At 30.8% G+C, this 72,089-nt stretch overlaps 6 protein-coding genes across 8 annotated transcripts; 1 reads left to right on the forward strand and 5 right to left on the reverse strand.

Moving 5' to 3' along the window:
* Positions 1 to 11,177: 11,177 nt before the first annotated feature.
* Positions 11,178 to 14,133, reverse strand: LOC107634284 (S-type anion channel SLAH1-like). Its single transcript, XM_016337826.3, has 2 exons — positions 13,228 to 14,133; positions 11,178 to 11,573 (listed from the first exon to the last, which is right to left on the reverse strand). The coding sequence occupies exons 1-2, from the start codon at positions 14,005 to 14,007 to the stop codon at positions 11,274 to 11,276; spliced, it is 1,080 nt and encodes a 359-aa protein (XP_016193312.1). The 5' UTR covers positions 14,008 to 14,133; the 3' UTR covers positions 11,178 to 11,273.
* Positions 14,134 to 24,216: 10,083 nt separating this feature from the next.
* Positions 24,217 to 25,987, reverse strand: LOC148569933 (uncharacterized). The gene is made up of 3 exons (XM_088507781.1): positions 25,228 to 25,987; positions 24,746 to 25,155; positions 24,217 to 24,678 (listed from the first exon to the last, which is right to left on the reverse strand). Exons 1-3 carry the CDS (start codon positions 25,985 to 25,987, stop codon positions 24,217 to 24,219), a joined length of 1,632 nt encoding a protein of 543 aa, XP_088363907.1.
* A 9,104-nt stretch (positions 25,988 to 35,091) lies between these two features.
* On the forward strand, positions 35,092 to 37,457 carry LOC148569934 (uncharacterized). The gene is made up of 4 exons (XM_088506739.1): positions 35,092 to 35,863; positions 35,983 to 36,063; positions 36,308 to 36,779; positions 37,193 to 37,457. The coding sequence occupies exons 1-4, from the start codon at positions 35,092 to 35,094 to the stop codon at positions 37,455 to 37,457; spliced, it is 1,590 nt and encodes a 529-aa protein (XP_088362865.1).
* Positions 37,458 to 41,244: 3,787 nt separating this feature from the next.
* LOC107634283 (dirigent protein 23-like) lies at positions 41,245 to 42,015 on the reverse strand. Its single transcript, XM_016337825.3, has one exon. The coding sequence runs from the start codon at positions 41,901 to 41,903 to the stop codon at positions 41,370 to 41,372; it is 534 nt and encodes a 177-aa protein (XP_016193311.1). The 5' UTR covers positions 41,904 to 42,015; the 3' UTR covers positions 41,245 to 41,369.
* A 9,127-nt stretch (positions 42,016 to 51,142) lies between these two features.
* Positions 51,143 to 53,507, reverse strand: LOC107629977 (B-cell receptor-associated 31-like protein). Its single transcript, XM_016332960.3, has 2 exons — positions 53,065 to 53,507; positions 51,143 to 51,785 (listed from the first exon to the last, which is right to left on the reverse strand). Exons 1-2 carry the CDS (start codon positions 53,345 to 53,347, stop codon positions 51,400 to 51,402), a joined length of 669 nt encoding a protein of 222 aa, XP_016188446.1. The 5' UTR covers positions 53,348 to 53,507; the 3' UTR covers positions 51,143 to 51,399.
* A 4,841-nt stretch (positions 53,508 to 58,348) lies between these two features.
* On the reverse strand, positions 58,349 to 66,254 carry LOC107629976 (Helicase protein with RING/U-box domain-containing protein). Of its 3 annotated transcripts, none has more exons than XM_088508623.1 (17): positions 65,933 to 66,138; positions 65,596 to 65,657; positions 65,344 to 65,445; positions 63,871 to 65,006; positions 63,373 to 63,495; positions 63,143 to 63,216; positions 62,871 to 62,934; positions 62,585 to 62,731; positions 62,412 to 62,497; positions 61,540 to 61,609; positions 60,895 to 61,020; positions 60,512 to 60,742; positions 60,108 to 60,212; positions 59,878 to 60,030; positions 59,010 to 59,098; positions 58,813 to 58,893; positions 58,349 to 58,712 (listed from the first exon to the last, which is right to left on the reverse strand). In XM_088508623.1, the coding sequence occupies exons 3-17, from the start codon at positions 65,387 to 65,389 to the stop codon at positions 58,640 to 58,642; spliced, it is 2,604 nt and encodes an 867-aa protein (XP_088364749.1). In that variant the 5' UTR covers positions 65,390 to 65,445; positions 65,596 to 65,657; positions 65,933 to 66,138; the 3' UTR covers positions 58,349 to 58,639. The 3 variants fall into 3 exon arrangements, with proteins under 3 accessions (XP_088364749.1, XP_088364750.1, XP_016188442.1); XM_088508624.1 differs by having other exon boundaries at positions 65,596 to 65,650; positions 65,933 to 66,051; XM_016332956.3 differs by lacking the exon at positions 65,596 to 65,657 and having other exon boundaries at positions 65,933 to 66,254.
* Between the last annotated feature and the right edge of the window lie 5,835 nt (positions 66,255 to 72,089).

Genomic DNA, 72,089 nt, shown 5'->3' on the forward strand with positions numbered 1-72,089 from the left:
TCTTCTATAGATTAATAATGGTGATGTTGACATGTGTGTTGTCTTTTAAATTATGCAAATTCAGTATTGTTACTAGTTGAGGCTAGATTATTCTTTACAATCATTTTTAAATTAATGGTGAATTAACAAGGTGTTGAAAAACAGGAATTTATTTAACACATTCAAATGGTATCACTTGAAAAAAGGCTAGTTCCTCATGGCTTATTTGTAGAACTTTAAAGGAAGAAGTGAATATTACAGGTTAAATCACTGCAGGGCTCCATCTAGTTTCTCTCAATTTTCAATTGGGTTATTCTGATTTAAAAATTAATAATCGAGTCTTTACACTATTATGTGTTTAATAATATATTTGAGGTGTTGTATTTTAGGACCACTTGGATTTCAAAATGAGGAATATAATGGGAGCTTGCCTACTTTGGTCTATAGGCCATACTCATGAACAAAGGTGTGGATTATCTGCATTTATTTGCTGAATATATAGATTGTTTATTTTATCAAATCCTTTTAGATTTTTCTTTCAGTAATTTTGTATATCTTCGTTAATGCCTTTAGATAGCGAGTAAAAGAGGTATGCATCATAGCCAATTTGGAAACTTTAACAAGTTTCTGCATAGTTCTATTCATCTGTATTTTCCATTATCTTTGTGATTTAGGAAAAATCAGCTTTGGGTTGGTCATGAGATTGGTTTCCCTTAGATTCTTATTGAGTTGCATCTTTTTTCCAAGTGAGCAGAGAAAGAGGGTGTATGTTTATTTCATAGAAGAATCTACAGTTAGCATAAAGTCATCTGAATAGTCTTAATTGGTATTTCTTGCTACCTGTTGCAATGTTCAGTTATGACATTCTATATGTTTTTACTTTCCCAATAAGTATATAATCTGGCATTCAATTGAAGCCAATTAACTATTACCTAGTAATGTGGATTTGCATTTGTTAACAAATCGTCTATGAAATAATTTTAATTGTACTAATTTACTCTACAGTTAACAAATCCTATACCTCCTTAAATTTGGATATGCTTTTTGTAACTTCTGCTTTCTTTTCTGTCAAGTTGTTGATTTAAGATTCTTCTAGGTGAAATCTGCTATTCGGCAAGGAAGGAGAAGTATGCCGGTTAATGGATATGAGGCAAGGGTTGTCATGGATCTTTTGCAATGTGCTGAGACGTTGCAGGGTGATCTAAAAGTGGCCATAAAGGAAGACAAGGACTGGTATAGTCGTTTCATGCCTCTTACGGAAGTGGTAAATGGTGAAAGAAGTTATTGGATCTATAAATTATGAATATTATTATGTCTCTGATAGCTTATTCTTACCTAAACGTGCTTGCAGATCATGGAATTTGTCGTTAATCGATCTTTAGTTAAAATGATAGAACAAATTGAGGTAAATAAGAACTCACTTTATGTAAATTATATTTGTGTGAACTCACTTTTTTGAGACTATGTTTTCTTATCCATTAGCGGCAATGAAACACTACAATAAGATGCTAAAAGAGGTAAATTAACTTCTTAGTCCTAGTCTATTGATTTCTTTTGATTATAGTACCTTTATTAAACAATAAAAAGAAAAATTCTTCTCTGTGATGTTTTTCAGGAAGAGCAATACAATGGAATTGACGTTTATTCTCTCTTTAGTGATAGTAAGATACATTGATTTATATATTTATAAGAGTTTATATTGACTTGTTTTTATTTTAAAATTGAAGTGCTAAAGGTGAAGGAGGAAAGGAGGAGTATTGGGAGTAAGAGTCATTGTTTCCTTTTTTATAATATCTTTATCTCCTGCATACGGATTATGATTCCTAATTGAAAATTGTTTGGCTTACGCCGTTACTTCTATTTTTTTTTTCTATGTCTTCTGCAGTGGTTATCACTCCAGTCCTCCAGAAATTGTTTGGGCAGGCAGAGACCCAAAGGTCGTAGAAGAAGTAGCCGCCAGGAGAAAGAAAAAATGTTGAATGGATCTTAGAAGAATTGAACAACTAATGTCCAGTTTGTGATCATTATAACTAATCAAGTTATAATAAACCTCAGCCATCGAAAGATTTCATTCAAACTCAGGTTGACACAATCATAACTTAGGCCCTGGCTTATCATGCTTCTTCCATATCTCCATTTTTATTCTTTCTTTATTTTCTTCCTTAACTTGCTTGATAAATTATTTGGATTTTATATTACTTTTGAGTATAGATGATGACTAACGGAACTTCCTAATTTTAAGCCTAACCTGTGATTTTAAACTTCTCTGACTAATTCTCCTGTTTTGTTAACCAATGATTATTTCTTATAATTCTCTTTGCTTTGTTGCAGGGAACAGCATTGGTGGTACTCGCCGGACTTATCGTTGGTTGCCACCACTAGTTCCTCAAAGCTTGGAAGAGAGAGTTTCATAGATCTTAACCTCCCTGCCCTAGCCGAAGAAGATGATGCGAGCCAATTCGAGGATTCCGCGGTTTCGGATGCAGAGTTTGTGAATCCGGTGAAGGTTTTTCCTAGATGAAAGTTTTTTTTTCACGATGACTATAATGATTATCTTAGTTGTTATTGATCCAAAAAGGTACTAAAAATTAAAGTTTTGGTTCAGTATTTTTCTTTCTTTTTTCTATGTTCTCTTCTCAAGAACAATTTTTAGATTTGTTCAGTTACAGCTAATTGGAATAATATGGTTTACTCTATAGTTGTTATTTACTTAATAATTTCAATATCAATTATCATTCTTCTCTGATTCTAACTCTAATTCAGTTCTTCTAACCTCTTTTCATACTTGTTCTATTAGTCATATTTAACTAAAATTTTCTTCTTGTCTTTTGAATATAATTTAATAGTAGAATGAAATTCTGGGATATTCATGCTGAACAAAGACTTATTTTAGAGATTTTTATTTAATTAATGATTAAATAAATATATAAAATGAGTACAGATGACATATATTAAATTTTTTTTTGTTTTAATTTATAATTTTAAATTTTGATATTAAAAAATAAATTTTAATTTTAGAATATGTAAATGAAATGAGATTAATAAATTATTTGAAATTAAAAATAAATAAATAATTATAGGATTTGTGGAGGTTTGAAAATTTCATAAAATAGTTAATTTATGCTAAATTAAAAAATTAATTTGTGGGGGTTTAAAACTGCCACAAAAGTGATTTAAAATTACCACAAAAGTCCAATATAAAACCTCCACTAAACACACACAAAACTCTCCACTGAATAGATTATGGAGGTCTAAAAACTCCCACAAAAGACATCGTGACACCTCAAATTTTGGGATTTTAGAAACTCCCACAAATTATTTGGTGGGGTTACAAACCTCCACAAATAAAAAAAAACTGCCACAAATAAACAAAAACCTTGTAGTGGAGAAACAAAATAAACAAAAAAAAGACATAAATAACACGCAACAATATTAAATTTTCATAATATTTTCAATAAATACACTACAAAGGCCATTGTAAATTTTAAAGTTTTGGCATGACACTTGGTATTAGGAAAACTTTTTTTTTTTAATAATAATAATGATAATAGAATGGTATAAGTCGTTACTTTTAAAGGTGCAGATAATTTTATTTTTAAATTAAAAGATTGTCTTTGCAAATTGCAACTTAAAAGTATAATAATATATAGACCGTGGTTTTTGTATTTTATGTCTTTCTCTACTAACCAAATGCAGTTAAAGAGATCGAAAGAAGTTGAATTTTCATTACATTTGATTTATGTAAGAACATTATTACTCCCTCCATTTAACATTTTTCTTTCCATTGAAAAAATTAATAAATTTTAGTAATTATATTTAAATATATTGAATTATGAATATATCAAATTTTTAAATAAATTAAGAATTTGACATAAATGGAGTATATTATATAGTAATCCCAAAATTCCCTCCACCACAAGCTCATTTGTGTCATCGTCAAACCATGTCCACAAATATATACTTATGTATTATTTGTATAGTTTTTATTAGGGATAAGTATTGTTTTGGTTCCTAACGTAACGTTGAGGGTCAGAATCGAAATCGTCCTTTTTAATAATTTTTTTTTTCTAAATGACAAAAATACCATTTTTCACCATTTCATTCTTCTTGTTCTTCTTCTTCTTCTGGTTCTTCTTGAACAAATGTTCTTCTTCTTCCATTAACAAATTAAAAATACAGATTCAACAAAAAAAAAGAACACACAACTCAAAATCAGAAATTCAAGAAATCCAAAAACAAATTCTTCTTCTTTCAGAAGAACAAATTCTTCTTCCATTAACAAATTAAAAATACAGATTCAACAAAAAAAAACACACAACTCAAAATCAGAAATTCAAGAAATCCAAAAACAAATTAACAATGACTCCAAAAACAAAAAAAAAAGTAACAACAATCCAAAAATCAAAACAAGAACAAAATCAATAATAAAAATTAGAGATTATGATGAACAAATCCGTTATTCCAATCCAGATTCAACAAATCAATATACAACAATGCTAAAATCAGTAAATAATAAATTAAAATTAAATTAAAAGTAGAAGCAGAAGAATTCAAGCAGAAGCAGAAGCAGAAAGTAGAAGACGAAGCAAAAGATGCAGAAGCAGACGATGCAGAAGCAGAAGCACGCAGAAGCAGAAAGTAGAAGATGAAGCAGAAGCGGCGAGGAGCAGCGGCGAGGCGGCGAGGAGCAGCAGCTGGATAGATCGGCGGTGGCAGGAGCATGCATGAACGGTGGCGACTCACTCCACGGCTGGGTAGATTGGCAACTCGAGCTCCCCTTCCTGGTGACGCACTCCACGGTGGCGGCAGATGCAGAGGCCGAAGTAGGACCACCGGTGGGCTCGGTAGATCGGCGGTGGCCTCCTCCCCTCCCTCCTTCCCATTTCCTTCCCCCCCAACAAACAAAAACGCGTTTCCTCTCCCCCTCCCCCAAATTGCGTTCTTTTTTATTTTTTTAATTTTATATTTTTTATTAAAAGAAGGGTAGTTTAGTAATAAAATAAATAATTTTATTAAAAAGAACGATTTTAATACGAAAAAAACGTTAAGGATGATTTTAAATTCAAAATTACGATGGGGACGGTTTCGATTCTGAGCCTCAACGTTAGGGACCAAAACAATACTTATCCCTTTTTATTACTAAATGAGATAGAAATAAGTTCAATACATTATTTAATAGGATTAAATACGATTTTGGTCTTTAATGTAGAGGCCGAAAATTTATTTTGTTTCTGGCCTTTTTTTTGCTATAAAATGATCTTGAAGATTCCAATTTGTTTTAAAATCGTCCTTTTTATCAAATTTTTAATTTTTATTCCAAAAATACTTCTAACTAAAAAAAAAAGAAAACATTGAATAAGGGGGAAAGGGGGAAGGGATTTGCGGGGGAGGGGGAGGGGAAGGGTTGGTTTAGAAAAGAAGAGAGGGGAAGGGGGATCCGAAGGGCCACCGCCGTTGCTGCTTGTCGTGGTTCAGCGCTGGATCTCGCCACTGCTCCTCTGAGCTTAGCAAAGGTGCTCGTCTGCTCGATGGCAGTGGATTCTGGTTCGAGGCAAGAACAGGAGAAGGCTTCGGTGGCGAGTCGAGGGAAGAGAAGAGGTCGCACTGTGACAGTGGCGTTAAGGTAGCGCGTGTTAGGATTTGGTTGAATTAGTCCCACATTGCTTAGGATAGCAAATGGAGTGAGTGGCCTAGGCTATAAATATGAGGCTAAGTTCTCCATTTATTTTTGCACCAGTCAGAAATACTTTTAGCTTGTATCTGATTTTTCTTTTCCTCTGTACTCTTTGATTAGAGAGTGTTGTGAGGTGTAGTTAGATATTTGCTTTGAGAGAGTGTGGGTGTACTGGGGTGCCGGTGTTAGAGAGAAAGAAGTCTATGTGTTGTAACAATTTTTACATAGTGATATTCTCTGGTTGTCATTTGACAAGGCCGTGGTTTTTTCTCCGGTAATTGGAGTTTCCACGTTAAATTCTTGTGTTGTGATTGTGTCTATTTTATTTCTCTGTCAAAGGTGTTTTCTCAAGGGGGAATGGTGTCTTATTCCCAACAAGTGGTATCAGAGCTTTGGTTCGGTGGGATTTATTCTTAGTATGCTCTGTGGTTGCAGCCTAGTCTGACCTTCCACATCAGAAAAGAATTTTGTCCTGTGGCTTGAGGTTGATCTTTGGTTGTTGTTGTTGCTGGAAGGCAGTGTGACACTGTGAGAGTGCTGTTTGGAAAGGTTCTGGCTAAGGAAAGACTTGGTATTTAAGTGTGTCCATTGTGACCTACCTCTCTTTCCTGGGGACCCTTCCTAGTGCACGGTTGAGTTATACTATTTCAGTATACGGTTGCAACAATGTCAGGATATTCAAGTGCTGTGAAGCTTGAAATAGAGAAATTTGATGGAAGAACCAATTTTGGCTTGTGGCAAATACAAGTCAAGGATGTGTTGATACAATCAGGTTTGCACAAGGCGTTGAAGGAGAAGATCTCTGGTTGTTCTCTCTATGAGAGAAGATGATGTTCTCTAGAAGATAAGAAGTATCCTCATGGTATTACCGCACTGCCATGGATAAGGATGAGTTGTGGCAATCGGGTCCACAATTGCACACGGGCATTGGTTGGCGTTGAGATGCAAGGTGTGTGACAGAGTTAGGTCGATGGCTGAAGAACTTCCAAGAAAAGCCAATTTGGAAGTTGCACCATGAACTTTCAGCAAGGTTTCGATCTGTACCAAGGCGAAATGCTTGGAGTGGTCTAATTCCAAGTGAGTATACTTTCATGGTGGAGTATGATAGTTCTCTGAACTATGATTGTCGGTATAGACAATGGCAGCAAAGAATTGTCGGTGTTGACAATGGAAGCTGAAGATGTGTGACTATTTCAATCAAGGTGGAGATTGTTAGGATTTGGTTGAATTAGTCCCACATTGCTTAGGATAGCAAATGGAGTGGGTGGCCTAGGCTATAAATATGAGGCTAAGTTCTCCATTTGTTTTTGCACCAGTCAGAAACACTTTTAGCTTGTATCTGATTTTTCTTTTCCTCTGTACTCTTTGATTAGAGAGTGTTGTGAGGTGTAGTTAGATATTTGCTTTGAGAGAGTGTGGGTGTACTGGGGTGCCGGTGTTAGAGAGAAAGAAGTCTATGTGTTGTAACAATTTTCACATAGTGATATTCTCTGGTTGTCATTTGACAACGGCCGTGGTTTTTTCTCCGGTAATTGGAGTTTCCACGTTAAATTCTTGTGTTGTGATTTGTCTATTTTATTTCTCTGTCAAAGGTGTTTTCTCAAGGGGGAATGGTGTCTTATTCCCAACAGCGCGAAGAGAGAAGAAAAGGGTTGCGATGCTGTGATGGCAGATCGGCACTGTGATGGTTGTGATGGCGGTTTCGAGTGGCTCGCTGGCTTCTGTTTTTTCTTCCATTCTTCTTCTGCTTCTGCTTTTATTTTGTTGTTGATTTTAGATTATTGTTGCTTCTGGTTGCTTCTTCTTCTGATTGATTACATTATTTCATTGTTGTTGTTGTTGTTGTTGTTCTGCTCCTACTTCTGTTTCTGCTCATGCTCTTGCTCCTATTTCTGCTTGTTTACATTCTTGATTTATTGTTGTTGTTGTTGTTGTTCTGCTCCTGCTTCTGTTTCTGCTCCTGCTCATGCTCCTACTTTTGTTTGATTACATTGTTGATTTATTGTTGTTGTTGCTTCTGCTTGTGCTTGTCTTTGTGCTTCTGCTTTTGCCTGTACTTCTGCTCGTGCTTGATTTTGCGGAAGAAGAAGAAGAAGGGATATTTTGATTCGAATGACGGTTTTAAAATTAGATTAAACTTTTGGAACTATTTTGTAGCAAAAAAAAAGGCTAAAAATAAAATAAATTTTCAGCTTCTACGTTAAGAACCATAATCATACTTAACCCTTATTTAATAAAAAAAAGAGCATGTGTTGCTTAAGCGTATGAGACAAAATGATTCCAAGTAATATTTCTATTGGAAGTTATCATAAAGCTAAACGGCTAAAAAAAATAGGTAAACTATATTTTTTTCCTAAAATTTGACAAAAAAATTTAGAAATATCTTTTAAGTTTTATTATATTTTATTTTTGTTAAAAAAAATCATTTACATTAAATATATTTTTAGTAGCTAAATTTTTAAAAAAAATTTAAATTAATCTAATAATAATACATGACAATTATATCTAATTACTTAGGTTAAATGTTATTTTTGTAAAATGGTTGTTGAATTAGTCGTAAAATTTTTGAAAAATTAATTTATACACATTGAAAATTTTTGGAACAAAACTAAAATAAAATAAAATTTAAAAATATTTTTTAAATTTTTAATAAATTTTAAAAAATATATATATTTTACCCTAAAAAAATAAAAAAGTTATGTGCAATTCTATATATTTTAGTAAGAATCTCTACCTATTTTATTTTTTATCAAAGATTTGTTTTTGAAGTATTAAAAAAAATTGATAGATGGATTGAATAGTTTCAAATTTTATACATCATAAATTCGTTCAAATTTCACATTCAGACACACATTTAAGAATTTTATTTACTACTTGACTATTGTCAAAGTTCAAATTTGGATACAGCATATTAAAAAAATACCATATTTTACTATTCGACTAAAGTCTCAATTGCATCAAAGAAAATTTCAAATAAACTCGCGCACACCATTCACTCACACGAGCATTTAAGGATTCTATCCATTATTTAGTCATTGCCAAAATTTGAATTCGAATAGCATATATTATTAACAATCAACGTATATTGTCACTCAACCAAAGCCTCCGCTATTAGGGGTGGCAATGGAGCATGAAAGGGCCGGTTTTTGTCCTACCCGATCCTGTCCCTCTCTATAATAACTCGCATCGAATCCGCTCTACAATAACTCGCATCGAATCAGTTTCGCTTCTACTCGCGGACCCGTCCTGCCCCTATCTGCCCCACCCCTACCTGTCCCTATAATTATTGAAATCCAACAAATAAAATTAAAAGTTAAAATTTATATAACCATCATTACATACATAATATAAATTAAAGTAAAAATTTAAATATGATACAATATTATTAATCATTTTACTAATAATTATATATATATGTATATATACCGGGGCGGATTTAGATTAAACCCGATCCCGTTCCACCGTGCTCAAGAACTCATCCCGTTAAAAATCTGCCCTATAGGAGAAGGTGTAGGGATGGGATGGATACCCACGAATTTGAGTAGTGTTGCCACTATTGTCTCTATTTTTTTTTTTTTTAGGTGAACCATCAGAGCCAAGGCCCAAAGAAAGAAACAAAAGCTAACTGTCTGGAGTAATTATCCTTTTGCTATCGTCTCTATTTATTTTTTCCTGTTGGGTAGAGGACGTCAGGTCCAACTTTCCAATAATAAGGATGGAATAGTTTTTTTTTTTTAAAGCAAACAATTAAACATTTTGGTACACCATATAATATGGGCTTACGATGAATTAGAGCTTTCGAATTTAATATCAAGTCTCATTGAGTCTACTTGATAACATTCGGCCCAAATTACCTAATAAAATAAATGAGTTCCTCCAGTTGAAAGAAACAAATAATCTGAACTTTAACTTTTAGTGGATGACCCTTCTTTAATTACCAAATGCATATATCCTTAGGTGTAATACATTAATTTTGTTTTATTATATTATAGAATTTAATTTTGATGTATTATCAGTATAAAATAGTTTTATACGTATATTCAATTACGTAATATCACATTAGTAAAAGTAACTACTTTTTATAGTGACTGCGTGAATGATCATCCAAAAAAATAGATGTGTGAATGATCATCCAAAAAAACAGATGTAATTGCATATCAAAATTAAATCCTGTATTATATGGGAGAGGCCGTTGCCTTTTATTATATTTTACACGTTTTCCTTTATAATATATCCCTCCTTTTAGTTTTTTTTTTTTTTTTTTTTGGTCTATCCCTCCTTTTTAGTTATGGCTTGCAAAATAAGATCATGGGCCAAGTGGGCTTTTAAGCAAGCCATTCTTGGGACTAAAGAATAGAAAAGCCTATCATGGGTACTTAATAGGCCCAGGGTCATCAAAAGTGATAATTATTGACCAAATTTATAGCGGTCTTATTGAGATTGTGTATTTGTGTTTATTGATACAATAAAACATAAATATGTTGTTTACCAAAAATAACAACATAAATATGTTAGATCATATTGATACAAAAATAAAGAGAAGCGTGTAGACCAAAAATAAAATAATAATAATAATAATAACAAAGAGAAGCGTGATAAAAAAAAAACTCATTCCAACCAAAATATGCCTGAGCTTAATCTACCAATGTTTAGCCATCAACCAAGATATACTGAAAATGATGGTTAGCGGCGTTGAAATCAAATATATGTTAATTGACTACTCCACAAGAGTTTAGTTCAAGTACATGTATTTAGCTCTTAGCAAACAATATTTATTCAAAATAGTCTGCATATCATTTTCTAATTTTTCCATCTAAAATCAACGTGTTATTTGCCTCACTTGCCTAGTGAGTTGGTCACAGCTTGTTATTAGCAACCCTCCTCACAAAATGCATACAACAAATTAAAAATCTCCTTGTTCTATTTGGTTCCCACTTTGGCTATACTTTTTCTACAGCTCAGCAAAACCACAGTGCTAGCATAAGTTAAAAAAAAAATTATTTAATACATTTTTTACGAAGATGATATTACAAATTATTAGATAGTTTGACATGTTTAATTGATTATGTTTGACCGAACTATCTAACAGTTTATAATATCATTTTTATGTAAATATATATTTATTGAAATAGTTATTAAAAAAATATTATAAAGTACAAGTTTTTTCTTGAAAAAAGAAAAGATTCTGAATTATGATTTAGGATTTAGAATAATTTTGTCTATTAAAAATTAATAATCATTAAAATTTATATAATTATTTCAAAATATCAAATTGTTTATTTTATATTTTTATCAAACCATTTTCATCATTCTACAATAAACACCAAGCAGTTTTATTATACTACACAAAGCAGCGTTTCCTATTTTTTTTTTCACTTATGTAAAAAAAAAAAAGGACTACAATAACAACTATAAACTCTTAGTATTCCGTCTTGGTGTTGGATACTCCAATTTAGTGATTTACTAATTAAGAAAAAAAAAGATAAAATTATGCAGCATTTTGTACAAATCAATAACAATCACATATAAAACAGCATCTTCTTTATTTACTAACATACATATGAAATATTTGGCGGTATATATACATTTATTTACTAACAAAAATCTCCTCTTGGTAAGACTAAACATGATTATTGACGGTTACAACATTATTAGAACTTTCTGATGAATGATCATGTTGAGTTGTTGAGGGTGAGGACTTTGCAGCAGTGTTGAAGAAGATAGAAACAAGTACTAAGAATAGTAACACCAAAGCTGAGAGTGTTGATAAGACTAACATAATAGCATGAGGCATAACCCCTTTAACTTGTTGTGCATACTCTGCTGAAGCCAGTGCCAGTGCTGTGAGGGGAAATGAATAAGCCCACCATGCCACACTGAATTTTTTCATTGATTTTTTGAATAGCAGAGGCCTTGAAACCTGTTTGTACAAAATTACAAAAGAAATTTAGTCAATCATATATCAAATGAAATGTTTCTTTGAATTTAAAACATGAAAACTTATTAGAATTTAATTTTGATGCATGTTCAGAATAAAGTAGTTTTACATGTAATACTATGTTAGCAAAAATAACTATTTTTTATATTGATCGCATGAATGATCATAAAAACAACAAATATTATTAAACGATGAAGTAAAAAGTTTTGTACTGTTAGTATATCAAAATTAAACTCAACTTATTGTTCCTAAAATTTGGTTAAGTGCATAAAAGTCTTTGTTAGTAAAGCTAAAAATAATAAAGTTTCACAAAGGAAATAATTAAAAGTAGCTAAAAGTTTTGGATAGGACAAAATGCAAATTCCTAATATCATGTATTTTTCAGAGTGAGAACTAGATTACAAGGATAGTCCCAGTTATCCAAAATTTGGCAACAATATACAGGTTATAATCAACTTATATAATTACGCAGGGACCAGTTTTCAAGTGGATCTTCAACTTGGATACATCCAAAAAGATCAGCAAACCAAATCACAGAATGAGAAGTTCATAGAACGTGTACAATTTGAAACTTTGCACCGTCATTTTCTATTTTGATTTTTTTTTCTTTTTTCTTTTTGAAAGTACATGTTTAATTGTTCATGGTCGCTTTCCTTAGGACTTCAATAAAAAGCCTTCAAATTTTTATTTTCAATTCTCTTGCTCCAAGTTGACATCGGAGAAGAAACAGTCTTTCTATCTCTAAGGAAGAGACTGCTGGTTCAGAAACAAATAAGACTAGTAAAAAAATGTTTAAAAAAAAATCATCTCTGAGAAACTAATATATAATTTAAGAGAACAACTAGGAACCAAAAGTATATCAGTCAAAAATCAGTCAAAATGTGTTTGGGTTCCATAAAAAATCGGGTTTTGGTTTGTGCTCCGTGATCTCATGAGCGATTTTTAAACATATTATTCAAAAAGTGATTTTAATTAAACAGTTTTGTTTACTTTTTTGACTGATCACATTTTAGTTCCATATACTTTTCCATAATTTAAAAATAATATCACAAATAAAATAGGTGTGTTTCTTCAATATCACATTCAACAACATCTAGTCACCAAAAAAAACATTCAACAACATCTAATAATGAATAAATAAAATAAAAAATGTTTAATAACAAAAAAATATTAATAAAAAATTTCTAAAACCTACTACTTTTTGTTTTATTTAATGTATTTTATAATAAATAAATATTAAATAAAATAAGTTCAAACAATTTGAACGGATTATCTTTTGTCTTTCTGACATTAGCAAAATATAAAATATTCTTTAATTATTAAAAATAACAGTCTATTAATAATAAATAAAATATTATTTTAATTTTAAAAACACTTTTAAAACATCATCACCACTGTAATATACGTCTTATTAATAACTATAACAAAATCTAACCGCAGTAAAAAATGTTGACACAGAATATAATTAATTTAATATTTTTTTTAATTTTTTATATTTTAAATAAAATAAAAACTCAGATGCAGTTAATTTTACGTAAAATTGATACTTGATAGTCGTTAGATGATTTGACTAATTTGACTTCACATAAAGTCAACCTTTAAATAAATAACAAGTTTGAATAGAAAAATGATTTACCAAAGACAAGAAGAGAAAGAGGGAGAGGAAGAACAACATCTTGCAGGCGCTACCAAAGCCGCCACAAATAGAGTTCCATGCCACGCTAGCCATGCTCGGCGCGGCGAAGAACAAGAAGAAAACTGGCCGCAACATCGCCGGGAGGCTATTGTTCCCGGACAATCTCTGGTAAAGAGTAACAAATAGCACCAAATAATGTGCAATGCCAAGAGAGAACATGCAAATTGCGCTCTCTTTCCATCCCATGTTGGCCGCGGCTTGCGAACCAACCAAGTTCCCTATCACCGACAGTTGGCTCGCAGGGTTCGCCACGGTCGACAGGAATCTCTTCCCCTTAGTAAACCACTGTCCATAAATCTTGACATCCAGGGCGAAAATTGGAACGGAGAAAATCCACCAGAGTGCATGGTAGTAGTTAGTTTTGGAAGAAATGAAGGGTGATGATTGGAGCAAAAGGAGCCATGAGATCCATGGAGCAAAGAGGTAGTTAACTCCGACATGGTCTAGGAACTCGTCCTTAACCATGTGGAAGTGGAAAAGACATCGGAGGACGTAGAGAAGAGAGAGCGTGAGGAGTGTGAGAAAGGCGAGTGACCAGAGAAGAGTGAAGGCGGTGAAGGGTATATAGGTAAATATGCGTCTAAGAGCGTGTGCGTCTTGGATTGGGTTGATGAGGGTCTTCCATAACAAGGCTTGGCTGCAAAGGGAGAGGCCAATCCTGAAGTACCCTGCATGGAATTCTTTCAGAATTTTGGATATGGAAGATTTCATTTCTTCCATTTTATTATTGCTTCGTATTATTATCACAAGATCTTGGAACACATATTCATAGCACTACATGTGATTCTTGTTTCTCACTACTCTCACCCATATATATATACTTTCTATCATTGTATAGTAATGTATATATACTTTGTGCAACGAACTATTTATATGGGTTGCTACAGACGGTTATATATTTATAGATCAACTATCTACTAAACTTAATTATTAGTGTAAAATATCTCTTAAAATATAAAATATATATTAAAAAAAATTAAATAATATATATTTATACACAAATATATAATGATTAATTTAATATTTAATTTTAACATATATATAATATTTTTATATTTATAGAGCAGATTTATCATATCTATAGTACAAAAATACAATATATACATAAAAATTAACTACTAAATCAGTCATTATATTTAAATAAGATAATATATAATTTAATTTATTTTTAATATATATTTTATATTAATAACTGATTTTAATATATATTTAATATAATTATATATAATAATATTTTTTATTTTAATTTTTATTTTTAAAAACTACAATAATTTTTAACTAATTTTTTTCACTAATAATAAATTTACAATGTGTTTTTATCAGCACACATATTAATTAAAGTCTAATAATGACACCTCTATTAGGAGTGAAAGCGAAAGTTAATATGGCGGCTGATATATTTAGCTGTCCTTTTTGAATTACAAGTGGTGAACAAGGAATAATGTAGGCATTAAGTATTATGTTTATGATAATAACACGGAGATAATATCTAAAATTATCTTATATAACATAATATATTTATAATTTTATATATATAATATTTGTAATTATATATTTATTATATTTAAATTTTAGTAATAATTAATAAATATTAAATAAAATAATTTTAAATTATTTAAGTATATTTTTATTATTTTTTAAATATTATTGATATGCTTATTTTACTCTTTTTTTTGTTTGTGATATTCGTATTTTAACGAGTGATAAAATGTATATTTTTTATTTTTTTTTTATAAAAGTAGGTATTTTGTTAATAAATTATAATTCAACTAATATAATTTTTCTATATTTACCTAGAAGTTAAGTCGCGGATTCGAATTTTTCCACCTTTGAAAAAAAAAAGTATTTCATCCAGGACCGAGTTTTGATGTTCTTCTCAAGCAATTTTTAGAAAGATGACCTGGAATAATGGAAGAAGGGAATAGTAATAATCCCCGAGTAATAAATAAAGTGAAAACAACTAAACAATTTATTAGTCGGAATGAAACAGGAAATGACAGTTCTTTAATTTAGACTGACTCGGATATCAGCAGCCCTTTTTGATTTTGTGGCTCTTGGAGCCTTTATTCATGCACATAGCAACCACTTTGTTATGTTTAGAGTTTGTTAGTTGTTTACAGCTATACTTCTCGTTCTTTAACGGCCATTTTGATTTTAGCAATATACCCATTAATTAATTAATTACTCTTTTATCTTTTAATATTTTAAAAACTTAATTAATCTGATTGTTCTATAATTTTATTAAATTTATAACTAAATTTTTATACTTTACAAATTTATAATTAAATTGTGATATTTTATAAAATTTTGAAATTAATTAATTCATTATTTTTACAAAAACATTAAAAAAAATGAATATTCCTAAATATATTTTTGCAGGAACTTAATTAAAAAATTATACATAATAAGAAATTAATTACATCTATGTTTAAAATAAGAGAGTAATCTAAAAAAAGTGTTGTAACTTATTTTTGTGAGTGTCACAATAATACAATATACAAAACTATATATAGATGCTAAGAGAATTAAAATAATAAAAATATAATATCTTATAATGAATATACAGATGTGCTAAATAATTATAAGTGACGCTAATTGATCTAATTGATTTTAATTATACTCTAACATTCTCCTTCAAACTCAAGTGGGGGCTAAAGATACCATATTGAATTTGGATATTAGAGTCTAAAAACGAGTAGGATGATGAGCTTTCGTGAAAATATCAGCAGTCTAATCTAGAGTCCCAACAGCTACGAGACGAAAAGCATCAATAAGGAGACGTTTCCAGACAAAATGACATTGAATCTCAATCTGTTTGTTGCGTTCATGAAAAATATCATTATGAGCAATCTGAATAGCACTGCGGTTGTCACAATAAACATCAATTGGGGACGACTGAGGAGAACCCCAAGTCTTCAAGAAGCCAATGAATCGAGACAACTTCGATAGTGGTATTAGCGAGAGCACGGTATTCAGCTTCAGTGCTTGATCGAGCAGTGAACGTTTACTTCTTGGCTCGCCAAAAAATGAGAGAGTCACCAAGAAACAAACAATAACTAGTAGTAGAATGACGATCAATGGGATCACCAGCCCAATCAGCATCTGAGTACGCATGAAGGGTTAAGCATGAATGGACAAAAAAAAGAAGACCATGAAACAGAGTGCCTTTGATGTAGCAAAGAATGTGAAGAACTGCAGCATAGTGAGTAGTACGAGGAGCTGACAAGAATTGGCTAAGAACATGAACTGGATAGGTGATGTCTGGTCGTGTGACAGTCAAGTAGACGAGATCTTTGACTAACTGTTGATAAAGACTAGGATTATTCAAAATAGTGCCATCCATAGATGTAAACCGAACATTAGGCTTAAGAGAAGTAAACTCAATGCGACTATATTTAATTCCGGTTCGAACAAGAAGATCAGAAGCATACTTAGCTTGAGAGAGATAAATGCCATCATTTGAGGATATGACTTCAAGGCCAAAAAAATAATTGAGAGAACCAAGACCTTTCATCTAAAAAATGTGGTGAAGGAATGCTTTAAGATCAGAGATACCATCAACATCATCTCCAGTAATGATCATATCACCAATATACAAAAGTAGAAGGACAACCCTACACTCACTTTTACAAATAAAGAGAGTATTTTCATGAGGGTTGCAAGTGAAACCAAGATTGCATATAGTGGTGCTGAATTTTTCAAACCATTCACGAGGAGCTTGCTTAAGACCATAAAATGCCTTATGAAGGAAATAGACTTTGCTAGGAGGACAAGGATATTCTGGGGTAGTTTCATATAGACCTTCTTTTTTAAATTCCCATTAAGAAATACATTCTTGACATTTATCTGACTGAGAGACCATTTTTTGACTGCAGCAATGACAACGAGAGCGCGAACAAATGTAAGACAAGCAACAGGAGCAAAACTCTCTTCATAATCAATACTATACTCTTGCGTACATCCTTGAGCAACCAATCATGCCTTATAATGGTCAATAGAACCATCAGAGCGAGTCTTGATCTTGTATATCCATCTACTGTCAACAACTTCTTGATCAGAAGGAGAATTAACTAAGTTCCAAGTGTGTGTTTTTTCAAGTGCTTGGATTTCTTCTTGCATTGCTTTCTGCCAATTTTGATTTATGGAGGCTTCACGGAATGATTTAGGTTCATAGTGATGAAGAATAGTAGAAAAACAATGATAATAAAAAGATGAGGAGGTGAATTTCTTACCCTAGAAGAATGGGTGAAGGGAGGAGGCCTGACAGCAAGAGCAAGAGCATCGTCCGGGCTGGAATCATTGGGAGATGGAGAAGACAGAAGAGTAGGAGGCTCGAGAGGTGGACTTGAGATAGAACCTATAGTGTCATCACTAGAAAAAATATCAACATTAAAGTTAGTGAAAAACGGTGACTAAGTAGAAGGAATGGACTCAAAAGAGGAGAAACTAGAGAACATGTGTGATGCTCCCAGAATACAGCATGACGAGATATACGAATACGTCTAGAGATAGGATTCCAACAACGATAACCCTTGTGTTCAATGCCATAACCAAGAAAACAACACATGCGAGTCTGAGGTTCAAATTTATTATGCTTATGAAGCTGAAGAATGACAAAACAAACACAACTAAAAACACGAAGGGAGCTATAATCTGGAGAGGTATGATAAAAACACTCAAAAGGAGTAGTGTTACCAAGGACAGAAGAAGGAACTCTATTGGTAGTATGGACAGCAGTGAGAATAGCTTCACCCCAAGTACGCTCAAGACATGAAGAAGAAAGAAGTATAGCACGAACAGAATCAAGAATATGACGGTGTTTGTGTTTAACTCTTCTATTTTGTTGAGAGATACCAGGACAAGAAAACTCAGACAAAGTACCCTGTTCAGCGAAAAAATTTAAAAGTTTGGAGTCATGATATTCCGTAGCATTATTGTGTCGGAAGACTTTAATGACCTTAGAAAACTGAGTTTTAATCATAGTGGAAAAGTTAATATAAAGTTGAGGCAGTTCATGATGATTAGTCATCAAATAAACCTAAGTAAAATGTGAATAATCATCAATAAATTCTACAAAGTATCGAATCCCTCCCATAGAAGTAATGGGAGCAGAGCCCTAAACATCAGAGTGAATAAGATCAAAAGGAGAGCAAGTAAGAGATGGACTAGGATGAAAAGATAATGTTAGTTGTTTTGCAGTTTGATAAGAAATGCAATCAATAGACATGATTAACTTGACCTAAAATACCTTTAGAGATAAAAGGATGCAATTTTTCTAAGGAATTGTGGGCAAGACGACAATGCCACAAGTGAAATGTAGATGGAGAAGAAATAGCACAGAGATTAGACCTAGAAGAAATATGAAGATTCTCGAGTTCAAACAAACTTTCGACCTTATGGCCAGTCCCGATGACTTATCTCGTTCGACGATCCTGCTGAACATGGGTTGAAGGAAGCCGCGGGTCCGTGACATGTGGACGGTTCTGAAGCGTTGATCTTGGACGCAGATCAATGGTTCTGGAGCATTCTGGAAGGAAGAAAAGATGACGGCGGCAGAGAGCTTGCGGCAGCACGTGGCGGCGCGTCAGAGCATTTCCGACAATGTGGTTTGACTCGTTGGACTCAGAATGACGAGACAAAGATGATGGTATAGTCACTGACAGAGAAAAATGTCGAAAATGTGATAAAAAACAGTGACAAAGAGACTGTCGAAAAAAGAAAACATGAAAGGCTTTGAACTATTTTTCATCAGAAAAAACAAAAACCTAAACTCTGATATCATGTTAGAAACAGGAGAGTAATATAAAGAAAGTGTTGTATCTTATTTTTGTGAGTGCCACAATAATACAATATACAACTATATATAAATGCTAAGAGAAATGAAATAATAAAGATGTAATATCCTATAACAAATATATAGATATGCTAATAAATAATTATAATTGATGCTAATTGATCTAACCGATCTCAATTATACTCTAACAACCTAAAAACAAAATTATGATTGTACCATAAATTAAAAATATTTTATATTCATCTATCTTTTTTGTATTATTGAATGAAACCATACTAAATAAAAGATAATATTTTAATCTTGTAAAAATTTTTAAATTGAATACATTGTTTTTATCCATCATACTAGAGAGATAATAATTCAAAAACAATATTTAAATTAACATCCATAACTTTATATATAAAATATCTATAATTACACACTTGTTACATGTAATATTATTTAATTATTTCAATAATAATAAAAGAATAACACAAAATAAAGTAAGCAATAATTAAAAAATACAAAATAAGATAACTCTAGACTATTTTATATTGATTTTTTATTATCTTTTAAATATTTTTATTTTTATTTACTTCATTGATATATTTGAAAAAATAAATGAAAATCCTAGATAATTCTAAATAAAAAAGTTTTAATTTTTTATACTTTTTATATTTTCAAAAATAATAAGAATAATTAAGAGAATGAATTAGAATTTAGAACTCTTAATCATTATTTTATATTTAAATTCATATAAAATAATTATAAAATATTGGTTTCTAAAAATTTTATTTATTGAATTCTACTATACATTTTGTGATATGGTCACCATTAATACAAATTATAACCAACCATCGTCATAACTCGTCTTTACCGTTATTATTCGACCCTTATGAATTATAACTCGGCAAAATTAATGACATTATAACTGACGTCTCAAACGGTATGAATAAAGTCGGTTACAAAACCAATTATCAAAAACGGTCAAATAATCATCCAGAATATAACGGACGATTAAATATCTATAAAAGCAAGGTAAAGTATCTTTTCTCCACCACTCTGAATTAACACGATAACTGACTTAAGCATTGGAGTGTCTTTGCAGGTACACTCCACCCCTTTTGTATTACTCACACCCTCACATCTACAAGGAAAAAGGAGAATTCGGACTCTGAGGAGTGGACGTCCGATCTTGCAGCGTATAGCTCGGCTGAGCAACCCTGGGTGAGCAACCCTTTTCAAAAACTAATGATATTCAATATTTAGTAGTGGATTGTTTCAGCCCATATAACCTTATTCTTGGCCAACCTTTTTTGAATAAATTCGGCGCCATTGTATCTACAGTTCATCTCTGTGTGAAGTTTCCAGTGCAGGGCGATCAGGTCGCAACAATCCATGGAGACCATAAGGAGGCGCGACAGTGTTACAACATCAGTCTAAAATTCCAAAACCGTGCAACACAACAAGTCAACAATGTCGACCTCAACCAGAAGGAAGGCGTACTGGCCGACCTCGACCCAAGAGCCGATTTCCTCGAGCGCCCGAAACCATTCGACGACTTACAAAAAGTATATTTCAACAATGACCTTAACAAATTTACATATGTAGGTACATCAATCAACACGGCTGAGTTACAGGCCATAACATCCTTCCTACAAGAAAACGCCGAGCTTTTTGCTTGGAAACCTGCTGACATGCCCGGCATTGACCCACAAGTCATCAGTCATAAACTAGCAATAAACTCCTCAGCCCGACCAATCCAACAGAGGAAACGAAAACTCGGCGAAGAAAAAAGGAAAGCATCACTGGAGGAAACACAAAAGCTCATCAACGCCGAATTTATCAAAGAAATCAGATTCACTACCTGGCTAGCCAATGTGGTAATGGTAAGGAAACAAAACGGTAAGTGGCGCATGTGCGTCGATTTCACTGATTTAAACAAAGCATGTCCAAAGGATTCTTACCCTCTACCGTCCATAGACTCTTTAGTAGACAACGCATCGGGCTACGCTACTTTAAGTTTTATGGACGCGTATTCAGGGTATAATCAAATACTCATGCACCCCTCCGACCAAGATAAAACGGCTTTCATCACTGATTTCGGCAATTATTGTTATAAAGTTATGCCATTTGGATTAAAGAACGCAGGTGCAACTTACCAACGTCTTATGGATAAAGTGTTCGCCAAACAAATCGGCAGGAATATCGAAGTTTATGTCGACGACATGGTCGCCAAGACGAAAACCGGAGATAACCACATCACCGACCTAACAGAAATATTCGGCCAAATCCGCAGATACAACATGCGCCTCAACCCCGAGAAATGTGCCTTCGCCGTCCAAGGGGGTAAGTTCTTAGGCTTCATGCTGACGTGCAGGGGAATAGAGGCAAACCCAGACAAATGCCGAGCAGTGCTAGACATGGCCAACCCCAGAACAGTAAAAGAAGTTCAGCGCCTCACAGGACGCCTTGCCGCACTTTCCAGATTTGTTCCCTGTTTAGCTTCAACTTCTGTTCCCTTTTTCCAAACAATAAAAAAGAAAAGTAAATTTGAGTGGAACGACGATTGTGAGAGGGCCTTTTCAAAATTAAAAACAACACTCTCACAACCGCCGATCCTACAAAAACCCCTACAAGGGGAGGATTTATTTCTATATTTATCGGTAACTGATTGGGCGATAAGCTCAGCCCTTGTTACAGAAAGAAGCAAAGTTCAGCATCCAGTGTACTTTGTTAGCAAAACTCTACAGCATGCCGAACTTAATTATCCAAGGATTGAAAAGCTCGCGTTGGCACTCATATTCTTGGCGCGACGTTTACGACCTTATTTCCAGAGCCACGTTATCCATGTCAGAACAGATCACCCACTAAGACAAGTGCTGTACAAACCAGAAGTTGCAGGACGACTAATTAAATGGGCAGTCGAACTGTCTGAATTCGACATCAGATACCAATCCAGAGGACCAATCAAGTCACAATTCCTGGCAGATTTTATTGCCGAACTTACCATACCATCTGAAGAAGATCATGCAAAACAATGGATTTTATTTGTCGACGGCTCCTCAAATCAAGAAGGCTGTGGTGCAGGAATTCGTCTTGAAGCCGACGACGGATTCATATTGGAACACTCAATACACTTAGCCTTCAAAGCAAGCAACAACCAATCCGAGTATGAAGCACTACTCGCCGGACTCAGACTTTGCTCAGATCTTCAAATATCGACGATCAAGGTATATTGTGACTCTTTGTTAGTCGTACAGCAGGTAAATGACCTCTTCCAGGTAAAAGACCCTCTACTTTCTAAATACCTGCTACTAGTAAAGAAACTTTCAAAGAAATTTATCAAATTTGAAATAGAACATATTCCTCGAGAACAAAACCAGAGAGCAGATCTCTTATCTAAGCTCGGCAGTACTCAGTCTACGCTTACCACACTACACCAGTTCACAATAACATCACCCACTGTTACTCTGATAAACGTATTAAGTGTTTCACAGGAAACAGATTGGAGGACGGACTTTATACACTATTTAGAAACAGGTGTTGTGCCAGAAGGGGTCGAAAACAGTAAAAAATTTCGGCGGCAAGCATCCTTCTTCACAATCCTAAATGGAGAACTGTATCGACGAGGTTATACCCGGCCACTACTCAAATGTCTCAACAAGTCCGAAGCAGAAACAGCTTTAGCCGAGGCACACGAGGGAATCTGCGGGACACACACAGGAGCTCGGAGCCTAGCATCAAAGGTCCTCCGGGCTGGGTTTTTCTGGCCGACTTTAACACACGACAGCAAACAGAAAATCAGGACATGCAACAATTGCCAAAGACATGCACCCCTGATACACATACCTGCCGAACAGTTACATCACGCAGACATCAGTTGGCCATTCAACCAATGGGGTCTAGATATACTCGGGCCGTTCCCTACGGCACCGGGCCAGGTAAAATATCTTATTGTCGGAATTGATTATTTCTCCAAATGGGTGGAGGCCCAACCTTTAGCAAGAATAACATCACAACAAACAATCACATTTGTTTGGAAGCACATTATTTGCCGTTTCGGCATACCCCAGCATATTACAACTGACAATGGTCGCCAGTTTGCCGATCAAAAATTTCAAGCTTTTTTGCAGAATCTAAAAATAAAACAACACTTCGCCTCTGTGGAACATCCCCAAACGAACGGCCAAGCTGAAGCCGCAAACAAAGTCATCTTACATGCACTAAAGAAGAAACTAGACGAGGCCAAAGGACTCTGGGCCGAATTAATACCTGAAGTACTTTGGGGATACAACACCACCCCACAAACATCAACAAAGGAGACACCATTCAGATTGGTATATGGCTCAGAGGCCATGATACCCCTGGAGATCTCCCAGAACTCTATCCGAACTTACATAAAAAATCAGGACGAGACTCGGAAATCCGAGCTCGACGTGATCGAAGAAATAAGAGACATAGCCACATTGAGGCAACGCGCAGCACAACAAGCCATAGCTCGACAATACAACAAAGCGGTGAGAAACAGAAACTTCGTCACAGGAGATCTAGTTCTCCGCAAAACCGAAACTGCTCGGAAACCACCAACACATGGAAAGCTCGCAGCCAATTGGGATGGTCCATACCGAGTATCCCAAGCACTCGGCCAAGGAGCATACAAATTAGAAACACTAGATGGTAACCTCTTACCTAGTACATGGAATGTATCCTCCTTAAAGAAATTTTATAGTTAAAAAGACAGGGACAGGCTTGTACTCTTTTTCCTACTACCAAGATTTTATCCCAAAGGGTTTTGCTTGGAGAGGTTTTAACGAGGCCAGCCTACCTGCACCTTTGTATGAAACAATTCCGAATATACAAGGGACGAACAAATGTCCTATCCTTTCTATCAAATCGATCTTATCAAACTATCAATCCAGCTCGGACAAATACCAATACTCGTCCAAGCTCCAAATGGCAATTATCAAATTAAACGCCAATAAACTCGGAAATATATCCGAACAAAGCAAACAGCTTTTTACAAAAAGCACCAAATTTTCAAACAAGTCAATTTTAAAAGGCTCAAAAACAGTAGCCATACTATTATCCGCTTACAAAAAACAGTCAGATTACAAGAACAAAAAACAAATTCACAAAGGTCTTTTCATAACAACCTAAACATTATCGGCCCCATCTTCCGCATCCCCATCATCCTCAATCAACTGACCATCTCGAACTATCTTCCCAGGGTCCATGCCAGAAAGATCGGCATCCGGAACCAAAAACTTCACCTGCAACCTTGCCCTCTCAAAGCCTTCAACAAACGAGTCCAAAATCTCATCCACCTTTTTCTTCTCCATATCCTTAAACTGAGCAGTCACCTCAATCAACCGACTTTGCACGTTCACCAGATCGCTTTCCTTCTTCTTCAAATCCTCAACATCCTTAGCATAACTTTCCTTAGTCTCCTTCAGCAACTTCTCGGTCTCAGTCAAACGAGCTTGAAGCTCAGCAGCAAGATTCTTACACTTAATCAACTCTTCCTTCAAAACAGATACCTCACCTTTCTCAGCAGCCACTCCTTTATGTTTCAATTCCTGACTTCGACCCAGACTTGCAAGGCGCAACCCAACAACCTGGAGGGCAAAACAAACTCATAAGAAAACAAAAGGAAAAATAAGGAAAACATCAATAACTTGTTACCTGCATATATTGCCCAACAGCCACATCCCCGACCTCCTTGGCAAGAGTTACATCGGCCGACGATTGGCAATACTCATCCACAACAGCCATGTAAGGATATTCCTTTCCCCACACCGAAAACGCCTCACTTTCCTCAGAAATCTCGTGCAGCCTTTTTTGATTCCCCATAAAAGCCTGTAACTCTTCAAGAGGAACCCCAAACTCTTTCTCATCAGAATCATCTGATAATTCCACAAGCTCGGACTTCTTCCTTTTCTTCGCGATAACTTTCCTCCGCCCTTGTCGAGGCTGCGAAACCTCGCCAGTACCAACAACCTTCTCAGCATTTGATGACGACACCTCTTTCTCCAAATTTTTATTCTTAAACCGCGTCCTTAGTGATGCAGCAGAAACGCCAGGATACTTCCCACCTGAAGAAAACATACCATATTAGAATTTTTCAACAAGAAACTCAAACATTAACACAAACCCTAGAAACTCACCTAGATACTCTACAACAGCAACCCTATCCTCTTCCCACTTCAGCAACTCATACATCGATATCAAATTTTTTCGATCAACATTCTCCACCAAAAATTCTATCAGACACTCATTCCTCGGCGATATAACCTCCGGACCGAGTATATTTTGCGGCTCCGAACACCAAAAGAGGGGAAATTTCTCAGCAAGGTTCTCATCAATAAAAAACGGAAAATCCTCTTCTGAACTCTTAACTTTAAAATACATCTCCTTGAAGTCTTTAAAAGAAGATTTGTACAGTTTAAAAATCCCAAATCCCGGAGTGCTATTGAAATTTACCCAACCTCCTTTCCAAACACCTTTAGCTTGAAATAAGGAAAAGAACAAATCCACATACGGCACTTCCTCCAGAAACTCCATCAAAACCTCAAAAGATCGAAGGAAAGCCCATCCATTTGGATGAAGCTGTGAGGGAGCACAGTTGAGCTGCTTAAGAACTTGACACTCAAACTCCGTAAAAGGAAGCCTAACCCGCAACTCTTCAAGTACACAGCTATACATGTAAAAGAACCCAAACCCCCACTCTCGGTGATAAACCCTATCATCCACACTACATGGTAACAACTCCACCTTGACTCCGGAACCTACCCTCACTATTTTATTCACATCCACCTCCCTCACCGCCGCTTCATCAGAAAAAAGTGAAACCCGTGATTTAACATCTTCCCCTACCCAATCATACGACCAATCCACCTTATCCTTCTTCTCTTTCCCAAACCCCATTAGATCAAAAAGCAGTAGAAGAAGAAACGAAAAAAAGGGAAAACACAGGAGAAAGCACAGAAATGGATCAGAAATAGAAAAAGAGACTCATACCTCTCTTACTCATTCTTCAAAAGAAAGCAAGCATATAACAAGCAGCCAACAAAACACCCAGGAAAATCTGAGGAGATTCGAAGAATTAAAGGAACAAAACGTTTCCAAATAATCACCCCCCCCCCACTCCCAAAGCCACATCAAACAGTGAGCCAAACATTGGGAAACCGCAAAAATTAAATGCAACCATTATTCCTTCTCTTTCATCAGGAAATAACGGACACGACTCCCCACGTACCCACATTTCAGACCACTAAAACCATCTTTTAATGAAGTAAGTTGATCTGGGGGCTCATCCACTAACCCACACAAGCCGAGTTATAACTCATCAAAAAGTAAAGCTCAACCTGCTTCATTAAAATCCTCCTCAGGCTAAGCTTGGGGGCTGTGATATGGTCACCATTAATACAAATCATAACCAACCATCGTCATAACTCGTCTTTACCGTTATTATTCGGCCCTTATGAATTATAACTCGGCAAAATTAATGACATTATAACTGACGTCTCAAACGGTATGAATAAAGTCGGTTACAAAACCAATTATCAAAAACGGTCAAATAATCATCCAGAATATAACGGACGATTAAATATCTATAAAAGCAAGGTAAAGTATCTTTTCTCCACCACTCTAAATTAACACGATAACTGACTTAAGCATTGGAGTGTCTTTGCAGGTACACTCCACCCCTTTTGTATTACTCACACCCTCACATCTACAAGGAAAAAGGAGAATTCGGACTCTGAGGAGTGGACGTCCGATCTTGCAGCGTATAGCTCGGCTGACCTTGAGGAGTTGAAGCCGACCTATTTCCCAGGCAAGATCACATTTTATATTCACAAAGAACAAACAGTTAGAGCTTTCTTTAATCTAAAAAGACAATAAAAGAAATAAATTATCTTTGATATATAACAATATAATTTAATTTGCAGTTAAGTTCTTATTATTTAGGATTATTTTTTCAATTTAGTCCCTACAAGTATATGCCTAGAAGTATTCTATTTTGTTCAATTTTTTTAGCAACAATAACTTAATTAATTTTTTTATAAAATATAAGTACTTAATTATAGAACCTAATACCTTTTATTGTCCTTTCACAATACATTTTAGGATTAAAAAACAGTTTTTTATCTCCTTATTTGTTATCCCATCTATTATTGTCCTGTCCTTCTCAACAAGAAAAGTGTTATAACAGAGAGTTTATTGGTTATTAATATACAATGCACGTAGATGAGCAGTACTATATATGCGTAGAAATTTAATCTATCCTTATGTCCAGTCATTTTTATTTCCATAATTTGTCATAGTAATTGAATGGACGTAATAGATTATAATTAGAAGTTTGTCCAAGGATATTTTTGAAAGCTAAGTATATATATAAAGGGAATAAAATGAGAAAGAAAGCATTATTTGATTATTTCGAACGCAATTTATAGTTAAGAGTTGGAAGTTTTTGGATATGCAAGATACACTTTTTTTTTAATTAGCTTTTTTTTTTTTACTTTTTTAATGAAATAAAAAAATTAATGTATTTTAATTAATATATATCAGTTATTTTTAATAAATCCAAAAACATAAAAGCAAGGGGAAAAAATATAACTTTTTAGCCGAGTATATATAAAATTAAGAATAACAACTAAAATTACTGAAATATTAATTTTCTTGTAACTCTTAAAAATTTTCCTATAACAATTATCTGCTCCTTTCTATTATTAATAGTGGTTGGGAAGAGATGTGCCCATAAAAATTGTGGACCATATATATTATTGATAAATTATTAAGAATATCAAAATAAGGGTTATTAATGAGGTGCCCAATTTGTGCCCCAAATACGTAACTTGCACTTCCATTTCCATATACACATCTTTTTCTTCCGCAAAATTCGTAAAGCATCACGATTGCTCCAACAGCCCAGAGGAGACATGCATTTCAATTATCAATATTAGTCAATTAATAATACATATTTCTAATTAATGTTTTAAGGAAATTATTCGACAACAACAAATAAAATATTTTAAAAAATGTTTTAATAAACTCTCCCTCTTTCATCATATATATTATATTTATCTTATTTAATTTTAAAATTTAAAATTTTGATAAATCTCCATTTTTAATATTAGGTTAATATTAGTTATTTCTTCAATCATAACCTTGTTAGCAGAAACAATTTTATCTGCTATTATCATTATATTATTCTACAGCAGATAGCATTATAGTGTCAAAAATATTGACGTGGTGTATTTTAGTACTAAGATGTATACCTCTTTTTTTTCAACTTATTTTAAAAAATTATCTCATATATAATTATATAAAAATTAATATTTAATACACAATTATACTAATCACAAATTATTAATATTTAATTATTCTAATTATATTAATTATTAATCATTCTAATTGTCAATCAAACATAAACATAATTAGCCATAAATGTGATATTAACATTAATAACTTTGTTAATATTCTCTATTATGCATGTGTATATCTTATTAGTATCAAATTGATATTGATATCAATGATTAATTTCGTGCTACTAAAAGGTATATATAATATTTTTTTATGGTTCATGAGTTTAGATTTAAGAGGTAAAATATTTTATTTAATTTTTTAATTTATTATTCATTCTTGACTACTTCATAAAATAAGAATGTATTATTCGTTTTTATCAAAATTGATCCTTTTAAGGTACAAGTTACATTTTTTTATGTTGCCATTCTATTATTCTTTTGATGATTTGATGATTGTTCTTACTCAAATTTATTCTTTTTGTTTAACATTATATCGCGATTGTTCTTTACCGCAATCGTTTACAATGCACCGCATCTATCAAATACCGCCTCGAGTTATATTTATCGATTTGGGTTCTAATTAAGAGTTTAACGAAGAGACAGTGAACTCTATTTAACTTATTGCTTAGTATTTATACTAATAAAAAATAATAAATTACCGCAATCGATTACAATGCACCACATCTATTAAATACTACTTCAAGTTATATTTATTGATTCAAGTTCTAATTACATGGATGTAAGAGTTTAACAAAAGGATATTGAACTCTATTTTACTAAACAATGTTTGGATTTACTCATATATTATGATCAACCTAATAGAAAGTGGGTAAAATTAGTTTTTTTAGGAGGAGCTCGATTTTTTATTTAGCAAGCATCCCCCCATGCTTTCTATATCTACCAGAAAAATTTTAAAGTAGAGCATATAATGAGATTGAGTTTCCATAATTTAGGTTCAGTTTTCAAAGAATTGTGTTAGACTTGAAGATGCAATTTTAAATATTGGTACTGTATTTAAATTGTCTACTTTTTAAACTTTTTGTAATAAAAAATAATTTTATAATATGTAAATTTTTTTTCTGAAATTACTAGCTTATTTAATAAGAGGATGTTCTAAATTTGTACGGATTCTAAATATTCAAGTTGATGATATTATTTCAATTATTATTGTTACGAAAATGACTCTAATTTATATGTATCTAAGATCTAAATAGCTTAAATATTATTTTAAAAATTGAGTTCTAATATTAACATTTAATTATATTAATTTTAGAAAAATTTAAATTATTACCTCAATTTATATATTACGATAATTTTTTTTGTTATGTTATTTTTAAATTTATTTTTATTTTTATTAATTTCTAGTATAATTAAGAAAAAAATAAAATAATTAAGTTAAAAATTATGCTAATAATAAATAATATTTTTAGATTAGTACTCAATAAAAACTAAATCATGTATAATACTATTAGTTGTACTAAAAAATTTTATTGACGTTGTATAAAATAGTTAATAGTTAGGTTAAAATTTATCAACAAATGTAAGGTTAAAAATTATAGTTGTCCAATGCGATATATTTATTTGAGTTAAAATTTCACTAATAATGTATAACTAATAGGATCGGGTTAAAATTTAATTATGGAATGAAACACCCGGAAAATATTAATAAATTAATTATTTAATTAAAATCAAGTTAAGAGATTTAAACTCTCTGGTTTGGATTAAAAATTTAAATTTTATAATTTAAAAATTTACAGATAAAATTTAAGTTTAAAATTATTTAGAGCGCAAAAATATAATTAATTATAAAAAAAATATATATGGGCATTATAGCTAATTGTATATGTTTAGGTTTATTCGATACTACGTATGAAAAAATAAAAGTATAAAAATGACCATAAAAATATTTAAAATATAAACCAGAACACATATTTTTAAAATTTTGGCCTCAAGTAGGACCAATAGACGAAAAGACAAAAATATCCTTCCTTTAGTGGCCCAAAAGTACTTGACTTCATCCAATTTCATTCCATTTTCACAAATTGAGAGAGGGCTCGAGACTTAGAGAAGATGAGCGAGAAAATCTTAAATACTATTTATTATCACCTTTTAATCCATTTTTCTCATAAATCGGAGCTTCAATCGATGATTTGTTTGCAGTCACGCGTTCTTCTGATTTTCGTCTATGTTTCTATATTATGTTTGCGGTGAGTAATCACGAGAATGTTATCCCATTTCTCTATTTCTTGCTTTGTATTTTAGGGGTATGTGGGTATTGAAATTGGTGATTTTGATATTTTAGAAAAAGTTAAAACTCAATTTCCAGCGATATTTTGACCCATGATCATGTAGAGAGAGAACTTTTCTCCCTTCACTTTTTCTAATTTGTGTGAAAACCTAGTATGAGTCATGTGAAATTTGGATATTATTAGATTGAATAGAGTTGTTTGAGTGCTTGTCTTGATTGCTATTGATTAAAACTTGGATTAAGTGAGGCTTGGATTAGTTGAAGAGAAAGTGATAGTTGTTTAAAAATTGGTGGTTAAACTTAATTATGCAGATTTTGTAGAGTTAGTGGCCAAACCAGGTTCCCTGCATACGCACCTATTCTGTGTACGCATCGTTGCACTTTTGTGCGCACATACGATGCCTGCGTACGCACCGTTCACGCACCCTCAAGGGACCGAGACAGGTTTCGTGTGTACGCATGAAGCCCACATACGCACGATTGTGCTGATTTTTCAAAAATGCTATTTTTGAACTGTTAAGCATTTTCGACAAACTTGTAATCTTCTGTAACTTTAGTATGAACTCTGAAAACTATATTTTTTACTTTGACTTTATTGGGGATAGAATTAATGGATTTAAATTGGTATACTCTCCTAAAAAACTTGTAAAATAAAATATTTTAAATATTATGGGGATGGTGGTTCGTTCTGTCCACGGTGAAGTTGGTGGCTTTGTCCTACTCACAAATTGATAAAGTTGATTATTTTAATAAATAAATTGGATTATGATGAGTTATATCTTCCAAAATTGGTTGAAATTATAATTATGATTGCAAATGTGCTATGATGACCAAATTGGCAAGGATGCAAATTTTGTCCCGTTTGCGTTATTAATGTTGTGGGGATGGTGGTTTGTCCCGCCCACAATGAGGATAGTGGTTTTGTCCCTCTCACAGATAGACAAGTTGAGATTGAAGATTTTCTCTCTTATTACATCAGGAGATTAGATAGAAGGTTGAGAATTTTCTTTCATTCAGTTTCTGATTGTGGTGTGAACGAGTTAGGTTGAGGATTTCCTATTGTTGTACCACAGTTTTTCTCTGATTATAAAGTGTAGTGGGCACTAGATCCCAGATAGCGCTGCCTCCAGTGAGATGGTTGAAGGTTGAGGATTCTCTCCTGGAAGGTTGAGGATTCTCTTCTTATTAATCATATATATATATGTTATGTTCTTTTTGGGGATGCATGACAGAGAGAGGATGTCCAAGTTAGCTACCGGATGTGTTGGGTCTAGTAATTTAACCGACACGTAAGCTTACGGCCAGTAGGACAGACATGCATCATGTGCATTTGTTTGTCATTGTTTGGGTTGCATAATTATTTTGATTTGCCTATTTTCTAATCATGTTTAACTGCTAATTGTATTATTTGTTCTAAATATTCTTATTTGTGATTGTTTGATATGATTACTTGTCTGTGTTTGCATTCCATTGGAAGTATAGAGAATGAGAACAATAAAAATGACTGTCGAGAGTAGATGAGACTAGTAGTAGATTAAAGTACTTTTACCTTAGCAAATTTAACCCTGTATGGATTAGTTAAGACCCTAGACTTAGAATTCTGTGAAGTTGGAGATTATAATTGTCTAGAAAGTTCATATTTTCTTATGTAATCATTATTTGGAACAGTTATTCTACTGGGAACCTTCGGATTCTCAGCCGTTGTTGTTATTCTATTTTTCAGATACAAGACACAACGCATCTCGCTGAGAGTGTGGGATTTCATGTGATAAAGTGAAGAAAATTATTTGAAGATTTATTTTGGCATTAGAAATTCTCTCCCTTTTTTAAAAATGTATTGTTGTATAACTTAAATTCCTCTTAGAGACTTTTGTTAGAGAGATAGGTTGTCTATCTTGTATATTCTCTAGTATTGTAATATTTTAGCTGACATTTTTTTTTTGTGGATCGAGATTAGTGACTATTATGTATCTTCACTTGAACTTATATATATAGTCCGCTTTGTATGCAATGTTTATCGCTTTAACACGTTTGTGTGAATTTAACGGTTTTAGGTGTTTATTTTTTTTTACGGGTTCATAGTTATAATATCGTCATTCTATAATTATATATGTATTTTCTTTTAAGTGTCGTAATGCCTTACCACTGTTGAATTACGATTTAAGTGTAAAATTTTGTGTGATAAAGTGTTATACCAAATTATATATATATATATATATATATACTAAGTTAATAACTATAATTAATGACTATAATTAATATATAACAAATTAATTTAGCATTAATATATATCAAATTAATAACTATAGTTAAAATTTAGTTGTTCGGTGTGATTTATGAAGATTATTGTGATTAACGAAGATTACCGTAATTTATAAAAATTACAGGTACAATGATATTAATAATCAAAAATAAAAAATCATTGAATAAATCATATATATCTATAAAAAAATAATTATAATAAAAAAATAATTAATATACATGATTTAAATATATTTACGTACAATTAATATATATGTGTATACATAAATAAAAAATATTTAAAACTATTTAAATTAAATAATATATCTTAAAAATATGAAATTTATTAATTAAATAATTTATATATATATATATATATATCCATATATATCCATAAATAAAAAAAGTATTAATTAAAACAACTATAATAAATTTTTAATTTTACAATAAATCAATCACATATAATTAGAATGATTTATTCTAAAAATAGATAATCAAATTAATTTAATAATAATTAAATATTTCTATTCTTAATTTAAAGTATATCAATCATACACTATATATGCTCCTTAGCAGAACCAAAAATTTTATATGAGGAGACAAAAATTAAACATAGAATAAATTAAAATATAAATATAATATAATAAAAAGTTAATAAATTATAATTTATAATATATATGTATGTCAAATCAATAATTATATTATATAAAAATTATATTCGGTAACATATTTTAAAATTTTAGTATTTATAAGATTTTTTGGTAATATTTCATACAACTATAAAATAATCAGTTATTATATCTAAAGTGAATTTTAAAATAACTTTTTTTTTATATATATACAATGATATAATTTGATTTGTTATAATTTTGTTTTAAAAGAATTGGGAGTACCATGGCCACTGCAGGCTTTTCCATGTTAGAATTTTTATTCTAATTATGGTCTAATTTGTTAATATAGAAATTAATTTGGGTGATATTGTAATTATTCATTATTATATTGACAGTTGGTCTGTTTTTTGATGGAAAGAACACGACTGTTCATCATAAACTTTATAAAATTTGGGTCCTCAATTCTGATTATAAGAACAAAAAAAATACACCTTGATTCCATCTGGCTCTCTGTAATTCAAGAATTTGGAACTTAAATTAAATCAAAGAATTTATTGGCAATGGCTGGAGGTACGTAAATTACTTGTTTTATAAAGAAATCTAACATGTGGTATCAAAGTAAAATTGTCTCTGCCTTGCCATTTCAAAATTTAATTACGGTGCATTATTTTGATAAATTATTTTCAAAAGAAGAATGTATAGTATGAATTTTGAAATAAGTAAGAAAAACTATTGAAATTAAAGTTGACGTACCATAAGAAGAGGGAATAATAAATAATATTCCCAGAAGGAATCTTCTAAATTTGTGTGGTAGTTGTTCTTCATAATAGTATAATTTTCCATGATTCCCATAAGTTTTCTTATTCTTGAATTAAAAAAAAGGAAAGAAAGAGAGAAGAAGAAAGGGAAGACGGTGGAAGAAAGAAGACACAGTGAACTTGTTTCAATGGATGAATTTTGTTTGTTATATAATATTAAATGCTTTCTACTTTTACGTTGAAGTTGTTGTGTTTCAAAATTTAAATTTTATTATAAAAATTCAAATTTTGGTTAGAGTGAGGTTTGAACATGGATCTTCTAAATATTGCTAAAATATTTATCCACTAGAGCATCTCCACTTTAATATTATTCATGCTACTCAATTTATTTATTTGATGATTATATTTGCATGCAATATAAACTCTTCCGCTGCATATCATATTGTGATTAATATATGATTTATTGAGGAGTAGCAACAGCATCCTTGATAATAATTATATTTAAAGAGATCACATAAATATTAATATGATATATTTATAATTGTTGTGAATTATATAATAAACTTACCCACATGAATTTATTATGTTATTTACATATAATTAGATTGAAATAGAAAATATTTCTTACTTTTTAATTAGCCTACAGGTATTAAGAAGCAGTATTTTATTTTCTGGTTTCAATACTTTAGTTAGTATAGTGAATATTATGTGTGTTAAAATCTTTGCCCACAGGTAGATTTTAATGACTATGATTTATATTTATTTTGATGTGACTTGCATTGGCATGTATTATCATATGTTATGGATTTTGATGTGCCTATTTAAAGTTGAATAATGTTAGCATGATTTATTATTTGCAGCAGTAATGATATCTGATACTGTATCTGAAGTTCATTTGTTAAGTGGTGACAACTATAAAGAATGGAAAGATAAGATTCTCTTTCACTTGGGGTGTGCAGACCTTGACTATGCTCTTCGTAGGGAAGAGCCTCCAACACCTACTGATGCTAGTTCTCAAGCCGAGGTAGCATTATACGAACGGTGGGAGAAATCTAACCGTTTAAGTATGATGTTCATTAAGTCTCGTATTTCAGCTAGTATCCGAGGTTCAATTCCTGATTGTAGGAATGTCAAGGATTATATGAAGGCTATTGATGAAGAGTTTAAGTCTTCTAGTAAGGCACTTGCAAGCACCCTAATGGCACAATTGTCATTTATGAGACTTACCGGCATAAGAGGTGTGTGTGAACACATCATGAGGTTGAGAGACATTGCAGCACAACTAAAAGCTTTAGAGGTTGAGATCTCTGACTCACTTCTGGTGCATCTTATTCTGAATTCTCTTCCTTCCCAGTACGGACAATTTAAGATTTCTTATAACACACATAAGAAAAAATGGTCCATTAACGAATTATTGGTGATGTGTGTGCAAGAGGAAGGAAGGCTAATTCAGGAATTTGGTGAAAGTGCACTATTAGTGACAAATGAGGGTAGTAAAAAGCAAGCTCATAAGAAGAAAGAAAAGGGTATTGTATCCCATCCTATGAAGAAAGAAAGTGCACGGTGTTTCTTTTGTAAAAAGAAAGGACACATGAAGAAGGAGTGCCCAAAATTTAAAGTTTGGCTTGAAAAAAAAGGTACTAACCTTTGTGATCTTATTCCTTCAGTGTGTTTTGAATCTAATTTTGTTGAAATATGTCATGACACTTGGTGGATTGATTCTGGTGCTGAAATTCATATTTCAAATACCATGCAGAGTTTCATAAGGAAAAGGAAACCGATAGGAAGCGAACTAAGCATCTATATGGGCAATCAGATGCGTTCACGTGTGGAAGCTGTTGGAACATTTAAACTTGTATTAAGTACTGGTTGTATTTTAGATTTAGAAAGAACCTTTTATATTCCTGATTTTTCTAAAAATTTTATTTCTTTATCTAAGCTTGTAAAACAAGGATTATGTATAAATTTTTATGATGATTCTGTTGACATTATTAAAAATTCTAATATTATTGGACGTGGTACTTTAATTGGTGATTTATTTAAAGTCCATTTAGCTAATAATATTCCATCTAATCTTATAGTTATGCATGGTAATGGTATGAACAAAAAATTCTCCATGTTATGGCACCGAAGGTTGGGACACATCTCCATTGAGAGAATAAAGAAATTAGTAAGTGATGGAGTTCTTGAAACTCTAGACTTTACTGATTTTGATACTTGTGTGGATTGCATTAAGAGAAAGCAAACCAACAAGTCTCAAAAAGGTGCTAAGAGGAGTTCTGACATATTAGAAATAATTCACACTGATATATGTTGTCCTGATATGTCCTTAAGTGGTCAGAAATACTTCATCTCCTTTATTGATGATTATTCACGATATATGTATCTCTATATGCTTCATAATAAATATGAGGCATTGGACGCTTTTAAAATTTATAAAGTTGAAGTAGAGAAACAATGCGGAAAGAAAATTAAGATCGTGAGATCAGATAGAGGTGGAGAATTCTATGGGAGATATACTGAAAGTGGGCAAGCACCTGGTCCATTTGTAAAGTAACTTCAAGAGCATGGTATTGTGGCACAATACACCATGCCTGGCACACCAGATCAAAATGGTGTAGCTAAAAGAAGAAATAGGACTTTGCTGGATATGGTGAGGAGTATGCTTAGCAACTCCAATCTTCCTTTATCCTTGTGGAGTGAAGCCTTAAGACAGCTGCGTATATATTAAATAGAGTTCCAACAAAGGCAGTTTCTAAAACGCCATTTGAGTTATAGAAAGGTTGAAAACCTAGTTTGAATCATATACGCATTTGGGGTTGTCCTGCTGAAGTTCGGGTTTATAATCCACAAGAAAGGAAGTTGGACCCAAGGACGATAAACGCCTATTTTATCGGCTATGTAGAAAAGTCTAAGGGTTACAGATTTTATTGTCCCTCCCATTCAAGTAAAATAGTTGAATCTAGAAATGCAAGGTTTTTAGAGCATGATGTGGAAAGTGGGAGAAATCATCCTCCTAAAGTTGTTGAGAATGATAATGTTCGTCAAACCTCTCCATGTACAAGAGTGATTGTTCAATACAATGCTCATACAGATAGGCTCAATATAGAACAACCTATTACTGATGTTCCACATCATGGAGATAATGTTCAAGTAGATCATATGGTGGAGGATCAAACTCTTCATAATGAAAATGTTGTTCAAGAACATATTGCTCAAGAGCAACTTTAAGAAGATGGGGAACCTGTTATGCCACTACCTTTACAAGAGGTTGATGATGCAACATTAAGAAGATCAACAAGAATTAGAAAGCCTGCAATTTCTAGTGACTATGTAGTATATCTTGCTGAGTCTGACTATGATGTTTGTGATAAAAATGACCCAACGACATTTTCACAAGCAATGAAAAGTCGTAATTCCAATTTATGGCTAGATGCTACGAAGGATGAAATGAATTCTATGGCAGATAACCAAGTTTGGAATCTTGTAGAATTACCTGATGGGGAAAAGGCCATTGGCTGTAAATGGGTCGGTCTTTAAAACCAAGAATGATTCATCAGGCAATATTGAGCGCTACAAGGCTCGACTTGTTGCCAAAGGATTTACTCAAAGGGAAGGAGTTGACTACAGAGAAACCTTTTCTCCTGTTTCAAAGAAAGACTCTTTTCGCATCATTATGGCATTGGTAGTACACTTTGACATGGAATTGCATCAAATGGATGTGAAAACGGCATTCCTTAATGGAGATTTGGAAGAAGAGGTCTATATAAGACAACCCGAAGGATTCATCTCAAGTGCTGGTAAGGAGTTAGTTTGCAAGTTTAAGAGAGCAATGCATGGTCTTAAGCAGGCTTCCCGACAGTGGTATTTGAAGTTTCACAATGTGATTTCTTCATTTGGGTTCATTGAAAATATTTCTGATCAATGTATATATCACAAGGTTAGTGGGAGCAAGACCATATTTCTCATCTTATATGTAGATGATATTTTGCTTGCAACAAATGATTTAGGATTGTTACATGAAGTGAAACAATTTCTCTCTAGACATTTTGATATGAAAGATATGGGTGATGCATCTTATGTCATTGGCATAAAGATTCATAGAGATAAACATAAAGGAATTTTAGGTTTATCTCAAGAAGCCTATATTAATAAAGTTCTTGAGAGGTTTAAAATGCAAAATTGTTCACCAAGTGTTGCACCTATTGTGAAAGGTGACAAATTTTGCTTAGATCAATGTCCCAAAAATGAACTTGAAAAGAAACAGATGCAAAATATTTCTTATGCTTCAGCCGTTGGAAGCCTAATGTATGCTCAGGTCTGTACAAGACCTGACATTGCTTTTGCTGTTAGCATGCTAGGAAGATATCAAATCAATCCAGAAATTATCCATTGGAGAGCTACAAAGAAGGTCTTAAGGTACCTTCAAGGGACCAAGGACTTCATGCTTACATATAGACGAACCGACAATTTGAAAATTGTTGGATACTCAGATTCAGACTTGGCGGGATGTGTTGATTCTAAAAAATCAACGTCAGGATACATCTTTATGCTTGCTGATGGAGCAGTATCTTGGAAGAGTGCAAAACAATCACTTGTAGCCACTTCTACCATGGAAGCCGAGTTTATTGCTTGTTTTGAGGCTACATCACAAGGTATTTGGTTAAAGAATTTCATCTCTGGGCTTAAGATTATGGATTGTATCTCTAGGCCATTAAGAATATATTGTGACAATTCAGCTGCTGTATTTATGGCTAAGAATAATAGAAGTAGTAGTCGAAGTAAGCACATCGATATTAAGTACTTAGCCATTAAAGACCGAGTTAGGTCTAATGAGGTACAGATAGAGCATATTAGTACTAAACAGATGATAGCTGATCCTTTGACAAAAGGCATGCCACCAGATTTTTTTAAGGATCATGTTACTAGTATGGGTTTATGTTCTATAACGTCACTTATATGACTTATGTTATATTATATGACATATTTGGATATGAAATTCCTGTTATTGTTTGTTTCTCATTTGGTCAGTATATATGCGCATAAATGATTGAGAATGACAAATAAAATTCAGTGAATGACCTAGAATAAGCATTGGGCTTATTCCTACAGAAATACCACATGAAGAGTTTATTCAGTTAGGAGATATTACATTGTAATACATAGAAGGTAATACTCGATTAATGAAAAACTACCGCTATGATTCATGTAATTTGTCTTAATTGTTTAAACATAGTATGTAATTACAAACTATACGTAATAAATGTTGGACCAAGTGGGAGAATGTTAGAATTTTTATTCTAATTGTGGTCCAATTTGTTAATATAGAAATTAGTTTTGGTGGTATTGTAATTATTCATTATTATATTGACAGTTGGTCTGTTTTTTGATGGAAAGAACACGACTGTTCATCATAAACTTTATAAAATTTGGGTTCTCAATTCCGATCATAAGAACAAAAAAAATACACCTTGATTCCATCTGGCTCTCTGTGATTCAAGAATTAGAAATTCCAAATTAAATCAAAGAATTTATTGGCAATGGCTGAAGGTACGTAAATTACTTATTTTATAAAGAAATCTAACATTTATAGATCTGTCCTTAGTGTATTATGTAATTATAAATTTTTATATGGTGAGGTTTATATCTTTTTTTAATAATTGTGATGGTTACTAAATTATAATCTAATATTAAATTTAATATATTATTAAATGTAATTATTTTTAAGTTTTTTATTTTTATTAATTTATTTGTAGGTATAATTTTATTATGAATATCAAGATAACATTTGTATATAAAATTTGGAAACTTAAAGTTAGAATATTTTGATATAGAAATAGAAATATAATCTGTAGATGTGCAATAATCAATATTAGAGATATAGACTAAAATTTTAGTTGTTTATAAATAAGATATATACATACATTTTTTCATAGAAATTAAGATGTTAATTTATTGTATATTACGTATTTTTTTAATTAATTCAATTATTTTGTGAATTCTTATGTTATGTACTTCTACTTAATATTTACACCAATAAAAAATAATAAATTGAGATTAATTTAAAATTAAATATATTAAAAAATATTTTTAATATAAATAAAAAATAAATATTTTCCGTACATTATATATATATATATATAATTGTCTACAATATAAAAGATCATTTATTACTTCTTAATACGTGTATCTTTTTAGATAAATATTTTGCAACAGATATGAAGTGTTTAATATTATTGTAAACTTTAAAAAATACCTTCTATTTATGTTCTTCAAGAATTTTATCATTAGCAATTAATTTAAAGAGGACTAATAATTTTTCAACTTAGTTTTTATATTGGTCGTCAAATTGGTCACTAAAAACAGTAAAATATTAGAGATTAAATGTTTTCAAAAGTTTTTCAAAGTCTAACTTTTTATTTTGGCCAGTAAATTGATAACTAATTTTTTATATAGTGACCAAATTAAATTAGTAACTAATTTTTTATTTAATAATTATTTAAATATATATAAAGGAATATTTATTTATGTTAAAAATAAAGATAGAATAATTATGAATTATCTTTTTATTATTTTAATTAATATACTCTCGAGATAATTAATTTATTATCAATTTAATGTGTATATATGTATATTTTTGTTTAATACATGTAGATATACAAAGGGAATTAAAATATTTAAAATAATTTAGATCATTCTTTTATATCTTATAATCTTTTCTTATATTCTGGCTGCTCTCTTAAAATTATGTTTCTCTGTCCTTAGAATTTGAACCCACCATAACAATTGAATATGAAACTAAATAACTATTAATCTAAATAAAACAAACAAAAGAGAAAAGTCTAGAGGGCCAGCAATTTTATTAAATTTTGGCCAGCATGTAATTACCAGAGAAAAGTGAGTTATTGGATGAAATCTCATACCAATCTCACACCATTAAATCATCATTGATGGCTATTTGATGGCTACTAATCACAAAAGTTGCTGGCCCTAGCATTAGAGGAGGTAATAGCTAGTGTTCTTAGAAGTGACAACAAGGATTAACTGCCTCAAAAGATCAAGGGCGAAATCTTTATATCATGATATTAATTATTTCTTAACCACGCATCATTAATTCATAGGAAATTAAACAAGTAATAGGAGCTAATTTATGGTGACATTAACACGAATAAGAGAGCGAGTAGTTGTAGGATCATAGGAAACAGTTTCAAAGACAGCATATCCCTTCACAAATCGGAACCTTCCGGTGCCGGAAACCACTGAAATCTCTCTGGAATTCTCGCGCTGACGACTCGCGCCTTGAAGCTCCAAAGTACTGCCATTATATTGCACATTGTTGAACACAAATGAAAGAACAATAATCACAGTTGAACCGTCCATTGATGCCACTGAAATAGTTCCTTGAGCTCTTCCAACTTGAACTGCGTATTGATTTGGTGTTAGGGTTATTGGATCGTCCACCATGATAAAGGTACCAAATGTGTTGTACGACCAAACTTTTCCGGTGATGCCGACGATTTGGGCAACGGTTGCGTTAGGCCCGTTGGTAACGTCGTGCAAGTAGAACACTTGGTTTGATTGGTTGCTTTTTTTCGAACTTGTTTGGGAAATCATGGTCATGGTGATGAATATCATAAGCAATAATGTTGTGATGGAGAAGGGTTTGATTGCTGCCATGGTTTTGCAATGTTGATGTGTATGTAGAAATGAAGATGAATTTGTTTATGAAGAGGGTTGCAATTTATCTCTATATATATGTGGTAAGAATTTAATTAAAGTTCATGTCACGTTTTTCAGTTTTTCATGTTGTCACACAATGAATTCTTCACCCATATATATGATTTTCCAGTTTTGCATGTTGTCACGTGCTTCTTACTTTGGTGAAGCACATTCTTGCCGTGGTGCCCCGTCTTGTGTGAGAGTGTGAGAGGAAGAAAGTATTGTTTAAATAAAGAAATAAATTTCAATTTTAATTACATAAATATATAGGAGACAATACAAATTAGTCCAAAGTTATTTATTTTATATTTATTATTTTTTTTAAAAATAAATGCATAATATTAAATATAATAAATATGTAATTAGTGTAGGTACTCGTGCAATGTACCAAAAAATTTATTTTCTTCCTTTTATTTATATTTAAAATATATATTTTAAAAAAATATCATTTACATATTTAAATTATATAAAATAATTTTATATTTTTTGTCATTTATACGAATACCAAATTAAATAATAATAATAATAATAATAATAATAATAATAATAATAATAATATCATTTTGAGTAGTAGCTAGAAATTAATGGTATATTATTAAAAATAATAACAAATAATTCTCTAATTATTGAGATAAATTTAATAGACAAAAATAAAATAATATATCAAGATATCAATATACTGTATAAAAAAAATTTGTGAACTATACATTTAATATCTTAGATATATTATAAAAATTTATCTTATTTGAATTATCCTCTAAATATTAATATTATTTTGACCTATGTCAAGGTTGATCATAACATAAATACTTCTTTCAGATATCTTTTTTTCAAATAGAGATACTTTTGAATTTTTTTTATTGTGTATTGTATATGAAAATTCTTGTAATATAATATCACAATAAAAAATTAAAAATAATAAAAAATAGTAAATTAATCTAAAAATGATATACAATTCTATAGTACTTCTTCATCAAGTAGAACCATTTTAGTTGTGGCTTTTTGTGTACGTAATTTAAATTGTTTTACACTTTATAATCGAATTATTCTAACTTCAAATTTTTAAACTTTATGCTTAAATATTGTCTTGAGATTCTTAATAAAATCATACTTGTGTGCAAAGAAATTAAGATTAAATAAAAAGACAAAAAATATAAGTAAAAAACTAATTAAAAAATATATTTAATATTATATTAAATTCAAAGTTAGAATATAATCTAGTAGTTATAACAATTATCAAGTAAAATATAAGTCTCAAATATAAAAATTTACAATTACATAATACATTAAGGGGACATATACATAATGTAAGATTAATTTACTCTCAATTAGAAATAGAAATATTCAATTAATTTAATTATCTATTTTAAAACAAATCATTATTATAATTATGTGCATTTGATTTCTAAAATTGAAATATATATTTTTTTAATTAATAATTTTTTTTATTTATGTATACATATATATTAATTATTTAATTAATAATTTTTTGTTATCAAGATATATTTATTTTATTTAAATCATTCTAAATATTTTTTTATTTATATATACGTATATATTAATTATACATAAATATACTTAAATCACATATATAGGTTATGATTATTCTCTTTTGAGTCCACAATCATTCAATGATTCTTTTATTCTATTAATATCTCATACGTATAATAATCTTCATAAATTATGGTAATTTTGTTATATATATATATATATATATATATATATATATATATATATTATATTATGTAATTAATAATTTTCTTATTCTTAAAATATATTTATTTTATTTAAAATTTTACGTATCATATTAATTGTAGATAAATATATTTAAATTATATATATTAATTTTTTTAATTATAATTATTTTTTTATAATTAATATTTTTTTATTCTTAGGATATATTTATTTTTTTATTACGATTATTTCTTATATGTATATAATTATTTTTGAACCTATCAAGAATTTTTTTATTTCTTGTAATTAATATTAGCTGTGTATGCGTAATATTCACAAATCATGGTAATCTTTATTAATTATGATAATCTTTGTAAATTACTATTAAAGACATAACTTTATATGAAAATATTAGTATAATAAGAATAATAATATTATGGATAGTATTATGATTATGTAAAATAGTGTTAATTATAATTGTATATTTATTTAATAATAATAATGATAGAATTGATTGCTTTAAGATAAAAAAATAAAATTTTAATTAAGGCTAAATTAGTTTGATATATATTAATTATACTCATAAATTTTAGCTATTAACATATTTTTTTATATTCACAATTATTTCTTTATATATATATATGGCAATTTACTTTAATAAACCAACTCCAATTCAAAATTACGCAGATCACCCAAATTCTAAAAGGCTACTTGAATATCCCAAAAGGTATTTCTATATAAATCGAATTGATTAAATTTGATTTACCCAAATACATAGTAAATCGAAGTAAATGGCTTCGAATTAAATCACCATACTAAATCGAAACAAAGAGACTCAACGTAGTCTTTTAGCTATATGATTAAATCGAAGACACTTAATTCGATTTATAGAGAACCAACGTTTATAAATACGAGCTCAACGTGAATTTTTTACAATAGTAAGATTCACAATGACTAGTGATGAGAGTTTTGTAGCTCTTGTGCACTATAGAGGATCCATTAAGAAAAAAACGCGATCAAGAATTAAGTTTATTGATAAGGACCTCTTGAGTGTTTTTCTCAAACCTTCCACGATTTTTACTGAGTTTAAGAATATTATACTCCAAAAACTAGGTCTGCATGACGTGAAACGGGTGAAGAAGTTGTTCTATAGAATCCTGATTTCCATCTTACGCGATGATGTGAAGTATGATTCATTCGTTATTAGCAGGACGAAGATTTGGGAGTTCTGTTCCATTGTCGTCGTTAGTTTTCTGAGGTGAGGACTCCAGAGCTGTTGGCAAAGCTTGTGGATGTGGTATCTAGTTCTGGAGGTTCGAATTGGAATCCACAATCCTCAGGACATGCGTCTTGCTCTAGTTCCATGCCTGTTGGTGCCTCGACAGTTGTGCCAGAGATTGCACCTAAGACAGTTTTAGTTGCTTCTCCTTCCTTTGCATTTAATCTGAACTGCAGTGGTGATGCTGGGGCTGGTGAGATTGGACCGTTGGGGGAGGTTGCAATTGCGATGCCCGGTTCTCCTGCAATGGTCCCGAATTTCGGTGAGGTTGGAATATCTGATGGGGTAGAGGATGCACTGCATGATGATGATGATCATGATGATGTAGAGCCCGCCACGATAGCTGATGACATTGACGATGACACACCCCGGACGACTCCAGTTATGGGTGGTAGAGCATCTAGTTTAGGTACTAATCAGTATCCCCCCTCCCCTCACTTCTCAGCTCTGGACTTGGATGCCATGGCACCTCAGGGGATCCGGGAGTACCTGTTAGTTTCGGGACTAGAGAGACACAGAATACAGGAGTTGTATCTGAATTTCAAGTTGGTCAACAGTTTCAGGATAAAGAAGAAGTCGTGTTAAGCGTGAAGACTTATAATATTCGCCGTGGAGTTGAGTACAAAGTATTGAAATCCAATCATCGCAAGTACTATGGCAAGTGCAAGGAGTTCAGCAGCGGGTGCGCATGGCTCATTAGGGTTAGCCTCCGCCAGCGCAGAGGTATTTGGGAGGTAAAACGATACAATGGTCCCCACACTTGTCTAACCACATCGATATCTAGTGATCACAGAAAACTCGATTATCATGCCATATCGGCCTTCATATTCACTAAAGCATATAGTCCGACACGTTTACACAGAGAATACAAAAAGGATTAAAAAACTGAAAAAATCTAACATATCCTACATTTCTATTCATAATTATCTAACTCAAAAAATTACCATTACAAAAAAATATTTATATTAATTTTTTAGAAAACTCAAAAAATTTATAACTAACGCTACTCATAAACCAAATCTCGTTGAATATAAGACTAATAACTTAAAAAATCTAACATATCCTACAATCCTAAACAACCTTCTTAGTTACCATTTCAAGTTATCAAAATCTAACCACCTAATAACTTACTACTTCTGACATGGACTTATATTAAAAAAAAAATTTCTAATCCCTAATTAAAGATTTTAACTAACTGCCACACGATTTATGTTAACATTACTAGAATGACTAATTTATATTTAAAAAAGAAAATTTTCTTTACTAACCTCAAGGTGGATGGCGCCAGCAATATGCACGACTCCATCTAGTCGATATAGACAATTCGGGTTGTCCTCCATGTGTTCAACTTCGATTTTTCCCGGGCTACTTTCCGATAATTTCGGATCTGGGTGGTGGAGTTGGGTGTGGGGTTTGTATGTTTTGTTGTTCGAATGAATGAAATTCGATTTGTACATATAGCAATTCATCATAAATCGAAGTCATTAAATTTGAATTACTTGAGAGAGTTGTTGCATGTAAATCGAATCTATAGGTTTCGATTTACCAAAACCATCAAATCAAAACTTATCATGAACATCTGTTCACGTGTATAAATCAAATTGAATGGATTTGATTTACTAGCAAACATAAATCGAATCTCTTTGTTTCAATTTAGTATCGTGATTTAATTCAAAACCATTAGTTTCGATTTACACGTGAACTCTATTGACATATAATTCAAATTTAATGGATTCGATTCACTACGTATTTGGGTAAATCAAACTTAATCAATTTGATTTATATAAAAATGTCTTTTGAGATATTCAAATAATCTTTTAGAATTTGAGAGATCTACGTAATTTTGGATTGGAATTAATTTATTAAAGTAACTTGCCGTGTATATATATATATATATATATATATATATGGAAAACTAAATTTGATCATAATATACTATTCATTATAGATTATCATAAGATTATACGTGTAATTAGTTATAAGTTAATAGATATCAATAAAATTTTAATCCAACTATTAATTATTTTATCATTTGTTTACAATAATTTCATATAATTGATTAAAATAATTGTCATATCAAAGATATTATTTATTATTAGCAAATTTTTTAACTTAATTATTTTATTTTTTTTTAGTTATATTGAGAGTAAATAAGAATAAAAATAAATTTAAAAACCAAAAAAAGAAATTTCATATAATAAAATTTAAAAATAACATAACCAAAAATAATAGTCGTAATATATAAATTGAGATAACAACTTAAATTTTTTTAAAACTAATTTAATCAAATACTAATATTTGAATTAAATTATTTAAATTATATTTAAGATATTCTAGTCTTTAGACACGTATAAATTAGAATCATTCTCATAACGATACCTAATTAAAACAATGTCATCAGTTCGAATATTTAGAATCCGTGCAAATGCAGATCATCCTCTTTGTTAAATAAGTTTCATCATCTGTTATCCATGTAATGCGACAAGGCATAAAATAGCCACAAATTGACCTTTATTCTTATCAATAGCATTACATTGATGCACTAAAAAGCTGATAATTTCTAAAAAGATACAATATATTATAAAATTATTTTTGTTACAAAAAGTTTAAAATAAAAAAATTTAAATACAATACCAATCTTTGAAATTACATCTCCAAACTTGACACAGTTTTAGTAAAATTGAACATAAATTGAGAAAATTCAATCTCATCATATGCTCAACTTCGAAAATATTTTGACAAACGTAGAAAGCATGAAGGGATGGAATTTAAACTTGGCCTATAAAACTCCTTGAAAGCAATTGCTCGGTAGACGAAAAGAATATGCTTGAATAAGAACAATTATCAAATTATCAAAAGAATAATAATAAAATGGCTACATAAAAAATATCACAAAAATTGTAATTTGTACTTTAAAATGATTAACTTTGATGAAAAACGAAGAATACATTCTTATTCTATGAAGTAGTCAAAGAAGAATAATAAATTAAAAAATTAAACAAAATACTTTAGCTCTCAAACTTAAACTCATGAGTCATGAACTACAAAAGAAACACTATATACAACTTTTAGTAACACAAAAGATTATAAAATTTAATTGTTGTTATCGATATATATCAATTTACCGCTAATTAATATACACGTGCATTATAAAGCATTTTAACAAAGCAATTTATGTTAGTATTATATTTATGACAATTAAAATTATAAATTTACGTTTAATTTTTTTATTATTGATATCAATATCAATTTGTTGTCGATAATGTTTGATTAACAATTATATCATAATGATTGACAATTAAAACACTTGATAATTAATATAATTAGAATGATTGAAAATATTAATAATTAATAATTAGTCTAATTGTATATTAAATACTGATTTTTATATATAATTATAAAAAAATATTTTTTTAAAATAAATTGAGAAGAGAAGTATGCATATTGACACCAAAATACACCACATTAGTATTTTTGGCATTAGAATAGTATTCGTTGTAAAATAATATACTAATGATGATAATTATTAATTACTGATGATCATTGACTTACTAAAATATAAAAAAGAATTATTACAATAATTATTGAAAGGGTATGAAATAAAATGTTAAAATTATTGATAAATGTTAATATAAACAATTGTTAGATATTACTTTATGTATAGTTGATTACATAATATGTTTTTAAAAATAATTGAGAAGAAAAACGTATGTAAAACAATAGTAGAATGTACCATGTCGATATATTTAGTGCCAAAATATAATTTATTGTAGAATAATATAATGATTTTGAATATTGTATACAATAATTTTATACATATTAGATTTAATGAAATAATTTTAGATAATTGTCTCGTTAACATTGCTGTTTTAATTATTAAATTTTCCCCTGTTTCATTTAAAGTTCAATTATTCCTCAATAACTAATTAGAGACTGCTTTTGTGTACCAGCAATCACGTGAATATATAAGCAGCATACACCATGAAGCAAATCGTGTATGCATGCATGGTTGGTTATGAATTGATCATTGTGAACGAGGTGAACTTGTTTTTCATGCGAAGACATGTATACATAAGATTCAACACATGACGTTTCACATGAAGTGTGTGTGAACTTTCTTAATTTATTTTCCTGGAATTAATACTTAATAGCTTATTTTCGATTTTTATTAATTTCTTTGAATTAATAATTTATGTTCTTTATCCAAAGTCCAAACTTCCACGTCTTTTTGTGCTTGCCATCTCGAACACTGAGGAGTTGCAATTCACGTGTAGTTTTCTTTATGAGAATGTCTAGGACAACACTTTTATTAAAATTTAGTAAATATTTAATTAGTAAAAAAAATTGAGTAACATTATTAAATAAAATCTTATATCATTAAAAGTATTAATAATAGCTAATTAATGATCATAAATTACAAAATTTACTAGCACCTAACATTTCTTTTTTTTTGTTTATTTTCGAAATTTTTTTGGCCTTGTTATCTTTCTAGTTTTTGGTCTGTACTGTGCAGTAGGCTTTTTCTTTTTTTTTTTTGGTTGAAATAACTTACTTGGCCTGCAGTTCTTTTTGGAGTTTTTTTTTTTTTTTTCACCAGGGTATTCATTAGGCCGGAAATCCAAAAGACTAATCTTTCGAGTATTGCAGAGATAAATTAAAGTGGGCAACCCTCTCAAGCAAGCAAATTCCATTTTCATTTAGGGTTGCACATGGATCGAATAATATCCGCATATCTGCGGTAATTATCCGCATCCGATCCGAATTTTACGGATATTATCCGATCCGCAGAGCCATCGGATCGGATCAGATTTGATCCGCACTATGATAGAATCGGATTGCGGATTTAGCAGTAATGTCCGCGGATCCGATCCGCAAATCCGCATATCCACACCTCTCATATAAATAGCATAGTTTAAGAAAGTAAACCCTAATGTGATATGAATTTTAGTGTGTTGTTTTATGAATTTTATGATATCTTGTTTTTAATTTTTTATGTTGTACTTCAACTTAGAATAATTAAACTTAAATCTTGTGTTATTAATTTTTTTTTTTGTTATTTAAGAGAACTTTTATTGATAATATTTTAGGAGTAAATAGGCTCAAACAAGTGAAAAATAAATTTTATGGATATTTTTTTGTAAAAATAACCAAATAAAACCTTAAAATAGTTTTTTTTTAATTATGCGAATATTCCCGATATCCGATCGGATCGGATTTGGCCTAAAAAATGTGGATATCGTATCCTATCCAATCCGATTCGATCCAATCCGTGTGCAGTCCTATTTTCATCTTCCAGTGTAGTTCTTGTTACTACATAGTTTGTTTCTCTTTCGGTCTTATGGCCCGTTGATGGAAAAAATTTGTATATCTCAAAATTTTCTAAAATAAAAATGTTAATCATTCTTAAAGTAAGATAGTAAAATATGTTATTTATAAAAACTACAAATTTAATAGTGATTAACTTTTTATTTTATTTCTTTACCAACTCAATCATCTCACTTTATATAACCTGATTTTGAATTTGTGTATACCAATTGTATATAAAAATATTTGCGTAAATAATTTTAAAAATCAACTACTAATCAACCACTACAAATAGAATGACAAATTTAGTATCTCACAATCCTTTTTGTTAAGTTTCTATGTAAATTTGATTGTTGAAAAAGGTTTGTGTCAACAATTTTAATCTATATTTGCTAGTATTTTAGTCAACAATTCAATCTCTATAATCCAGCAGTTTAACACTATAATTTTTTGCAAATAATTTTAAATATTATTAATCAAGTGCTGACCAATAATAATAAATTGTACTAATAGAACTGCTGTTAATTATTTGTCCATTACATTTTTTATTATTTTATTATGTAATATTTAATTATTTAGTTAAAAAATAAGTGAATCAATATATAAAGACTGATTTGGTAACTTCTAACTACACCTATAGTAATTTTGTAATCCAAAACAGTATGTTATCAATGGTGTTATGTTTATGTTTGAATGGTATTTGGTAAGCTGCATTGTTATTAGAACTTGGAAGCTTATATGTAGGCGTAGCCTCTGCTATGTGTAATTCTATATTTGCTGGTGTGCATCCCCTTTAAATTTGGGTGCATACTTCTACTCATAAATAAATATAGACCCTTAAAAGTTAAAATATTGTAGAATTTTTATATATAAATTTGAAGTGCATAATTACACATAACATTATTAATTTAGTATATTTTTATCCCATAACAAAATATAATCAAAATGTAGAATTATGTTATAAAAATGTATGTGATCAAGTCCTCACTATTACCATTATCACTATCAAGTATCAACAAAGGGGACCAGAAAATACCTATACATTATCCTTTAAGAGAAGTTTAGCACACTGAATCCACATACCTTCTTTCTGTTCTTTAGATATTTACAATGATCTCATCTTTTCTAATACAACATATGATGCTTAAAATGTTAAAACAGGAGCAGCTGAAAAAAAGGGGGACAAATTTGTCCTTCTCACATATTTTTCTTATTTTCAGCATGCAAAGAGCTTTGATCAATGGCCTCCAACTGACTCCGAAGGTTCTGATTTTCTTCCAAGAGGCGATCATATTCCATAAGGAACCCTTCGGATTGCTTCTTCAGAGCCTCTACTTCGGATTCCAAAGACTTAGCCTTACTTCCTTTTGCTTCGCTTTCGGTTTCCAAATTCTTGATTCGGGCCTTCAATGTCGCGATTTCTTCGGTCAGCGCTCTATGATCCTCAGAGGTGGTGGTGCTTTTACCGTCCTCGAAACTTCGGCCTTGTTTCTTAACAGCCTCCATGGTCTTTCGGAGCATGCGAAGCTCTCTTATGTAATGGTGCAACCTATCTATCATGAGGGAGAGGAAAAGCACAAACCCTGCACACAAATTACACATGAAAAATCAAGAACTAAATATATCCAAACTGAATTATAAACGGAAAACAAATAAAAAATAAAAAAACAGAACTACATCAATACCCTGCCCTCAAGTAACAACTAAACCACTCCACAAAGAGAGAAAGAGAAGAGAATACACCTACATTGATGGGATTTTACAAACAGAAATTTCAAAGGTAATTAAAACATGCAATGTGCTAAAGAATAAAACAAAAAATTGAGAATTATATTACATTCTACCCCTCTAAAGCAAGCAATGGTTTTTACTAAAAAAATTATCTTAAAATCAATTAGCATGGTGAACAATTAAACTGAATTTTAGCCGAATCTAATGCAATATGTTGCAGATTGTTTGATGAAAAGAACGAATCAAGTATTAATGCCAAGAGACCAATACAATCCTGATTTGGTATGAGGAAATGATATTTACTCAGAGAAGCCATCAAGCCAATACCATTAAACTCTGCCACTCACTCCTATCATAGCAAGCAAAAGTCCTTATTCAACACAATTTCAAAACCTTATATACAAAAAGCTAGTGATTTATCAAATTGACATATATCAGTGATATAAAGCTAGCATTTAACAAGTGACATCCCATCATGTTCTTAACATCCAATATTCAGAAAATCAACATTGTGTATGATCACACTGAGATTGTAATGGAACAGGCCAATTACCATGGATACGAAGACCTATGAGTTCTCTTAAAAATTAAAAGCAATCAAATACATGGGACATGCTGCTGAACAATAATTTCAATAGCAACCACTGCAGCGCATTAGGGGGGAAGTCTCATGTTCACATAAAATCATTTGATGTTCAAATTAATCACTAAATTAAATGGTTTTGAATTAATAATAAAATCTTCTTTTGGTGACTAAGTTTTAGTATAATCTAAAAACATCTTTACCAACATGCTATGGATCAGCACAACAGTACATATTATTTATCAAGTGACAGTTCAAAACTTCTAAATGATCTATCATACTTATACTATTTTCTAATTTTTTTTTTTTAAAAAAAATCAACATCCTATGCACAAAGTACCTAACAATTTGGGAAAACATGGGAAACCAACCATCAGTAACATAAAACAATTATAATATGAAATCAATGGATACATTTCAATTGGATCTATTTATAGTGTAGCAAATATATAACAATAATATGAAAATCAATAGTGCTACATGTATGTGTATATGTAGAGACTCATAAAATCTAGTATTGAAAGGGTAATTAATTAGTAGTTAGTTACCCATGAGAGAAGCTTCGAGAAGGTGCTTGGACATGAGGACTTGTTCGGTGGGATTGACAACACCGGCCTCAGCGGTACGGCGTTGGATCTTGGCCATACTGTAGAGGCTAGAAGCGAGGACGACGACCAATGTGGCGCCGACGGTGGTGACGACGATGGGGCCACGGCCGCGCTTGAGGCGATCCAAGGTGAGGATGAGGAGCTTCCTGAGTGGGGTCTTGAAAAGGAGAACCATGATCAGAAGCATTTCGCCGAAGATCGCGGCGTAGAGTAGCTGCAACATCTTGACTTATTAGTTATTGTAACTGCCTCTGGTGGTGTTTGAGAGAGAGAGAGAAAGAAAAGAGTAGATTGAAGAGGAGTGGGTGTCTACTGTCGGTGTTGTGTTGTTCTAATGAAGTCACTGCCCTCTCTGCTTCTTCGACAAGTGTTTAGTTCTTTGCTTCTGGTACTTTCCAAACCTGCCTTTTAAAACGTTTTTTTTTTAAATATTTTTTAGTAATCAAAATTTAATATTTATAATTGATTAAACGGTATTATTTTTATTAAAATTAAATAAAATAAATTAATTTAATAAAAAAATTAGTACATCAAATTTTAAATTGGTTTAAATTAATATTTTTTTTATAAAAAATAATTATAATATTTTTATTATAAAAAATATTAAAATATTATTATTATTATTATTATTATTATTATTATTAAATTTAAAAATCTTAAATTTTAAGACTTCTCTTTTCTGTGTTATCATATGATTTAAGATTTAAGATTTTTAAAATTAATTATAAAAATATTTTTATTATTTTTTATAATAAAGATATTATATTTTTTTATAAAAAAATATTAATTTAAACTGATTTAAAATTTGGTTCATCAATTTTTTAATTAAATCGATTTATCTGATCTAATTTTAATAAAAATAATACAATTTAATCGATTATATATATTAATTTTTAATTACTAAAAAATATCTTAAAAAATATTTTAAAGAACCTTTAATTACTAATTTTTTTGTAGAATTAGGTTATTTAGTGTGTGAAATTATATGATTAATACTAGATTAATTTTATAGATGTTATTTTTTATGGTAGTATAAATATAATTTTAAAATAAATATTTTTTTTCTATGTTATTACAATAGATAACATGGCAATCTTATATGAAATTAAAAATCTTATGTGCCATTCATTCATTATGACACTACTTTAGACTCTTCTTTAATATATCATAACTAGATTAGACCTGCAATAGATATATACTATATAAAATTTATAAATTAATTTAAAATTTAATAATTATATAATTAAAAATTTATACATAAATTTGACTTTAAATAAAATTATGAAAATACTCAATTCAAATTTATTTATTTAATTTAATATTATTATCTTTATTTTTTTTCTTCTAAGTAGTTATTTTTATTTATTTATTTATTTAGATTATATTCAAATATTATAGTACAAATATAAAATTATTAGATAAAATACAATTTTAAATTTAATATTTCAATAGCCAAAATTAACATTTAATTTTCTAATTTTATATTTCATGATTCACAATAATATTATGTATTTTTAATAATATTACAATTAAATAATATTAAATAATATAAATGGTTGAAAGAAAAAAGAAGTTGGATAATATAATTAATGAATACAATTGGATTAAAAATAGAAAAATTAAAAAATATTGTAAAGGACATGATATAAATTAAAATTAACATTCAATTTCTAATTTTATTTTACATGACTTATGATTGTAGTTAGTACCATATATTTTTAACATATTACAACTAAATGATATAAAAAAATATAAATTGTTGAAAGAAAAAGATATGATATAATAAATGAATACAATTAGATTAAAAATAAATATAAAAAAACTAAAATATTATAAAGGACTAGTGTTAGAAATTTATTATCTAATACACATATTTAGCAAACTAACAAAAAAAGATTTGTGGTCATCAACCGAATTTTTTAAATACTTGTGCAAAAGAATAAAAGGCATGATATTATATGCTTGTTTGAACGCCATTATTTTGATAAAAAAAGATCTTTTTTTAATGAAAAAAGATTTTTTTTTTATTTTTTAGCGTGTTTGACAAATTTCGAATAGTAAAAGTAGAAGCACTAGAAAAATCAGAAAAACATCTTATTTAGAAGCTGTAATTTGTGCTTGTTTGGGCGCCATTATTTTGATAAAAAAAGATCTTTTTTCAATGAAAAAGTATCTTTTTTTATTTTTTAGCATGTTTGGCAAATTTCGAATAGCAAAAATAAAAGCACTAGAAAAATCAGAAAAACATCTTTTTTGAGAAGCTGTAATTTACATCTTTTTTTAAAAGATCTTTTTTTCTTAAAATAAAGATGTTTTTCATGTAATAAATAAACAAAAAAGTACTTTTATATTGTTATATTCAAATATAATTGATAGATAAAAACATCTTTTTGCATGAGATACCCAAACATAAAATTACTTTTACTTTTCCATAAGATCTTTTAAAAAAAGATAACTCGAAAAAAGATATTTTCTTAGAAGCTCACCCAAACAAGTCCTTTATATCTTTTTTTAAAAGATCTTTTTTCTTTAAAAAAAAAATGTTTTTCATGTAATAAATAAACAAAAAAGTACTTTTATATTGTTATATCCAAACATAATTAATAGATAAAAAGATCTTTTTGCATGAGATACCCAAACATAAAATTACTTTTACTTTTTCATAAGATCTTTTAAAAAAAATAACTCGAAAAAAAATCTTTTCTTAGAAACTCACCCAAACAAGCCCTATGTGAAAATAGGGGATAAAGAAGAGGTGTGAAGTGGATGTTGATTTATATAAAAAATATAAAGAGTAAGTATGAAAGAAGATGATTAATTGTGTTTTATTACTCAATTTATATTTATTAAAGAGAAATAATATTAACAATGAAATCATATAGTATCATATATAAAAGTAAAAAGTAAAAGAATATAAAAATCATAGAATAACCTAAAAAAAATAAATGACATAAGAGTGAGAAGAAAAATGAAGAAAAATTCAAAGTTGCAATTTTATGTAACAATCATAAGAAAGAGTGAGTATAAAGAATTTTAAGTTGCAATTATATTTAATAATCGTAAGAAAGAGTGAGTATAAAAGAGGATGAATTATGTTTAGGAAAGTCTAGGGGGCAGCAACTTTATTAAATTTTGGCCAGCATGTAACCAGCAAAGAAAAGTGAGCCATTAGATAAAATCTCACACTAATCTCACACCGTTAAAATCATCATTGATGGCTATTTGATGGCTACAAATCACAAAAGTTATTGGCCCCTTAGCACTCCTCTTATGCTTATACCTAATAAAGAGAAATAATATTAATATTAAAAGTATATAGTATCCTATACAAAATAAAGAGTAAGAGAATATTAAAATTATAGAGTAACCTAAAAAAAATGTCATCAAAGTGAGAAAAAAAATGAAGAAAAATGAAAAAGAATCCTAAACTATAATAATGAGGTACATGAGAAATAGAAATAAATTTAAAAATAATTCAATTAGACACAAAAAGATTAAAAAATAATTCAATTAGATAAGTGATAAGCAAATGGTGCCACTTAGTTATTTATGCTGACATGGCATAATATTAGAAAGTTAGAAGACTAAGAATGCATTAGAACACTTCTTTCAACTATGATTTAATATATTATAAATAGACTTGTAGGTTTTTCTACTAAAATAAGAAACACAGATAAAAAGAGAAATCAAATTAAGAAAAAGTCAAGAATATGACCTAAATAACACTAGAATCACTACAACTCTTTTATATGATCTAATTATGTCAAATCCAAATCAATTAGACCGAGTGTATCCCATTTCAATAAAAATGACATCGAAATTACTTAATGATGGCGGTGCATAAACTCAATTCAGAACAAGCACACAAACAAAACTCAATCAACCAGAAAAACACATTCAAATTAATTTTGGATAAGAAAAAATCATGAATATGACTTAAATGACGCTAGAAATCACTACAACTCTCTCGTATGATCTAATTACATCAAATTCAAGTCAATGAGATCAATTACACCTCATTTAACTCATAATGGCACCAAAATTACTTAATAATAATGACATACAAACAAGACTCAATTAACCACAAAAATACATCTAAATCAATTTTTGGTCAGAAAAGTCATGAATATACGTTAAATGACACTAGATTTAGTGAATCACTACAACTATCTTATATGACTTAATTATAACAAATCCAGGCTAATGACAACAAGCACAAGACATGCACACTAACAAGACTCAATCAACCACAAAACACATGTATGTAAATTTTAAATAAAAAAAAATCGTCAATATATTGATCATAATTCTTGTTTCACTCTCTTAACAAGAACTTGTGTCACGGTTAAAAAATTTTAGTGTCAAAATTGAGAAACTTCTGTGTCGCAATTAAAAATTGTTATTTCATGATAAATTCTACATAATTCAAAACTCCTCCTTATCTTTATCATCATCTTTTTTTCTTTTATCTTTTCCTTCTTGTTTTACCTTTTCATAATTCTTGTTTTATCTTCTTAATAAGAATAAAAACAAGAAAAAATCAAATAAAGAGAAGAAACACATAATACTACAAAATTACTAGAAAAAACACGAGAAAAAGAAGAAAAAAACCAGCAACAGTAGCAATAAAAAAACGAGGAAGAAGAAAAAACACGCAAAAAAAAAAAAAAAAGATACAAACGTTCATGTTAGTGAAAATAGTTGGAGCGCATTTTCACACTCTAATGAGACTAGTTTTTGTTAAATTTAGACTAACTTGATTAGACTTAGATACCAAAAAACAAATTGAATGTGTAACAACTAACAAGACTATAAAATTATACATCAAGATATCGTAATTATTATGTATGAGCACGAGATATGGCTGACATGTTTATTGAAGGAAAAATGATGTGAATTTGGAATATGATACCAAACATTGAACAAGTTGAATTGATCAAAATTTTCATTTGGATCTAACCAACCCAGAGTTATTACTGAATTGAAAAATTGAAGTTTTGCTTCCAAGGCGCGCAATGGTTCACCTTTTGATGGTTTCCCTACGAATTAAGAATGAGCTTGTACCAACCATCTCTAGTTCACATTAAACCATCAAGCATAATTCTGCCTCACTTGGGAAGCTGCTATCTCAAGTAGCATTTACCAGTTACAAAACAGCTACTAAAACAAACATATAAACAATCATGCTGTTAAACACTTAAACATGAAACGAAGATGCAGTCTATGAGAGTCCAGCATTCTGTTAAGGTTTCATTTCTATGAAACATTAAAAAGGGCCGGCCTTCATGATTTCAATCTTACATCAACTAAAATGACGAGTAGATTGAAATCGAAAACCCAGTTCATCAAAACCCCACCAGCATTCAGCAGCATCTTAGAATGTTATATACCTATTTACAAATTATAACCGTTATTGATGTGCATAAATATCATATTTGAAAGCTATGCCCAAAAAAAGTTCTGCAAAAATTGTATTAGGAAGTGACATGTCTTCTTGTCAGAATCACAGGCTTGCTTAGGTAACAAAGAGGAATTTCAAGTCAGCCTCCGTCAATTTCCCTAGCGCCTCGGAGGAGCCGCCAATAGTCCTATTAAGGGAGGGACATGAAAGCAATTGCCATTATTCATAACACATTATGTCAAGGTATGCATACCTACATTTCAAACTTGTTCACACATTTAACTTACCCTTCAAATACTAGTTCCTTTTTCTCTTGCAGTTTTAAAATCCTCTCCTCAATTGTGTTTTCAATGACAAATCTGACGATTCTGTGCAGCAAAACAATGTCAAAATTTCACCATAATAATAACAAGAGTAACCAACCCTCCATTTCTTTTTTCTCCTTTTAATTGCATTTTCGAAGTGTTGGTTCAAGAAGCAGCACCTGATTGGCTTATATTGCCCTATTCTGTGAATCCTGTCTTGAGCCTGACGCTCCACAGCAGGGTTCCACCAAGGGTCCATCAAGAAAACCTGAGCTTGCCCAACAAATGAAGCCACGTGTTAACAAATTAAATCTAGGCAAGGCTATTGGAGGGGAAAAAAGAAAAGGAAGAAAATAAAATAAAAAATAGTACCAATATTTGACTACTTTCAAAGCCTACATCAAACAAAATGTTTAAAATAGTGACCAAGAAAAGGGACTTTAAATAGTCCATTATTTGTGTAGAAATATAGGTTTATGAAAACAACAGTTCAAGGAACATGTGACAAAAATCATATTCAAGTAATCAACCCATTATGAATATATGTGGCCTACACTGAAGAAAATATGGTGCAAAAAGAGGAGCAAGAACCAAACCTAGAAAAGAACACCACAGCAAGTCATAACTCATAAGTTTGCATTACAAGTCAATAAATAGATTAACCTATTTTCCCAAAGAAGCTACTCTTAACCATAATCAAATTTATCACACTAGGAATCCCAAATATGTCGAGTTATTAACTGATTGAGGAAAGATGTTAAGAACTTCTCGTAAGTGAAGTTTAAAATATGGCAACACCGCATAGGTACTGGGTTGAACTTGGTTTTCAGGCACTTAATACTCCAATGGTTCAAATCTTGTGCATAATGAATGGTCACTCATTATAGTTCAAAACTATACAATTACCTTGGTCGGTGAACGATACAACACTTTTTGCTCAGTGCATCATAGGTCCTACCAGTATCCATAAACTAATCTCCAGATACTCTAAAACTGACTTAAAATTTGACAGCAGAATATAAAAAGATGCAAAAGGAGATAACTCACATGTGATGCAACTGTTAAATTGAGAGCAACACCACCAGCCTTCAAGCTCATGAGGAAAATTTTGCAGCCTGGATCATCAGTAAATCTCTTAATGGCAGCATCCCGAGCAGCCAATGACATGCTTCCATTCAATTGAACACAAGATACACCTGACTGCAATCAGTTTGCGATGTCATCATCTTGATGCATTCTGCACACATTTATAAAGTTGAAAGTGACATAAACATTACCTTGTGCAGGGAGTAATTTATGAGATCCAGGAATGACGTGAATTGACTAAAAACAATCCCTTTTGCAGATCCATCCCTTTCAACCATAAATCTGATTTCTTCTCTCTGCAGCGATTTCAACTCATTCAAAAACGAGTTTACCAGAAGAAATTGCAGACCAATAGATAAACTCATAAGAACATTTTTTCAAGACATAGAAGCATTGCTTCAGATACAGCTTCCCAGATGTAGTCTCTCTTACCTAATTCCCCCCTCCCCCACCAAAGAGCTGATAATAATATTATAGGAAGAATAAAATAAAAATAAATAAAAATCAACAGTCAAACCCTTCAGCTGGGCAATCTTTCAATAGACAACCATTTTTCTTCTAGCAAGCAAACTACATGAATTTGTAAGATACACACCAGTGCCTCAATTTTAGTGCTTGTCTGAAAGTTCTCAAGCCGAATTCTGTTTAGAATGCTGGAGGATCTGAAACCTTTAATGGTTGTCTTATTAACCTGAACCCCAACATCCTTGTTTGAAGTTAAATCAACAGTAAGTAACTTAGAGCATGTGGGGCATGATACTTGTCCTAAGGAAGCAGAAAAGTCTATCAAGCATGCCTTGCAAAAGATATGCTCACAAGAGGTAACCTGAAACAAAAAGGAAAAGATATTCGAATAAAAATAAACAACACAATAAAGCTGGTTTGGTTTAAGTAGCTTTCCCATTTACATGCTTGTAAAGACAGAAATAGTGGAGATACAATAATAAGTTTATTTACAAGAAGAAAAGATGAACTTACAACAGGATCTTCTACTGGCTCATGACACAGGCCACAAGCTTGTTCAACATTACCATTACTAGGCAAGTTACTTTCTCTTATTGCAGTAGTTTGAGAATATACCACAAGATATGGATGATCAACAGCCTGTGTATTTAACCAGTGATGCATGAGGCACATGAGTAGACATATAAAAGGGGAATAATTAATGATAAGAACAACTTTAAGATAATAAGAGTAATGAGAGTAATAAAGGAAATCAACTTCTGATTTCCACATTTAAAAGGAGGGGGAAAATAGTATTGAAATAAAGAATAACAATATTTCAAATAGGTCACTCAGTTTTAAAATGAAGCTAAGAAATTCCCGCCATATAGTGTGTTTTTAGTTTATCAATGTCTTTACAGACATGTCCTATAAACTACTAACAATTCCCGCCATATACTGTCATTCTTTTAAGCTTTAAGGTCCTGTCAAAAAAAAAAAAAAAGGCTTCAAGGCAAAACTAATTCCACACCTTGTCAGATTCAACTTGAAATAACTCGCCCAAAAGAAATAAAAAAAAAGAAAAGAATTAGAAACATAGTTAATTGGGATTCAAGAACTTCAAAAGGAAACAGAAGTATAGAACTTCTGATTAGTTCCATTAGAATAATGAGCATTCACCTGACGAAGCCGTGTGAGGAGGTCAAATATATGAGCATAATTATTCATCAAAGTATTTTCCTCAACATATCTGTAAACAAAAAAGTAAAATATTTGAACACAAGTACACAACCATTGATGACTAGCATGGCTAAATCAAAATAGAAGAAATTTTTTCCCATTATCTAATATAATTGTAAGAATGGAATATAAGGAAACGACCAAGAGAAATCATGTATATCCAAACCCTGGATTCACCTTCTGTTCCATTTAAATAAAAAAGAAAAGTAGAATCATAGGTTCAGAATCCATTTTAATTACAAAAATATAATCATGAAAGAAATCTATAAGAAGTTAATTCTATATTTTTTACCCATCATTATCATTTCCCCCTCACTACTTTCTTCTCCACTTGCTTCAAATTGAGAAGTGTGGGAAAAGGAATTCATATTCATACAAATTCTGATATGACAAAGTACTGGTATAATCTAATATTAATCCACAAACATGGTTAAACTAAACTTGTTTGACATGATCAAACTTCTATGAGCACATTGATAACAGCTTGGAAACCAATCATCTGAAGTTGAGGCAAGGCAAGGCGTGCCAGACCTAGCTAATCAAATGTCAGATGGAAGTTTCTGATAAACACTTTTTGGCTTATGTTTTGACCCACTAGATTAACCTCAACCCTAGTTGACAAAAGGAACTGTTCAGGACAAGCAATTGCCCTCCAGGCCAATTTCATTCACAACAAGGTGATATAAGAAAGTAATTTAACAGCAACCAGTAAATTCAATAGCACTTCATTCTTACGGAATAAATTTTATTTTTATTTTCTCACAGACAACAGCTTTACCATACTTTATGATGAGATAAAGAATATGACATACGTATTAAACTGTGCCTGACTTTCATTGTATAACGATTCATAATAGTCTTGCTCTTTTATATCCAGGCTATCCTTCCTCAATGAAACCTGCAAGGAGAAATGAAATAGAAATAAATATGTAGGGTTTCCATATTCATAATTGCACAACTAGCCATATGAGCAACAGGAACTTACAATTCTAGGTGGTAGTGCAAGATCAGCAGCCCTGCCTGTTTTAGTTCGCCTTAGAACTATGTTCTTTAAAATTTTGTTCTTAAGCAGTATCATAGCTCTTCTTCCATAATCACCATATCCATACGATTGAATTGGTGTGGCAACATACTAATCAAGATTAAACATGAATAATAAAGAGCATGTTAACTTGTCAGCTAAGACTCTGTACAAAATTAAAAAGAATTGGCAACATAATCTCTGTCACACATGGTAAAGAAAAAATTAGATCAACAAACTGTAGACTTACTTTGTTCCACCAACAAAAATGTCTAACAGAACTGTGACCACAGGCTGAACATTGTTTAGAGGAGCTGCACAAGGGGACCAGGATATTAAACATAGTTAACAATTCCAGAATATCTAGTATTGAAGAATGTACAAATACATATGCCTATGAAGGCAGCACATGCACCCAACACCGTATATATTAACATAATGATGCAAGTATTTGAAAAGTGTGAAAACAACAGATGACAATGCTTATCAAATCCACATATCGTTTTTGATTCTAAGCCATACCTGTGATCAAGAGCCCGGCAATCACAGTCCTTGCAGAAATAATAGGAATAAGGAACTATTTGCAGAAACCGAACCTGCATAATGGCATTCTACGTGAATTATGTCCATGATGAGATATAAAACTTAGCTTTCAGTCTTCCACCAAACAGCGTATAGGAGAAGTTTGTCCTTGATAAATTATATAAAAAAAAAGCAAAATAGATAGTAGCCCAAAAAGACTGTAGTGTTACCAGAGAATACAGCTCTCCAACACGGTTCTGCAGGGGAGTGCCACTAAGCGCCCATCTGTATGAAGAGTCTAAGGCAAGAACAGCTTTTGCAGTGTTACAGTGTCTCGACTTTATGTAGTGTGCCTATTTTTCATATAAAGGAACAGATCAATTCATATCTCACAATGATGATTTATAATATATCGTTTGCAATAAATAAGAAACACCAAAAATGTAAAATTAGAGTTATTAGATCAAAACCTAGGCTAAAGCAACAAGTCATTAACTTTAAAAAAACAAAATGAACTGTAACCATAAGTAGGAGATAGCTGATTAAAACTTTGCTTAGGGATATTCAAACAATAAAGAAAACACCCTCAGATGTGTGGAAATAATAGAAAAAGGGAAAGGTACAAAATAACTATTTCATTGAAAAACATCTTATGGAAATTAGAAAGTTCAATTATAGAAGTAAAATAGTTCCATTAATCTTGATCATAGTATGCTATCAAAACTCACTTCATCCAATATGATCCGCTGCCATTTTACAGCATGAAGAAATGATTTCTCCCTGTCAGTGGCATCTAAATCATCCATTCCCAAGCCCATTTTCTCTTTCTTTTTCTTGTCAAAACCATCCTGTTCCAATTCTTCATTCCAATACTCATGATCTTTTATCTTCTGTTTTGTAGCAAACTTTTTCTTTTTCTTCATTTGTTTTGACTGTTTTTCTGTTCTCACAGCATCAGGTCCACAAAAATACCTCAGGTGATAAGGTAACTTATTCAGGTAAAATAATTTTCCGCAATATTGGCACTTTTCCTTAGGAGGCATCATATATTTTCTGTACTCAGACTCCACGATAGAGTAGGTTGTTATTACAAAATCATATTCAGATAACTGTTCAACATTCTTTCCTCTCCTTGCCCCATGATAAACCAGCACCTTGGTGCTTCCTTTCAAAGTAAATCGATCAATCTCATTAACCCACTGAGTGACAGCAACCACAGGACAAATAACAAGTGTTCCTTTGATAGCAGGTAAGACTCTTGATGAACCTGCCACAGGTGCAGGTTCATCTTGCTCACAAATCATGTGCTGGAATTCACGTTTAGCAAGTACTAGGGTAATTGCTTGAATAGTCTTCCCCATCCCCATCTCATCTGCAAGAATTCCTCCTCTTGACACAGAACTTTCCTGCTTCAAAGCCCATGCTAACCATTCCTTCTGGTACCTCAACAAAGGCATAGTCAGATCTGAGGATGGCTCAGCAGTTTCATTCATTTCTTCATTTTGATGATCTAAGTCAGCATCTGCTGATAAATTCTCATCGATCCACCTTTCTTGCTCCTCTTCCCAAGCATGCCATAGTAATACTATGTCAGATGCTCCCTTTTTGCTTTTCCTTGTTTTTTTCTTCTTTCGGTTATTAACCAAATTGACAACAGCTGCTGGCTGAATCTCTACATCAATCAGTTCTTCATTTCTCAAGTTGTGTGTCTTTCTTTTCTTTTTGGACTGTGCCTTTCCCCTTTTGTATAAATGGTTGCTACCATCAGATGAATCAGAAGTGTAATCAACCATTATATCAGAAACACTAATGCTTAAAGTTGGGTCTTGATTCAAGTCGAAAACACTGTTCCCATCTAATGCATCTGTAAGAAAATGACGTTTAAAAATAACACACATATGTCAGCATAATAATATTGACGATTACATAAATAAGAAGGTTTCAATTTTCTTGCACAATGATATCTACTCTGCTTCTCCTACCGAGTCATGATAAAGTAAACTAGAATCTCAAACAGACATAATTACTAGTTCATAAAACATTCCTTGAGTCAGACATCCTTTCCTTTCAATTGGGCAACACTAACAACTCAAACCGTATAGCCAACCCAGTACTACCAACTAACAAGCAAATATCATAAAATGAAAATTCTTAAAAAATAAAATCCAAACCACGAAGAAAGGTAATTAATATTAATATACCTTCATACTTGGAATCCGAAGATATTGCATAAGCATCTCCATCCATATCGTTAGTTTCAACTCCTTCAGTGGTATCCCTCGGTTGCTTCCCCTTCCCTGCTCCTAAATCCGCACATGAACACACCACAATATAACTAACTAAAACAATAACTAAGTTCCGCAAAGCAATAAATCATCACACTCGAAACCCTTTTTTTTTTAATGCTAAAAAAAATCAACTTTGAAACACTTTGCATTACGAAACCAATTAACCTCACGAAGAGAGCAAAGGTATCAGTTGAATTGGGTCACTTGTATCCAAGCATGCCTAAAATCTCTAACAATGGAATCACTTGTTAGACTCAAAACTCCGTTAAAAAGTAATAGTAAATAAACAAAATATAAAATAAAAACTGAAAATGGCTAAAAATAACGCACTCACAAAGTCGCAATTCAATAACATTGTAGCAGATACCAAAAGGTAGTAAAGTCAACACCAAAAGCCGCGAAAAGAAAAAAGAAAAAAACAAATAAAAAAAACGGAAAAGACAAAATAAAATTAAAAAAAAAAAAAGAAAAGAAATAGATAGTAGGAGTGTTAGTGTGTTACCAGAAGGCGAGGTTTGGGAAAGGCGACGATGAGAACGAAGCTCCATTGTGAAAGAGAGAAAGAGAGAGAGGGGTTTAGGGTTTTAGATTGGAAGGTGCGGTTGGAAAGTGTTTTTTTTTTTTATGTTGCGAGAAAAGAAAAGAGAGAAGTGAGAAGAGGGAAGAGAGGGGGGAAGATGGTTGTGTTAAGGGAACCGCACTCGCTCCACAAACTGTGTGACACTCAAACGGCGGGAAGACACTTTGTTTAACAGTGCCTCAACGACAAGTGCTACTATTCTCTGCAACGCGGACCACCTTATCCCTAATTAATTAACTAATCCGCATTTATTATGATTCCACCATTTCTATTTGTATACGTACAAAACTACGGTAATTAATTTTGTTAATTAATTTTTATATATAAATAATATTTATTATTATTATTATTATTATTATTATTATTATTATTATTATTGACATGTAGTTTTTACTTTTTAACGATATATATTTTTTAAAAAATAAAGGGATTTGTTAAGAATACCAAAATTTACCGAAAAAATATTTTGTAGAAAAGGTAAAAGGTAAATTTTTATGTTTTTGATATTATTAAAAACTTTAAAATTATACTTTTTATAAAATAAAATTCCTTTTGCACTTGTAACAAGTATTTTTAGTAAACATAATTTAAATGTATCACTTTTTAAATTTTTTGGGAAACAAATATTATTAGAGTTTTATAACTTTTAAAGATGTAATTTGACGTTTTAAATTCGTCACTTAAGAGGAATAGATTTTTTTAATTTTTTTTTAATTGTTTGATAAAGTATAATTTTTTATCGTATATTTTTTTAGTAGAACAAAAAAATATGTGAAAAAAAATATTTAATAATAAAAAAATACACTTTATCAAATAATTAAAAAAATTAAAAAAATCTATTTCAATTAAAAGAGATGTTCTGTTAATTTTTTTTTAAATTATCTTTTATATTCTTTTCTTTCATTTTGTTATCGAGTATTTTTTTACATTTTTCACAAAAGAAAGGGTTTTTTTTTTGTTACTAGGATCTATTTATATTTATACCAAGTGTAAGTGTTGTTGATATTATTTTTTTTTTTTTCGGAATTTTAAACGGTCAATGTACCTTTAAATACAGAATCATTGAAAATGTCTCTAATATTCTCTTTCCTCATTAACTCAAAATTGTTTTATCTTACTTTTTGACTACATTTAATTTCAAAACTTTTACTAATTGTGTATTTAATCATAGTGGCAGATAATAAAAAATTATGCGAGTATCCACAGATATTTTTTTTCCTATAGAAGACAATAAGAAAAATTAATAAAAAACTAATTTTGCATCATTTGACAACAAGTATAATACTCGATAACAAAATAAAATAAAAGAATTTTAAAAAAATAATTATGGATATTATATTGAGATAAAAATTTTATATTTTAAAAAACTAAAAGTGCGTTCGATTTGCGTTCGATTTTTAATATTTTTTATTTTTTAGATTTTATTAAAAAAAACAGAAGATGAAAATAAAAAATAAAATTTTATTATTTTTATTTTTCTTTCACAAAATTCAAAAACCAAACTAAAAATAAAAATAAAAAATAAAGACACAAACCAAATATATCCTATTCACTTTGTTTCCATCCTTTTTATTCAAAAGTATTTACACTTTACAGTTTACTATTTATACTAATAATATATTATTTTTGAATCCCGAAAAGAATTAGTTCAATAGAAATAAATAATAAATTCAAAACTTATTTCACATTAAATTTTAAATTTTAAATTCTCTAATTTTAAATTTTAAATTTTTAAAAAATTCAGTTAGTTATTTCAAAAAAATAACCATCTAAAATTCTGATTTACTTCACTTCAATATTCTCTTCTTTTTCAATCGGCGGTCATCTACATTCATCAATAATCATCTCATTTCAAAGTTGCTATTTGGCTTGCCACACGACACTCACCCTTAGTAAAAATAACAATCCACTTAAGGATAAAAATAATCATCTGCATACCTAATAAATTGAACATCTAACATATTTTAATTATATATAACTAAACTCAATCCAATCAAAATAATCATCTATATAAAATTAAAATAACCATCCACATACCTACTAAAATGACCATCCTAAATTGATCATTAAAATAGAAGAATAAGATGAATAAAAGAAGAAACAATTATTGTAGTGAAACATAATTTTGAAGGACTAGGCATGACGAAAACAGCACTGTTGTGAAGCAAAAGCTCAAATCTAAAATAAGCTAACCTTAAAGGAATGGGAGAAAGCGAAGCCAGTTTGGAAGAGAGGCGTGCGAAAAAGCGGCAGCAACGTTAGACTGAGCGTCAGAGGGCGAGGCGTGTCGGGCTGACCGGCGGAGATGAGGACGATGTTGGTGGGAGGATGTGGCGGCGTCGGTATGGCTGGCGAAGAATTCAGTGACACGAGGTGAAAACCGGAGAAGATGACCGTGAGCTTTGAATGTGTATTGGAGGTTACGGTAAGATTAGAAATAACCGTACGTAGTGTGAATAGGTTTAAATATTAATCCTAATTTTTTAAATTTTAAAATTTAAAATTAAATAATTAATGATATAATTTTTAATTGTAATTTTATCTTTTTTTAATCCATTATATACATTGTACATAATTAGTATTGCTTCCCAATACTTTTTCATTGTTTTTTTGTGTTATTTTCTAATTCTATGGGTCAAAGATTAATTCGTCATAAATTAGAGTTTAATTTAAAAATTTGTTATTAACCAATTACTGGATATACAAAATAGAATTCAAATCTAAACACTTATTCAAACAGATTTATGAACTAATCACTGACCAACCTAACTTAATTTCTTTGTACTAACGAAATTATCATAAGAAAAAGTGCTAAAACAAGGTTCTTCATTATTACAGAAAGAGAAACAACACTCACCAAACATCAACGGCCGTGATTCTTCCATGTACATTTGATATATTCATATCATGGTATGTAGCACAATAGGCGTGTTATAAGTTGTAATTTCCCCCTCTGAACACGTTACCATTGGTACACATTAAAAGCATTTTGTGTTTGGACTTTGGACATGAACAAACCAAGAATAGAGTCATGGGTGAAATATTATTTTATTTTTTATTTTATCAAAGTATGCTTCCTTTTTTCTCTTTTTTCTTTTTTTACTAAAATGGAACATTTTTAAATAAGGTTGCTTACTGAAGAAGAATGGATTTCGGCAGTTCCAAAAGAATGGTACTATTGTCTTAGTGGTATGATATAATGCTACACGACAATAAGAATAGAAATTTTGGTCCATGTATACTAGAGTTTTAATAATTAGGTCATACATGGGAATTTTTTTTTATTAGATTTCGTTATTTAACTTTTCAAGATTTAGCTATTTCTGATAAAGAAATATTTGTAACTTATATATAGGTCAGACAAATTAGGCTTATATAGAGATCTATGCTGGTGGGCTTCTTAGTCAGGACCTTGTAATATTTTTAATAATATTAAACCCCTGTATGTTTTATCCTTTTGCGCGTGAAAATAAATGGGTACAATCCAAGTTGATGGCTTTGGAAAATAATTATTGAATAGGAGTCGGTGAAACTTGAATGTTGTGGATGTTGCATTATGACGGTGATTGTTGAATAGGAATAAATTGTTGATTTTTTTTTTTTTTGGTGACTAAATTGTTGAACTTTAGTAGTAAGATTTTCAATTTTCAATTCTTTCATACAAAATTTCACTTAATTCCAATCATCACGTAGGTGTAATTGAAAGGCTAACTTCAATGACCTGAAAATTGAACAACCATTTAGGGTCAGTTTGGATAACTAACTTAATTAAGTTTATTTTGATAAAATAACTTAAACAATAAATAATTTTGTTAAAAGTAACTTATAAATAATTTTTTGTTTAAATTTTTAACTCTAAAAGTGCTTATTTTAAAGAAATGTAATGAAAAGTAGAAGTATTATGAGAGAAGTCATTTTTTTTAACTTCTCTATAAGCTCCAAAGTAGCTTCTTAGAAAGTTGCAATTTGGTTTTGAAAATTGCACCCGACATTAATACTACTACTTTTTATAAGTCAAAAGTTAAAAAAAGCTACTTCTAGAGTTTCCCAAACGGGCCCTTAGTGCTTGTTTGATTAGCAGCAGCTTATCCAAAATGATCAGTTTATTTATCTGATTAGTAAGGTTTAGTTTGATCAAATTTTTTAGAAATGAGCTTTTGTTTTTTAAAAAGATACATTTTATTTTGTGTTTGATAAATTAAAAATTTATATATTTATGTTTGTAGTTTTAAAAAATTAGAGATATTTTTAAAATATATAAGTAAAAGTCTTTTAAAGTTAATTTGTGTTGATCAAAATTAAAAAGTATAATATAATTATATTAATCATAAATATTTAAAATTATCTTTTTTTTTCCTTTTTATATATATCTATTATGGCTTTTTTTCACTTTTAAAAATTATTTTATTAAATACAATTATAATGTTTATGTTTATCGAAAGTTTTTTTGGTTTAATTTTATCAAATACAGATACAAGACAGTTTTTATAAATTATTTAAAAAAAAAATAAAAATTTTACCAAACCAAATTTAAGAATTGAGAATTTGAATTTTGTCTTATCCATATTGCAACTAATTGCAATAGTTGAAGTAATGCTCTGCAAACGATGTATGTTGTTATGGTTGAATACACAATACTAAACTCCGATGGAGTATTGGAAAAACGACAAATTGCAAGATATAATGTATGTAATTGCCGGTCACAGAATAATTCCAAAAGATGTAAAGAACTAAAATTACAAATGCATAATGTTTAATTGAATAAACAAAAATTGCTGTCTGGTTAAAATCTCTGCTAGCAAAACCTCAATAGAAAAAAAATTAGATAATAATTAAAAAAAAAGGTACGGCTAAAGAAATATGCTAAATATAACAATTTTTTAAAGAGAATATCCATTACGGTTTTATTGAAACGATTAAGATAATTAAAGGAAGAAGAAAACAGAAAAATGGCTGATAAACTGCTCCGAAAGATTAGAAAAAATTTGTAATAAAATTTTTAGTCAATAATCAAAACCAATTTAAAACAGCAACATCTAAAAATGTGGAAAAAGCACGACACAAGATATAACACCCTACCACACTAAGCTTTACGCTTAAGTCGTAAAACGAAGGTGGTGTGGTATTACGACCTCTAAAATAAAATGAATACATATAATAGCAGAAGAATTATAATATGCTAGGAGCCTTGAAATTAGGGGAAATAAAAATCGCGAGATAAAAGTGCAACGCTCAAGGAACGAGTTAACTTGCATGCTAAGAAAACCATAACTATCAAACATAAGATAACAGAAGTAGGAATAGAGTGTCAAAGATACAAAATAACAAGCTCCTGACTCAGCTTGCGAAGTCAAGACTGATCGGAGAATATTTACATATATATACATACATATCCAAAACCCAAAAGTACATATACACAATCCTGCCTCTCCATAAACCTCTAGGAGGATCAAAAGAATAAGTTATGCGGAGAGAAAAACCAAGTACATATATATACACCATAGCATAACAAAATAACCTTGTAACCACTCCGCTTCAAGAGTCCAGACGCCTAACGAGATGCCTCTCGACCTGCATCTGAAAAACAACAACATAGTATGGAATGAGAACCGGAGGTTCTCAGTATGGTAAAGGTGCCACACACATAATATATAAGGTCCTGGGAATGCCAGAGGCAATCCTAGAACGCCGATACTCAGGTTATAAAGCTTAAAGTATTAAACAGAAGCCATAAAAGGTGGTTTTCTAAGAATATTTAAACCTAGCTTAACTTAACCTTAAATCTAAGTCCCATACTGTCATTCCTCCATACCTCCAGTTTCATCATACATTTTCACAGACAAATAGACGGATAAAGACAAACACAAGAAGGTTACAATTACTGCAGGTAACAAATACACATTTAGCATGGCAAGTACATATAGGCATACCCAATTAAAGCACAAGCAAGTAGCTCAAGTAATATGCATATGATGCATGCCTGTTCTATGGCTGATGAGGCTCATCTGTCGGTTATCCAGCCAACCCGACAAGTCTGAATTGTCCTTAGACTGTCCCCTGACGTGCATCCCCAAGAGTC

Source organism: Arachis ipaensis, chromosome B3 (assembly GCF_059453495.1).
Source record: "Arachis ipaensis isolate K30076 ecotype BB chromosome B3, ASM5945349v1, whole genome shotgun sequence".
NCBI classification, from domain to species: Eukaryota; Viridiplantae; Streptophyta; class Magnoliopsida; order Fabales; family Fabaceae; genus Arachis; species Arachis ipaensis.

What these genes read in the sequence shown, in the direction of transcription:
- LOC107634284 (XM_016337826.3), bottom strand. Translation starts at nt 14,007, where the DNA reads ATGGAAGAAATGAAATCTTCCATATCCAAAATTCTGAAAGAATTCCAT. An exon ending in TCTTTCTCTTCTTGTCTTTG is followed by an intron (nt 11,574 to 13,227) that starts GTAAATCATTTT and finishes TTGTACAAACAG; the next exon opens with GTTTCAAGGCCTCTGCTATT.
- LOC148569933 (XM_088507781.1), bottom strand. Translation starts at nt 25,987, where the DNA reads ATGGGGTTTGGGAAAGAGAAGAAGGATAAGGTGGATTGGTCGTATGAT. An exon ending in TGCTGTTGTAGAGTATCTAG is followed by an intron (nt 25,156 to 25,227) that starts GTGAGTTTCTAG and finishes TGTTTTCTTCAG; the next exon opens with GTGGGAAGTATCCTGGCGTT. An exon ending in CTGTTGGGCAATATATGCAG is followed by an intron (nt 24,679 to 24,745) that starts GTAACAAGTTAT and finishes TTTGCCCTCCAG; the next exon opens with GTTGTTGGGTTGCGCCTTGC.
- LOC148569934 (XM_088506739.1), top strand. Translation starts at nt 35,092, where the DNA reads ATGATATCTGATACTGTATCTGAAGTTCATTTGTTAAGTGGTGACAAC. An exon ending in AGTTTGGCTTGAAAAAAAAG is followed by an intron (nt 35,864 to 35,982) that starts GTACTAACCTTT and finishes AATACCATGCAG; the next exon opens with AGTTTCATAAGGAAAAGGAA. An exon ending in GCACCTGGTCCATTTGTAAA is followed by an intron (nt 36,780 to 37,192) that starts GTAACTTCAAGA and finishes AGTTGAATCTAG; the next exon opens with AAATGCAAGGTTTTTAGAGC.
- LOC107634283 (XM_016337825.3), bottom strand. Translation starts at nt 41,903, where the DNA reads ATGGCAGCAATCAAACCCTTCTCCATCACAACATTATTGCTTATGATA.
- LOC107629977 (XM_016332960.3), bottom strand. Translation starts at nt 53,347, where the DNA reads ATGTTGCAGCTACTCTACGCCGCGATCTTCGGCGAAATGCTTCTGATC. An exon ending in TCTCGAAGCTTCTCTCATGG is followed by an intron (nt 51,786 to 53,064) that starts GTAACTAACTAC and finishes ATTTGTGTGCAG; the next exon opens with GGTTTGTGCTTTTCCTCTCC.
- LOC107629976 (XM_016332956.3), bottom strand. Translation starts at nt 65,978, where the DNA reads ATGGAGCTTCGTTCTCATCGTCGCCTTTCCCAAACCTCGCCTTCTG. An exon ending in TGCCGGGCTCTTGATCACAG is followed by an intron (nt 62,935 to 63,142) that starts GTATGGCTTAGA and finishes CCCCTTGTGCAG; the next exon opens with CTCCTCTAAACAATGTTCAG. An exon ending in AGCCAGTAGAAGATCCTGTT is followed by an intron (nt 60,743 to 60,894) that starts GTAAGTTCATCT and finishes TTTTTGTTTCAG; the next exon opens with GTTACCTCTTGTGAGCATAT.